General features: G+C 44.8%; 3 protein-coding genes and 1 long non-coding RNA gene across 6 annotated transcripts; 3 read left to right on the top strand and 1 right to left on the bottom strand.

Moving 5' to 3' along the window:
- Positions 1-1185: 1185 nt before the first annotated feature.
- Positions 1186-3555, bottom strand: LOC122761062 (amphoterin-induced protein 3-like). The gene has a single exon (XM_044016297.1). The coding sequence runs from the start codon at positions 3461-3463 to the stop codon at positions 1925-1927; it is 1539 nt and encodes a 512-aa protein (XP_043872232.1). The 5' UTR covers positions 3464-3555; the 3' UTR covers positions 1186-1924.
- A 60-nt stretch (positions 3556-3615) lies between these two features.
- On the top strand, positions 3616-7651 carry LOC122761063 (E3 ubiquitin-protein ligase RNF123-like). The gene is made up of 5 exons (XM_044016298.1): positions 3616-3641; positions 4904-5118; positions 6014-6108; positions 7085-7170; positions 7275-7651. Exons 1-5 carry the CDS (start codon positions 3631-3633, stop codon positions 7366-7368), a joined length of 501 nt encoding a protein of 166 aa, XP_043872233.1. The 5' UTR covers positions 3616-3630; the 3' UTR covers positions 7369-7651.
- Positions 7652-24002: 16351 nt separating this feature from the next.
- On the top strand, positions 24003-53752 carry LOC122761065 (metabotropic glutamate receptor 7-like). 3 transcript variants are annotated; one of them, XM_044016299.1, is made up of 10 exons: positions 24003-24970; positions 35508-35724; positions 42888-43023; positions 44415-44569; positions 45865-46002; positions 46896-47096; positions 47670-47809; positions 50240-51169; positions 51864-52203; positions 53449-53752. In XM_044016299.1, exons 1-9 carry the CDS (start codon positions 24458-24460, stop codon positions 52128-52130), a joined length of 2697 nt encoding a protein of 898 aa, XP_043872234.1. In that variant the 5' UTR covers positions 24003-24457; the 3' UTR covers positions 52131-52203; positions 53449-53752. The 3 variants fall into 3 exon arrangements, with proteins under 3 accessions (XP_043872234.1, XP_043872236.1, XP_043872235.1); XM_044016301.1 differs by lacking the exon at positions 51864-52203; XM_044016300.1 differs by lacking the exons at positions 51864-52203; positions 53449-53752 and adding an exon at positions 51632-51856.
- A 12842-nt stretch (positions 53753-66594) lies between these two features.
- On the top strand, positions 66595-68822 carry LOC122761064. The gene is made up of 3 exons (XR_006358525.1): positions 66595-66609; positions 67598-67711; positions 68144-68822. It is a non-coding gene; the product is annotated as an uncharacterized LOC122761064 (long non-coding RNA).
- The last annotated feature ends 11 nt before the right edge of the window (positions 68823-68833 follow it).

Here is a 68833-nt window from a genome sequence, read left to right as displayed (position 1 = left end):
CAACCCGTCCAGGCCAGGGACACGCCATGGCATCCCATGAGTGCCGCCGGGGCGGAGGACCAGATACCCCCACACCCGACCAGAAGGTAGGACCCCGGTGAGCACACCAGCCCCGACGAGGCAGGACCCACACCCAGGCCATCACGGCATTACTGACGGCAGCAATCCTCAGCCCCCGGCCCCGCCCACAGCCCAGGAACAGTCCAGACCAGGCCCACGCTCCACCCCATCTCCCACCCCAAGGGTCCCCAAAGCAAGGCGCCCCCCCGCGTGCCCCCCACCATGCCCCCCCCAAGGGACGGAGGACGCACAGGTCCGCTCCAGAGCGCAGCAGGAGCACAGCAGCGTGCACCGCCCCATGATGCTCTATTCTTATCGTTGTCGTTTGCTGGATCATTGTGAAGGACGTGAAATCAGCTGTGCTGAATGTGTGTCTCATCCCTGAAGACATTCCTGTGTCTTCTGTGAGACACACACACACACACACGGACAGAGACAGACAGAGACACACACAGACAAAGAGACACACACACAGAGACAGACAGAGACAGACAGACACACACACACAGACAGAGAGACACACACACACAGACAAAGAGATACACACAGAGAGAGACACACACAGATGAACACTGTGGGAAAATTCTATTAATATTTAATGTGGACTCTGCCCCTGTGTGTGTGTGTGTGTGTGTGTAATATGAGACACAGTCACAGATGTGGGCGGAGCTTTGCACCATTATCTTTACATTTCTAAAAACAACACGTCATCATTTCAGCAGCTGAGACAAAATCTTTATTATCTGAGTGTGTCTGTCCCACAGTGAGGTGGACAGTGGTGAGGACAGTGAAGATATTAACATGTATTTAAAGGAACAGTGTGTGTTTTAACTCTGTAACAAAGTCAACGTCAGTGAGTTTGATGCTTTATTTCTTTATTTATAACTTTGTTTCCTGAAGCTCGACGTCTGTTCTGACTGATACATGTCTAAGTTCGCGCGCGGTGGGGGGGGGGGTGATCAAAGGCATCTTTAAAAACGCTTTCTATTTTTGCTCTAAATCTAAAACATGACAAAAACAACAGGAGACGCTGAAAAGCTACAAAAGATTTTCTCTGAGACTTAAAGGCATTGTTATGCTGCACACGCACACATGCAGACGCACAAGGTAGCCTCACAGAAGGTAGCAGCTAGCCTCACTGACTCGAACATTTAAACCTGCGCGACCAAAGCTACGTGATGATATGAAGTTTGTGTTTGTTGTGAATGCACCAGCATGTTTGAGTTGCTAATGTTGCTAAAGCGTTAGCTTTGGCTTGTGCTGTTGAAAAGAAAAAGAAAATTCTTGTCTGAGAACTCAAATCATGTGATCAGGGTGGAGGAGGAGCTAGTGTCTGTGCTGGAATATTTGCATAGCAGGATTTGATTGGTTTGTCCTTACTCTGAACATTTCTCCGCCTCTGCTACAGACGTCACATGACATGGTGCTAACAGTGCTAACATCAAAGCCTCTTCTGTGTTTTTGTGAGCGCAGCGTTTAAGTGTTAAAGGTATAAGCCGTGCTTTAAAGGGATAGCGCTGTGTGTCAGGTTTCAGTAGCAGTCCATGCTAACAGCTCCTCCACAGACCTGGAGGCGGGGCTCTGTATCTTTGGTCTGTTTTTTCTCTGCTAAGCACCGCCCCCGTCTGTCCGCCCTGTCACAGTGCAGCGGTTCGTGGCTGTGGTTTGGTGTGCAGACCTGGGTCATCAGGTGGGAGGGGCGGGACAAGGGGAGGGGGTGGTGTTTAGGAGGAGGTGGAGTTAAATGAGTAACAAGGGTGTCAGTCTGTCTTTCCTGTTTCTATGGCAACATGATGGGCGTGTCTGAGAACACGTTCGTGAAGGAGGCCGGCCCTCCTGCCTTCTGGTCATGGAGCTTCTGTTGTTACTCCGCCTCTAGTGGTAAGCCATGCCCCACGTGTCCTTGCTCTGCCCCAGAACCGGGCCCTGCCCTCAGTTTGCCATTCTGCTGCTCTCTGATTGGCTCCAGAAACACCACATGCTTGTTGGTACTGACCTTGTGTCCCGGGCCCTCGGTCGTCGCGGGTGGGTTCGGGGTGAGGATGGAGGATTTGGCACTTCCTGCTCCGGCCTCATTTTCTGTGCTGGCAGTGGGTGTGGCCTTGGCACAGTGAGAGCAGCGGCACGGCGTCAGGTAGAGGTACATGAGGATGAGCAGCAGACTGACCACGCAGCCCAGCAGTGTGGTGAACCCGGTGTTGAACTGGTGGGACTCATGGTGGCGCTGTGCTACTGTCACGTTGACCTCACTGGTCTGGTTGCGTTGCTGCTGCTGGTCCAGTGCCATGCACCAGTACACCCCGGCGTCCTCCACACGTGCCTCCACGATCTCCAGGCTGCCGTTGGTGAACATCTTCAAAGAGCCATTGTTCCCCGGCGGTGCCACATACTCCTGGTTTGGCGACACCCAGAGAAAGGTCAGACTGTGGCCGCTGAGGGCGGTGACACAGTGCAGCAGCGCTGCCTTCCCCTCCTTCACTGAGACGCTGTGCGTCCTCTGCTGGCCGAGCGCTGTACTCGCCGCACTCAGGTTACATTTTTTAAAGTAGCGATCGTGTTGGAAGAAGCGCACCGTGGCTTTCTGTAAACCATAGACCCGACAGGTGTGCTCGTGTCTGAAGTGCCTGACCGACACAAATCCCTGCTGCTCCCAGTGCCGGAACAGTCTGAACATGGAACATTCACACTCCAGAGAGTTGTTGTGAAGGTAGAGTCCTCTCTGGACCAGCTGAGGCAGGTTTGATATGTCCTCCAGAGGCAGCTTGAGCAGGCGGTTTGAGGACAGGTCCAACATGGTCAGGTGAGGGTGGCTCTGCTCTTGGATGGAGAAGAAGGGAAAGTGAGTGAGCCGGTTGTGGCTCAGGTACGCTCTCTGCAGGTTTCTCAGTCCAGACAGAGCTTGACTCTCCACCTGCACGATCCTGTTGTTGAACAGCAGCAGCTCCTCTAATCCAGGCAGCTCCAGGAAATAGTGATGCTCCACAACACGCAGCTGATTGGATGACAGATCCAGGTGGCGGAGCTGAGGCCCGGAGGTGTTCTGAAATGCCCCGGGGTGAACGGTGGTCAGGCGGTTGTGAGCCAATCGTATCGTCTCTAGTCGAGAAAGTCCTCTGAAGGCCCCGCCCTTCAGCTGACTGATGCGGTTGTGGCTGAGGTCCAGAGTGACTGCAGAGACAGGCATTTCACCGGGGACCCACTCCAGACCCAGGGCAGCGCAGCTGACAATGTCTGAGGCACAGAGACATCTGTTTGTTTGGGACGAGGCCTGGGACGGACATGCGGTGGTGTGGACGGTGTCCGACTGAAGCAGCTGGAGACAAATCAACATTGGGACGGACCACCATAATGGGGGCACTGCCACCACACCCTGTAGGAAACCAGCTCTACTGCCAACATTCATCCTTGATGCCAGTGGCAGGATGTGGACACGAGTGTCCTCTGCTCCTTCAGAAGGACCGCTGCAGATGTCCCCTCACTTCCTGTTTCTCATCCTTCATTGTGATGTAGATGTTTTTCTGTGTCACAGATGAGAGTGAAGTCAGAAACAGGACACAAACATCAGCAGTGATGGAGTCCAGGTGAGCGGCTGAAACCAGAGGAGGTGAAGAAGCTTCCTGTTGTTTGTCCCATCCTAGAACCTGCAGCTCTGACACTGTCCTCATCCGTCTCTTGGACGTGTGGAGGACTTTGTGTCCAGGTGGTTTCACACTTCCTGTCTTCACTCAGCAGCCGTGACTCAGTTGTAGCTTCTCTTGTTTTTTTGTGTGAGTCAGCTGTTTAACGTCCACAGTTCAGATCCTCAAAGAAATAAATCCATGTATCGTCCAGCACGCACACACACACACACACACACACACTCGTCTCTCTGATGGTTTTCAGCAGTGGGAGGACGACTGTGAAATCACAAACGTCACATCCTTCTCTCTCTCTCTCTCTCTCTCTCTCTCTGTTTCTGTCTCTCTCTCTCTGTTTCTCTCTCTCTGTTTCTGTCTCTCTCTCTCCTTGTCCCTCTCTCTCTGTTTCTGTCTCAGTCTCTTTCTCTTTCTCTCTGTCTCTCTCTCTCTGTCTCTCTCTCTCTCGGTCTCTCCTCGTCTCTGTCTCTCTCTCCTTGTCTGTCTCTCTGTCCTCAGCAGACAATGAAACCTAAACACGAGGAGGAAAGTTCAGGTCCAGATGAGGGTGAGGAGCTGAGCTGCTGCCTCCTCCTCTTCTCCTCTCAGTTCTGAGCAGCATCTGTCGCTTCTGGTGCTTTCCCAGCTCCTCCCCCTCCTTCTCTCCTCCCTCCTCCACTCCAGATTATCCCTCTTCTTCTTTCCTCTCAGTCTCTCTCCTCTTCTCCTTTCACTGCTACTCTCACTTTTCTGTGTCGATTTATGTGACTCACACACACACATACTCACTCATGTCTCTCTCTCTCACACACACACACACACACACACACACACATACCCTCTAACATACTCTCTCAACTCATTGGCCTAAATAATTATTATTGACCTGTTAATTTTAACGTGTAGCAGCTTTAAATCTTGTTATTGACTGGACCCTTGTGTCTATTGTCCCCTTTTGTCCTCCGGTAGTGTCTTCTTCTCATGCTGTCCTGGTTGTCAGAGACACTCCAGTCTTTAATGAAAGGAGACACACAGGTTGTCACTCGCCCTGTTACCGTAGCTTTAGGGAGCAGCGCTCTCAGTGTGAGGTGTCATGGCGGTTATGATAAGGTCAGAGGGAAATGTCACTGCGTTAGTTTCTCTGGACCAACTGGTACTGACCGACTACTGACCTTCTACTAACCATCTACTGACCGTTAATGACATGTTTTTTTTGGCCCCTCCCCCAGGACGTCTCGGGCCGCCTCCGTCCTTCTGTCTGATCCGTGCTTCCAGCTCCACTCCATCCAGTACCTGTTAGGAGAGGGGGCGGAGCCTTCCTTCAGCTCCTCCTCCACTGCCTGTCCTGTAGTTGGAGCGGTGGTTTCGTCCGTGGCTCCTCCCCTTCCTGTAAGCCCAGGAAACGCCGGCTCGTCAGAGCGTAAACACTTCTCCCTGCACACGTGTGAGTAAGAAATGTGACCACACGTGTGTATTGTCTGTGTGTGTCTGTGCACGTGTGTGTGTGTGTGTGTGTGAGAGAGATCAGGAGTTGAGCTGCCACTACAGCATCCTCCCCTGTTGCCACGACAACAGGGGACAAAATGTTTCCATGACCACCTCACACAGCATCATCAGAGGATTCGTGTGTGTGTTTTTACACTGATAGTCAGAGCTGACTGTGTCTCAGCGCCTCCTGCTGCTGAGACACAGTAAAAACATGTCTGTAAATATGTTCTTTTCTTGTGTCTCTGCTGGCAGCCTCTTCCTCCTCTTCCTCCTCTTCCTCTTCGTCTCAGACTAAAGTCAGTGTTGAGAGGAAATGAGCAGCGTCAGCTGCAAACATCCTCTAAAAGCTTCTCAGTGTGAAACCTCTGTCTCTCTCTCCATCTGTCTCTCTCTCTCCGTCTGTCTCTCTCTCTCTCTCTCTCTCTGTCTGTCTCTCTGTCTCTCTCTCTCTCTCCCTCTCTCTGTCTGTCTCTCTCTCTGTCTGTCTCTCTCGTCTGTCCCTCTCTTTGTCTGTCTCTGTCTCTCTCTCTTGATGGCTTTCGATTAGTCTTTCCATTTACCCTGCAGACAGATCATGTTTCAGTGGAGTGGTACAACCCCAGCCTGAGCTGTTAGTGGACTGACAGAGACACAGACAGACAGAGACACAGACAGACAGACCCACAGACAGACAGACTAGGAGGTAAAGTCAGACAGTGATTGGTTAGTGTAACAACTGTGGTGGTGATGTCATTTCCTGTTGTTGTATTGTCCTGTGAGTGAGTGAGTGAATGTAGCTCAGAGCTTCACTAGCAGGTGAGACAATGAAGACAGGGGACATCACTAACATGTCCATGTCTCTGTGTCCACAGACACTGACTACATTAGTGACCATGAGAAAAACAAGGTGGAGCTCATGTTGCTGTTTCTCACTGAAGAATCTAAACAGGCTGCAGCCTGCACAGCTGTGAGTACTACAGACCCCACCCACAGCAGCCCACAGACACGCCTGATCCTCCGTCCACTGCAACACTGAGACCACGTCCATTATTGATGAGACAAGGACACATTCACCTGTCATCCCCTCAGAGGTCAACATAGATCAGCAGAGGTCAGCAGAGGTCAGCAGAGGTCAGCATAGATCAGCAGAGGTCAGCAGAGGTCGGCAGAGGTCAGCATAGATCAGCATAGATCAGCAGAGGTCAGCATGTATCAGCAGAGGTCAACAGAGGTGTAATGTGTACGATGTGAACACTTTATGAGAATGTGAATGAAGGCGATGACAGGGTTAGTTTGATTTTGACCTTTTTTTAAGGACAAAACAGGTTTTAGTGATTTATTTGTCGCTCATTAGCATTTATTTTTAAACATATTATCGATGCATTAACGAGCTGCTGTGTTCATGTGTTCATTGATGAACACATGAATTACACTATCTGTTCATAAAGTTACTGATAGAGTGAAAGAATGGAGTTCTAAAACTAGTTTGGTTTATGATTATTATTGAACCATAAATTATAATTAGAACGATAAATTTACTTTATTTGTAAAAGAAATGTGAAGTTTAAATTCAAACGGAACATTTTTTTTAATCATCATAAAAGTACTTCATGTTTAAACTAGTTTCAGTTCATTCTTTCACTTTACTGTTCACTACATTTATTTATAAATCCGTCAGTATTCATGAAGTCAGCAGCGTTCTCCCATCATGCCTTTCACTGTTCATGAATGCGCCGAGCAAGTCGTTCAGAGCCCAGAGGCATTATGGGAGTTACACTACTGGACATGCTCTGTGGGCCGCACAACCAGGAAATAAACCAGGAAGCAACTGAGCCAAAGGGGCGGAGCTACATCCCCTTCTTACAATACATCCATGGTGCAGATGTTGTCAATGAACCATGAAGTCACATGATGTCTTGATGATGTCATCTTCTCTCTCTCAGCCGACCAGTGAAGAAGACCTGTGTCCAATCTGCTACGCACACAACATCTGTGCTGTGTTTAGACCCTGTTCACACAAGTCCTGCAAGTGAGTCACACACACACACACACACACAGACAAACATGGTGATGTGGGTTTTTCAGTTGCCATGGTGATGTAGGGTTAAACATGTGATCAACCCTGTGTTTCAGAGCGTGTATCAACCAACACCTGATGAACAACAAAGACTGTTTCTTCTGCAAAGCTACGATCACAGGAGTGGACGACTACAACAAGACAGCATGATGATGACGTCACTTCCTGTCTGTCAGTCAGGTGACTGAAACAAAGCATGGTTGTTTATTTACTTTGTTTATGATTGACGTGAAAATATTTAAATAAAAAATAAATATAAGCAAATCTTTTTCTTTTCAACGTCTTTGTGAGTTTTTAGAATCTGAAGTGTTCACAATATAAACTTAAGTTTTTTCTCATAATAATATCAACAATAATAACATGTTTGTGTGAAACTAAAATATAAATGTATCAAATATTTAACCACAATAAAAGATTTACCCTGATCACATGATCCTGAGTTTGTGTTCATTAAACACGTGGACGTCTTTGTCCCACTGTGAGACATGTGGACGTCTTTGTCATTGTCCCACTGTGAGACATGAAAATGAGACAAAACAGTCACAGTTTAGTATGTTGTCCAAAATGAGACAAAAAAGTCATAGTGTAGGTTGTCCAAAATGAGAAAAAAAAGTCATACTTTAGTAAGTCGTCCAATGTAGAACTTTCTAGCAGGCAAAGCTAACATTCTATCTGTTTATTGTTATAATTGGTATCAAAGCAATGTTGCCTTTAAAGTGCATTATCAATGCCATTTTTTGTTATATATTAACCTTCGTATGTGCTTTTGTAAATCTTCTATCATCAGAACCTGTACGACTTTTACAACCTGCTGTCTAACTACTAACTGACTGCTGTCTAACTGATGTCTTGCTACCGCTAACTGTGTATGTGGAATAAACCTTCAGAAAGACAGTCGAGTTGTACCCGCCGTACTTGTTCTGCTTGCCCCTTCCAGAAGGGAGTTTTGAACTGAAAGGATCAGCCAGTAAAAAATTGGACAGTTGTAAAACCGTTGTCGGTGCCATACCAGCAGAGTACGGACCGCTGAGTGGAGGACGGCGATCATGAAGCACCAGGACTGGAGAGCCGGGGACACTGGTGAAGCGACCGTGAATCACTACAATGGAGGAGCTGGAGCAAGTAGCTAACAGAGCCGTTGAAAGATTAAAGGAAGTGCCGCAGCAGTGAGGAAAGCTGTGAAGATTGCACAAGGAAGCCACTAACAGTGCTACGTTAGAGCCTCACAGACTTTGACGTTGGGACGTTGTCAGCTGGGGGCGTGGACGTGTGCCATTCGTAGATGTGTCGTTTGCAAAGAACTGAATCCTTTGAACGAGTCATTGGCAACGAACCACACTTTTTGAGAGAATCAAATCCTTTGAACAATTCCAATTCCGGAGTGCGACAGGAATTCAAAGGAGTAAAATGGCAGACAACAAGCCAGATCTGGAAAGCCTACAGCGGAGGCGATCAAATGCGCAGCGGAGCTTGACAACGCGTTTTAACCACCTCAAAGTTAACGCTGGCCACCTAGATGAATTGTCGGAAGAGTTGGCAGGATTGAAGAGCGATTATGGTGTTTTCGTCGATGCCTGCAATGAATATATTGAAGAACTGGGACAGATAGACCCAACGGACGACAACTGTAAACTGAGCAACGCCCTAGCAAAGAGGGACGCCATTGCGCAAAGGTACAGTGAGACTATGGAAATGCTGTGGTTCAAGGATGCTGAGCCGGATATAAGCACCCTTGTAACATGGTTCAATTCAGCTTTCGATCAGGCTGAGGTACTCGGGAGGAAAAATGCATTACAGTGGAATCAGCAAGAGGCCAGAAGGAAAAGACTGGATCAAGAACTCCACAAACTCAGGGAAAGACTGTTTGGAAAGACTATTGGCCATACGGTAAAGCGAAATGGAGACTCCTTTTAAATTAAAAAGGAGAAAGACATTGGTGCAAAGTCGGGAGGATCTCACTAAGCTGCAGTCTGACTTCTACGGGAAAGAGTTAGAAGTTTCTGTTCTGCGTCAAGACCTTAAGGCACCAGAAGAAAAGCTGAGCTTAGCACAGGAGGACTTGGCTGCTAACCACACCAGCCAACTCCTGCTAAGCAAACCACTGCTAACTCCAAAACAGACAGGTTTGGAGGCTCATGAAAGTGGAGCTTTTGAAGTCCAGCAAGCCAACCCCCATTTACACTTCTGAGAGACCCAGCTACCTTGAGAAGCCGGTCGACTGGAGGAGGATCCTAGAGGGGGTGGAGAAGATCCTGAAAGCAGGAGGCTTCTACCTCAAGCCCTGGGTCCGGTCTGGTCAAAGTGGGAGGAGGGACGAGGCAAAGACTGACCAAATGACTCTGATGTTGCCCAACCAGCTAAGGAAGGAAGACAACAAAGCTTTGGGGGTGGGCTACCTTGTGCAAGAAGAAAAGCTCTTTGAGATGGCTTTTATTAACTTCTCTAAAAGAAGGAAGAAAATGAGAACCGTGATTGACCTTACTGAAGGAGAACTGGATGTAAAAGCACCAAACCCATTAACTTGTCGCGTCCTACTGAGCCAGACCACTGGATTGTACAACCCCATCGATCTAACAACACCTGTGAAGCAAAAAGGTGTGATTCTTGTGAGGAAGGCGCCAAGCCAGTGAACCAATTCCTAAATGACATCGACAAGAATCAAGTCCAGAAGAAAGCAACTGCCGCTGGGACTGACTGGTCATGGGTGTTTCACCCAGTGGACTCTCCCCACCAAAACGGAGCAGCTGAAGAAGCAGTCCATACACTCGAAGATGGGCGTTAAGCAACATCGGGGTGGAAAGTAACCGCACTGGAGTTCCAGACTCTCCTCTACCTGGCCTCTAATCTGTCAAACGAAAGACCAATAGGCACGAGAGCCCAGGTACAAGACGAGACTGCAGGAGTCATCACTCCCAACTCACTTCTGCTTGGCCGTGCTGGGCCTAGCGGGGACACTCGAGGGTTTGAGTACCTGACTTACCCCGTTGTGCACCTGAGAGCGGTCCAGATTGAGGTCAACAAGTTCTGGAAGCGGTAGAGCCGCTCATCCTGATGTGAAAGGCGTATTAAGAGACGTGAGAGTGAGGACGTAATGTGGCAGAAAATCCCCATCACGTGGTGTGTTTCCCTAAAGGATCAAGACCCCCCTCCACCATCCTCCACGAGTGCATTAGGAGGCTGGTGGTGTGTTTCGGTAAAGGATGCCAATATGTCATCAAGGACAATGTGTTCATGGACAGTGAAACCTTTGTCACTTCTGTTATTCATATTGTGTGTAACACATTCATATCCAAGAATGTAGCTTTATGGACTTCCGGTTATGGCGGCGAGCTAGGTTGACGTGGTTACTAACACTACTAACACAATCCCAAACAACATAAAAGTGACAAATTATTGAGAAATAAGCATGAATAGTGAAGATGCCAAGAAAAGGAGCCAAAGAGAAGAATAAAACAACTGAAGAGCCACTTAACGAGGAAATGTGTCGGGGTCTGACCACGAAGGTGGAGATGTAGCAGATTGAGCAGAAAAAGGTAACTAGGATAACGCTGAAAACCCCTCTAATATGGACATAATAAAGGCAATTCGCACTTTCAAGCAAGAATTTTATGCCGATGACGATACTAACAAGCTACAAGGTTTTATGGGAAAACTAGAAAAGAAGGCTAAACTGCTTGCTAACAAGGTGGACGACTTAGAATGCAGAAGTCGGCGCAACAATGTGCGTATCCTGGGTTTACCTGAGAAGGAGGAGGGCTCAGACCCCCGCTCGTACATGGAGAAATGGATAACGGATATTTTTAACTGGCTAATGAGCTCCAGACCTGGATCTGCTCCCAGAGCGTTTATTGTGAAATGCTTAAACTACAAAGACACTAAAAATATCCTAAGAGCTGCGAGAGCAAAAAAAAAGAGGTGACCTACAAGGAAAACAAAATAAGATTCCCCCTGGAATGGTTGATTGCGCTGTAGGAGACGGCAGCATTTCCAGTCGCTCCGCAGCACTTTCTTCTTTTCTACACTTTTACCTCTTTTTTACTCTTTTAAATTCCTTTAAACTTCTTTGTGAAGGATTTAACATGTATCCCATGGATACACTGAACTTTAAAACACACACAGGAGCCAGCTCTCTCACTTATTCTCGAGAGAAGTTACTGGCTCTCAGGAGGACAGGAGACGGACTGAGGCACAACATCCCAGCGGAGCTGCGGAGGAGCTACCGGGGCTGTAAGGCTGGGGCCAAGCTAAAGGCTAGGCTAGCGGAGAACCGGAGGCGCTTCAAACCATCGCTTCCCTCCGTGATTATGGGGAACGTCAATTCGCTGCCGAATAAGATGGACGAGCTGGCCGCTTTGGAGAACCAGCGGATCTATCGGGAGTGCAGCTTGTTCATCCTGACGGAGACATGGCTAACCAACAGCATACCGGATGCTAACGTGGACCTGCGGGGATTTACTGCGGTGAGAGCCGATAGGAACGCGGAGGCATGCGGCAAATGCAGAGGTGGGGGGCTCATCATTTACGTCAACAACCGATGGTGTAACCCCGGCCATGTCACCGTGAAGGCGGCTTTGTGTGACCCGAATCTGGAGCTGCTTGCCGTTAGCCTGCGGCCATACTATCTGCCGAGGGAGTTCAGTCACGTGATCGCCCTGTGTGTTTACATTCCTCCGGAGGTCAAGGCGCAGGCTAAAGCAGACGCTGCTTGTGATGAGATTCTTAAAGTCACAGCACGGCTGCAGAGGCAACATCCTGAAGCCTTCATAATTATTTCTGGAGACTTTAATAATGTCACCCTGGACTCTACCCTGGCTGCTTTTCACCAGGTTGTTAACTGCCCCACCAGGAAGAATAGGATGATTGACTTACTGTATACCGTTAAACGTAAGCATACAGAGTCACCGCCCTACCCCCACTGGGAAAGTCAGACCACAACCTGGTGTACATACAGCCCCAATACACCCCCCTGGTCAAAAGGCAGGCTGTCATCACTCGCTCCATCAGGAGATGGACTCCTGAAGCTGAGGAGGCACTGAGAGACTGTTTTGATACCACGGACTGGGATGTGTTGCTGGGTGAGCATGTTGAGGACATTGAGGGGATGACTCACTGTCTCACAGACTATCTCAACTTCTGTGCAGACGTGGTCGCCCCCACCAAGACTGTTCGGTGTTATCCTAATAACAAACCATGGGTAACACAGGAAGTCAAGGCCGTCCTCAACAAGAAGAAGAAGGCCTTCAGGACTAATGACAGAGAGGAGATGAAAGCAGCACAGCGGGAGGTGAAACTCTGCCTGAGGGAGGCAAAGGTTCCAAAAAAGAACCGGCCCAGCGAGCTGAATGACTTCAGACCGGTGGCACTTACTTCACATCTGATGAAGACTCTGGAGCGGCTCTTCCTCAACCTCCTCAGGCCTCAGGTACAGCACGCTGAGGACACCCTACAGTTTGCCTATCGGGCAGAGGTCAGTGTAGATGATGCCATTCTCTACCTCCTACACCGAGCCCACTCGCATCTGGACAAGGGAAGTGGCATAGTCAGGATCCTCTTTTTGGACTTTTCGAGTGCCTTCAACACCATCCAGCCCCTTGTACTAAAAGAAAAACTCACCAGAATGTGAGTGGACCCCTGCCTGGTTGCTTGGATTTCCAGCTACCTCACAGACAGACCACAGTATGTCAGGCTGAAGGACATCACGTCTGACACGGTGGTCAGCAACATCGGAGCTCCTCAGGGGACTGTGCTGTCTCCCATCCTCTTCACTCTGTACACTGCAGACTTCTGCTACAACTCGGAAACGTGTCACATACAGAAGTTCGCAGACGACACGGCCATCATGGGGTGTATCAGAGACAATGAAGAGGAAGAGGAATATAGGAGCCTGGTGAGGAACTTTGTTGTCTGGTGCCACATCAATAACCTGCAGCTCAACACCTCTAAGACCAAGGAACTGGTCATCGACTTCAGGAGGGACAGACCCAGTTCGAGACCAGTTCTAATAGGAGCAGAGGAGGTGGAGGTCGTTCAGACCTACAAATATCTTGGGCTGTGGCTGGACAACAAGCTGGACTGGACAAGCAACACAAGGCCTCTGTACAAGAAGGCCCAGAGCAGGTTGTACTTCCTGAGGAGGCTACGATCCTTTAACATCTGCAAAAAGCTCCTGTGGATGTTCTACCAGTCTGTGGTTGCCAGTGTTCTCTCCTACGCCGTGGTGTGCTGGGGCGGGAGCACAACTAAGGCAGACTTCCACAGACTGGAAAAACTCATCAGGCGGGCCGGCTCGGTGGTAGGAATGAGGCTGGACCCTCTGGTGACAGTGGCAGAGAGAAAAACTGTGGACAAACTGCTGAGCATCCTGGACAATGCCAGCCACCCTCTGCACACTGTCATCAGCAGCCAGAGGAGCCACAGAAGCCTCAGCAACAGGCTGCTCCTCCCAAAATACAGGACCAACAGGCTGGGGGACTCGTTTGTCCCCTGGGCCATCAAACTGTACAACTCCTCACTGGGGGGGAGGAGGGCAAACAAATAAAAAAATTAAAAAAACCGGTACGAACTAAACAAACAACAACCACAACAATAACATAATGTGCAATAAAACCATAGACATGTGCAATAAAACCCTGCATTACGGGGTAACTCTAGGTGTGTGTGTACCTATGTGTGTGTGTATATGTATATATATATATATATATGTGTGTGTATATGTATGTATGTATGTGTATGTATGCATATGTATGTATGTGTGTATGTATATATGTATACATGTGTTGTGTGTATGTAGGTATACATACATATATATAGCATGGGTCACTTTCATTGTTATTTTTATATTTTTAATTCTATTCCTATCTTATTTTATTCTATTCTCTATTTTTAACAGTGCTGTGTATGGATGCTGGAGCTGTTAATTTCCCCGAGGGAACCTCCCAAAGGGATTAATAAAGTCGTCTGTCTGTCTGTCTGTCTGTCTGTCAGCAAACGTTTACAAGACAGGGGAAATATGAAACATCAGATCATCTTCCCCGCCAGACTTCTGCTGACCATAGGGGAGAACAGTAATGTGTTTGACACACCTGCAGATGTGGAAAAATACATCGAAGAGATGAATGGATCGTCACCTGGAGATGAGTAGATTTGAGTAGGTCGAGAAAACATCCTCACAACTATCTGCTGTGTCTTACGTTACATTCATGGCAAATTATATTGACAATTTTACGTTTCATTTAAAGAACGAACTGAAAAGTAGTAGTAGTAATTAACAGGGTTTTTGGTGTCAGTCACACCAAAAACCCTGGTAATTACTATTATTTGTTTACTTATTATTTTTCCAGTATTTTTACATCATGCCGTGACGTACAAAAGTCAAAATTTAAGTAATTTAAAAGGAAAATTAGTTTTAAATGGCATCAATGGTTTAAATATTATTGGTACTTTTGCATTTTTTATTTATTTATTTATGTTTGTATTTTCATCTTTTTAATTTTATTTGTTTACATAAAGAAGGCCTACATGTAAATATTTGTAGGCTTATATCTGAGGTTAACGTTGCGGATTGTGTTTTCAATCAACAAGCAGTTTGAGTAAGAGTTGTTAAGAGAGTTTGCAGAATGGTTCCTCGTTATAACGTGGACCTGTTCCAAGTATTTGGAGGAAGAATAATAAGTGTGTTCAAATCGGGCTTGTTCAGAACAGGGTGGGGGAAATCTCTCTAAACCTAAATCATCAGCATAGCAGTGCAATGAGAATCCATGCTTTCCGATGATGTGGCATAGGGGGAGCATGTATATGTTAAAGAGGGTCAGACATAGGACTGACCCCTGAGGGACCCCACAGTGTGGGGCTACGAGTGTGCGTCCCCCAGGGCCACATACTCAGCCCTATCTGTGAGGTAGGACCCAAACCAATCCAGAGCGGTTCCAGACAATTCGACCCACTCGAATGTGCTGGAGATTATGGAGGAGAATATTATGGTCTACAGTGTCAAAAGCAGCTGTGAGGTCCAGGAGGATAAGAAGTGATGAAGAGCCCTGGTCAGCAGGCACCAGGAGGTCATTGGTGACTCTGACCAGGGCTGTTTCTGTGCTGTGACTGGAAACCAGATTGGAATTTTTCCAGTCGATTTGAGTTTTGAGTTAAGGTGATCCTGAAGCTGGAATGAGCTTTGAGAGGAATGGAAAGTTGGAGATCGGACTGTAATTAGCCTGTAATTCAGGATCTCTGGAGTTTTTTTTGTTTTAGATTGATTATTGCCGTTTTTAATGTATGTGAGACCTGGCCGCTCTTGAGAGAGTGATTTATTATTTTGGTGATGAGGGGGCTAATGTCAGAGAGTGGTGAGAGAGTCCAGGGGGCATTTTGAGGGTTTCATCTTTTGGACGATGCCCTCAATCTCTCTCACTGTGGTGAGGCAGAGAGAGACTGGCTTTGATTTGGGTGAGTCCAGGGGTGGGGGGCTGCTGACAGACAGTGAGGAATGGATGATGTTACCTTTGTGGTGAACTGTGCACTACTTGTGCAGAACACACTGTTTGATGGCTGTCCATCAAATCCGATGGAAAGCAATGGGTGGTGAGCTCCGATGGTGTATACTGGAGCATGGCGCCGGGTGGATGAGATGTGGTCCTGGTGTTGACAGTCAGCCATAGTCCCTGCACACACAGTTTGGCCGCTGAAAGACCACCGCAGAAAGACCACTGCAGAAAGACCGCAGAAAGACCGCAGAAAGACCACCGCAGAAAGACTGCAGAAAGACCGCAGAAAGACCACTGCAGAAAGACCACTGCAGAAAGACGCAGAAAGACAAATTGAAAAACACTGACCTAGTGACACTGTGTGTGTGTGTGTGTGTGTGTGTGTGTGATTGATGGTGTGTGTGTGTGCGTGTGTGTGTGTGATTGATGGTGTGTCTCTGGACTCTGAGCACAGAAGTGTGTAATAACTGCTGAAGAATTTCAATGTCCTCAAAACCTGAGAGACGTGTTCCACCACAGCCTCCTGTCTCTCTCTCTCTCTCCCTCTGTCTCTCCCTCATACTCTCTTTTTCTTCCTCATGCTCTCTCTCTCTCTTTCTCTCTCTCCTTGATCTGGCTCCGCCCCCTCAAGGACGTCTATTCTGTGGTTAATGTTTACATGAAAGCTTAGTTGCTAACTAGCGAGCGTATGGTGGTGTTAGAGTGTGAAGAAGTGCGTTGGTGAGGGAGGTGAAGAAGAAGCTCCACAGGTGCAGTGAGGAGAGAAAGTCCACATCAGTGCAAGGGGGAGCCAGGTCTGCAGGGCCCACCAGGCCGGCCTGGGATAAGGGGGGATGTGGGTCTGCCGCGAACTCCCAGACTATGACAAGTAACATTCTCTGGTCTGATGAGACCAAGATTAAAAGTTTTGGCCGGCATGGCATGGTGGTGGCAGCAGCCTCATGCTGCAGCTGTCGAAGGTCGATGAATGCGTAGTACAGAGAGGAAGAAAAGCTTGTCCACAGAGCTCAGGACCTCAGTTCACCTTCAACAAGACACAACAATTCAGTCACTGAGCATCTGACCTGACCATGACAGAGCTGCAGAGGATCCACTTCCCAACAAGACTCATGTCTGTGTTCATTTGAAATGCTGCTGCGTTTACATTCATCACATGATGTAAATGTTATTAATGACAACAGCACCAATGCTCACACACAAAATCTATTTGATCTATTTGATCTATTCTGTATTCCTCAGGATTAACGTCATTAACCTGATTATGTGTGTGTGAGTGCAAGCGTGTGTTTGTGGACAGCTTCCACTGAGCAGGAGTGTGTGTCTGTGTGTTTTATTCCCTTGAATTGTTGTGAATGTGAACATGAATCATCTCAGGTTTATGTTCCTGTAATAAAAACTGTCGTCATGCTCTTTAACAACCAGAGGGGGAGCTCTGTGTGTATGTGTGTGTGCGTGTCTCTGTGTGTGTGTCTCTGTGTGTGTGTATTAGAGCAGGGAGGAAATAAGTTGTAGTCCACATCTACGTCACATGATCACATCTACGTTACGTTCACACCTACGTTACATGATCACACCTACGTCACATGATCACACCTACGTCACATGATCACACCTACGTCACATGATCACATCTACGTCACATGTTCACACCTACGTCACATGATCACAATACAAAACAATACAAAGGGTCACTGGTCACAAGTCACATCAAACGGTTGCATTGAACATTTCTCTTCATATATTACATGAGGTACATAATTTCCATCACACAGTATGTTGTCCAAAATGAGACAAAAAATTCATACTTTAGTATGTCGTCCAAAATAAGCCAAAAAAAGTTATGGTCTAGTATGTTGTCCAAAATGAGACAAAAAAGTCATACTTTAGTAAGTCGTCTAAAATGAGACAAAAAAAAGTTATGGTCTAGTATGTTGTCCAAAATGAGACAAAAAAGTCATACTTTAGTAAGTCGTCTAAAATGAGACAAAAAAAAGTTATGGTCTAGTATGTTGTCCAAAAATGAAAAAAGTCATACTTTTAGTATGTAGTCCAAAATGAGACAAAAAAGTCATACTTTAGTAAGTCGTAAAATGAGACAAAAAGTTATGGTCTAGTATGTTGTCCAAAATGAGACAAAAAGTCATACTTTAGTAAGTCAGTCCAAAAATGAGACAAAAAAGTCATAGTAATGAGACAAAAAGTTATGGTCTAGTATATGTGACAAAAAAGTCATACTTCAGTATGTCCAAAAACAAAAAGTCATACTTTAGTAAGTCGTCTAAAATGAGACAAAAAAAAGTTATGGTCTAGTATGTTGTCCAAAATGAGACAAAAAAAGTCATACTTTAGTATGTCGTCCAAAATGAAACAAAAAGTCATACTTTAGTAAGTGTAAAATGAGACAAAAAAGTTATGGTCTAGTATGTTGTCCAAAATGAGACAAAAAGTCATAATTTAGTAAGTCGCCTAGTGTTGTCAAAATGAGACAAAAAGTCACTAGTATGTCCAAAATGAGACAAAAAGTCATACTTTAGTAAAGTCAAAATGAGACAAAAAAGTTATGGTAGTATGTTGTCCAAAATGAGAAAAAGTCATACTTTAGTAGTACCAAAATGAGACAAAAAGTCATACTTTAGTAAGAAATGAGACGTGAGACAAAAAGTCATACTTAGTAGTCCAAAATGAGACAAAAAAGTCATACTTTAGTAACTAAAATGAGACAAAAAGTTATGGTCTAGTATGTTGTCCAAAATGAGACAAAAGTTAGTATCCAAAATGAGACAAAAAGTCATACTTTAGTAAGTCGCCTAAAATGAGACAAAAAGTTATGGTCTATGTTGTCCAAAATGAGACAAAAAGTCATACTTTAGTAAGTCGCCCAAAATGAGACAAAAAGTCATGGTCTAGTATGCTGTCCAAAATGAGACAAAAAAGTCCTACTATATAGTATGTTGTCCAAAATGTGACAAAAAAAGTCATACTTTAGTATATCGTCCAAAATGTGACAAAAAGGTAATCGATCACATCATACGTCTACATCACACGATAACGTGAGCGTGTGACGTGATCATGTGATGCAGTCTTTCGTTAAATGGTTAAAATCACTGAGTGAGCCTCTGTGTGTCAGGCTGGTTCTCAGCAGCAGGGGGCGCTCACAGCACAGTCAGCTTTAATCATGTGTCAGTGTCTGGACAGATCACATGATCCACATGCATTAGTGTGTGTTGTGTGTCACGCAGCCTCTCACATGACTCCCAGCTCGTCTCAGTGTGGCGTTGCCATGGCAGCGAGCTGAGGATGAAGGAATTCACCCACAGAAATCTGCTCCTTCACACCTTCACCACTCATCAGTTCTCTCTCTTTTCTTTCTACATTCATCCATTCATCACAGTTCGCACTGCTTTTTTTTCTTGCTCTTCCTTCCATAGCATGCATTCCTTCTCTCTCTCTCTCTGTCTCTCATTGTTGTTTGGATCATGATTTAATTTTTTAGTCAGGACCTGGGTCATGTGACAGTTTAAGGACCTGGGTCATGTGACAGTTTGAGGACCTGGGTTATGTGACATGGGTCAAACACATGGAGCCTCAGGCTTATCTCAGTGCAGCCTGACAGACCCACGGGCCAATACTGCCGCCGTCTCCACCACGTCTCTACCGCTGCATATCTGTTAGCTGCCTAACAGGCGGCTTATGAGCAGGTCCAGATAAGATACATGGTTTCCTGGGGAGTGTGTGTGTGTGTGTGTGTGTGTGTCTGTGTGTGTGTGTGTGTGTGTGTGTGTGTGTGTGTGTGTGTGCGTGTGCAGCTGACCTCACTGTGGACACTCAGTAACAGTGATTTATTACCCATGATGCTCGGCTGCTTCTCTCAAACAGCTTATCAGCTGCTCTTTTTTATTGTCACCATGTCCACTGACTGCACACAGGAAGTGATCAAAGCTGAAACACTGTCTGTGTGTTGGAGACTCTGTGTAAAATGATTCGGGCAAAGATCTTGAGCTCTCGGAGCTGCTGATCCTCTGCTGCCTCGTGTGGTCACTTTGTGTCACTGAGGTCAATCTGAACGTTGGATTTCAAACACTGAAGTGACAAAATCAAACATTTGAACTTAGTGATGGAGGCAACAGTGTGTGTGTGTGTGTGTGTGTGTGTGTGTGTGTGTGTGTGTGTGTGTGTGTGTGAGAGAGAGAGGCAGCAGTGGATCAACAACTGTGTGTGGGATGTTAAAATCATTGATTTTCTCTGTAGACTTTGGTGTGGGAGAGTGAGTGTGAGAGAGTGTTGTGGTCAGATTCCATGAGGTCAGGCTGCTCTCGCTGTGATGTCATTATTCATTTGTAAAACAGAAATGAAACGATGATAATCCTCCATTCTGAGGCTTTCATATGACAAACATGATCTGTTCATTCATTCATTCATGTTCAAATATGATGTAAGGGAATTATAATTCTGTCACACAGTCTGTCTGGGGTTCAGGTACTGGTGTTCAGACTCTGAGGTTCAGGTTCTGGTGTTCAGACTCTGAGGTTCAGGTTCTGGTGTTCAGACTCTGAGGTTCAGGTTCTGGTGTTCAGACTCTGAAGTTCAGGTTCTGTGTTCAGACTCTGGGGTTCAGGTACTGGTGTTCAGGTTCTGATGTTCATACTCTGGTGTTTAGGTTCTGGTGTTCAGTTACTGGTGTTCAGGTTCTGGGGCTCAAGTTCTGGTGTTCAGGTTCTGGTCCTGCAGCTGATGAAGTCACTACCCTGTAATCAAACTTTCTTCAGACTTTGACCTTTCACTGGGGTGGGGTGGCTCAGTGGTTAAGACTGGTACCCTGTGTGCAAAAGACTTCATGGTTGCAAGTTCAACTCCACCCCTAGCAGGTTGTAACTCAATTCTCTTGTAAGTCGCTTTGGATAAAAGCATCTGTTATATGACATGTAATGTAACAAAACTTCACTGTCATCATCTAGAGGAAATGATGACATCATCAGGATGGTGTTATAATGATTGTGTATGTGACATATGTATATTCTATATATTATTGACTAAAGAATTCACTTATGATCAGCTTTGATTGTTTGATTGAGTTTTCATAATTCTGTTGTTTTTTTTTATTTTCATGAGTTTATTTTCTTGTCTTGTTAGTTTCCCGTTTTATTTTGTTGTGCGTAACTTACTTCCTGTCTCTGTGATCATCTGCTCTGCTCTGATGTGATTCACCTGTGTCCTGTAAGGCTCCTCCCCTCATGTGTTGAGGAGTGTTTCTTTACAACAGCCACAAACACCTGTAAGTGTGGACATGAACTCATTTAATTATCACAATAATATCATTTTCTTTTAAAACTCCAGTTACTGTGTTAACTTGTTGCACTTGAACCAAACCAGAGACTTCTGCCAAAGTGAGGTTTGGCAGAAACTCTGTGAGAATCTGTGTGTCATTTATCAAAAGTGTTTTGGCTCAGTGAGTGTCCTTGAACGCCCCGTGAGTTGCTGTGGGTGAGACCTTCAGCCGAAAACCTAAAAACACAAGTGAAACAATGACCTGTCGAGTCATCCAGGCTCATTTTTCATGTTTTTCCATCAACTCAGTGAAAGAGACGGCGCTTGCAGGTGAAGACGAGCGCGGTGATGTCACATCACTGTCTTTGTGTCACTGCACAGACCACACTCTTTAAAGGGGTAGTTCAGGTTTTTTTATAGTGTGGATAGATGAGCTTCTGACGCATAGAGCGCCCCCTGCTGCCTGGTGTGGTCACTTTGTGTCACTGAGGTCAATCTGAACAAAGGGTTGGGCTTAGAGTTAACCTAATCCTAAACCCTTTCAAACACTGAAATAACAATAACAGACATTTGAACAGTGGATCAACGACTCCTGTGTGTGTGATGTTAAAATCACTGGTTTTGTCTATGAGGTTTGGTGCAGGAGATTGAATGTAGTTGTATAAATTGTGTAGATTGTGTGTGTAGTTGTATAGATTGTGTGTGTAGTTGTGTAGATTGTGTGTAGTTGTATATATTGTGTGTGTAGTTGTATAGATTGTGTGTGTAGTTGTGTAGATTGTGTAGTTGTATAGATGTGTGTAGTTGTATAGATTGTGTGTGTAGTTGTGTAGATTGTGTAGTAGTATAGATTGTGTGTGTAGTTGTGTAGATTGATTGTAGATTGTGTGTGTAGTTGATTGTGTGTTGTGTGTAGTTGTGTAGATTGTGTGTGTAGTTGTGTAGTGATTGTGTGTAGTTGTATAGATTGTGTGTGTGATTGTTGTAGTGTAGGATTGTGTGTGTAGTTGTGTAGTTGTATTAGATTGTTGTGATGTAGTTGTATAGATTGTGTGTGTGTTGTATTGTGTAGTTGTATAGATTGTGTGTGTAGTTGTGTAGATTGAGTGTAGTTGTATAGATTGTGTGGTTGTGTAGATTGTATTGTGTAGTTGTGTAGATTGTGTAGTTGTATAGTGTTGTTGTAGTTGTGTAGATTGTGTGTGTAGTTGTGTAGATTGTGTGTAGTTGTGTAGATTGTGTGTAGTTGTATAGATTGTGTGTGTAGTTGTTGTAGATTGTGTGTGTGTAGTTGTGTAGATTGTGTGTGTAGTTCTATAGATTGTGTGTGTGTAGTTGTGTGTGTGTGTAGTTGTGTAGATTGTGTGTAGTTGTATAGATTGTGTGTGTAGTTGTGTAGATTATGTGTAGTTGTATAGATTGTGTGTAGTTGTGTAGATTGTGTGTAGTTCTATAGATTATGTGTGTAGTTGTATAGATTGTGTGTGTATTGTGTGTGTAGTTGTAGTTGTATAGATTGTGTGTGTAGTTGTGTAGATTGTGTGTGTGTTGTGTGATTGTGTGTAGTTGTATAGATTGTGTGTAGTTGTGTAGATTGTGTGTAGTTGTATAGATTGTGTGTGTAGTTGTATAGATTGTGTGTGTGTTGTGTAGATTGTGATTGTGTGTGTAGTTGTGTAGATTGTGTGTGTGTAGTTGTGTAGTTGTGTGTAGTTGTATAGGTGTGTGTGTGTAGTTGTAGATTGTGTGTGTAGTTGTGTAGATTGTGTAGTTCTATAGATTATGTGTGTTGTAGATTGTGTAGATTGTAGATTGTGTAGTTCTATAGATTATGTGTGTAGTTGTATAGATTGTGTGTGTAGTTGTGTAGATAGTGTGTAGTTGTATAGATTGTGTGTGTAGTTGTGTAGATTGTGTGTGTAGTTGTATAGATTGTGTGTGTAGTTGTGTAGATAGTGTGTAGTTTGTATAGATTGTGTGTGTAGTTGTGTAGATTGTGTGTAAATTATAATCTATGAAATGATGTAAAGGCAGATTGCTCTGCGTAGTTCATTCATACAGCTGTCTTGAATTAGCGACCTATCAGCCAATCAGAAAATAGTATTCACTGTTGCAGATGTGACGCTGAGCAGCACTTTGGTCTGTGGTTGAGTCTTTGGCTTGTTGTCAGAGGTCACACTTCACATGAAGGTTCTTTTCATACACACCTGGGAATGTGTTACTTACAGTATTTGTCACAGGTGAAGCTCTAATCTGTGATTGGTTGAATCGTTTAAAGACTTTTGTCCTTGTCCTTGTGTTTATCCAGAGAAGGCAGCACACACACACACACACACACACACTTTTTTAACACAAAATACGTCATTCAAATACTTCACACAGTAGGACCTGGATCACTGAATAATATTTTAATCTGAAAAAAGTGGTTTAGGGGTTTAGTGCTTGTATGTCAGGTTAGGTGCATGACCAGCAGGGGGCAGTAAACTGTTACTACACTTCATTGTTAGAATAGAATAAATGTTTGTCTTTGTCTCACTTTTTACAGGCAACAATAAAATAACAAGAGAAACAATGTTTCCTCATTTACCTACACGCACATGCTGTTACATCATCAGCGCATTAACAGATGAAAAACTAATGAGGACACAAACTGCTTATGAATGAATGAATGAATGAATGAGTGAATGCAGTAGTTCATTCACAATAATTTAAACTTGTTTTTCTCAGTGAATAATGATAATTACACTGTGTGTGTGTGTGTGTGAGAGAGAGAGTGAGAGGGGAACTGTGCAGTTATTCTCTCTCTCTCTTTCTCTGTCTGTCTCTCTCTCTCTCTCTGTCTCTCTCTCTGTCTGTCTCTCTGTTTGTCTGTCTCTGTCTGTCTCTCTGTCTGTCTCTCTCTCTCTGTCTGTCTGTCTGTCTGTCTCTCTCTCTCTCTGTCTGTCTGTCTGTCTCTCTCTCTGTCTGTCTGTCTCTCTCTCTGTCTGTCTCTCTGTCTCTCTCTCTCTCTCTGTCTGTCTGTCTGTCTGTCTGTCTCTCTCTCTCGTGTCTTTAGCTCCTCAGTTTAATCTGGCGTGATTCTCTCCTCTTAATGTCTGTGGATTATATGATATTCTCTGATATTCTCTGATATTCTCTGATATTCCATTAGAATTGGGGTTTTACCGGAGCTGCTGATTGTGTGTTTTTTTTCCCGGATTTTCTTTTCTGTGTTTGTTTGCGTTAAATTCCCGGGATGTTTTCTGGAGCAACAAGCGGCCGCGCTGGTGCGGCAGTAGAAGCAGAAGCGGCAGCAGAAGCGGCAGCGCTGCGCTCTCGTGCGCGGTCACCGCTCTGCTGAACGCGCCGCGGGTCTGTGGATGTTTGTCGGTTTTTTTTGGAGCGGAGCTGCAGCGGCTCACACATCACCGGACCGCGGCTTCTTCTCTGGGATGAACCCGCTCCTGGTGGATCAGTAAAAGTCTGTGCGCAGCGATTCGATTCTGTTCTTTGTCATGAGCAGCAGCGCTCACCGACATCCGGACCTGAACCCGGGTTCCGTGTTCCGGCTGCTCCTGAACCTCCTGTCGCTCCTGGAACCGGCCGCCGCTCAGGAGATTTACGCGCCGCACTCGATCCGCGTGGAGGGCGACGTGACGCTGGGGGGGCTGTTCCCGGTGCACGCCCGTGGGGCTCCCGGGACTCCGTGCGGGGACATCAAGAAGGAGAACGGGATCCACCGGCTGGAGGCGATGATGTACGCGCTGGATCAGATCAACGGCGACGACGAGCTGCTGCCGAACGTGACGCTAGGCGCGCGCGTCCTGGACACCTGCTCCCGGGACACGTACGCGCTGGAGCAGTCCCTGACGTTCGTGCAGGCGCTGATCCAGAAGGACACGACTGACGTCAGGTGCACGAACGGAGAAGCGCCAGTGTTCGTGAAACCGGAGAAAGTGGTGGGAGTGGTGGGCGCATCCACGAGCTCCGTGTCCATCATGGTGGCCAACATCCTGCGACTGTTTCAGGTACAGCTGCGATTTTATCGCGATTGAAGTTACTCAGTGTTGAAGATAAAGTTTCATAGAGTACCACAGGGGGAGCCTGCTTCTCTTCACCAAAGCTCCGCCCCCAAAACATTTTTGTAATGCTTGTAACATTAAAAGTTAGTTACTCTGTTATCGTTGGTTACTTTCTTATTGTTAGTTACTTTGTCGTCGTTAGTTACTTTCTTATTGTTAGCATTGGCGTCATTAGGCCTATTTTAATATTCTTAAAACCCCCCCTAAATAATTTGGAGTTTTTATTCATTTTTTTACAATAAAGTGCCGACAAATTCTATATCAAATGGCCATAATCTGAGTTAGTTACCTGAATAAATAATGATATAACCTGTCATTTTTCACTTAAATATGATCATAAATCTGTCAGAGAGAGGCAGAGAGAGCCCCTTTAATGCGTCGTTATCCAATCCATGCCACTTGTTGATACAGAACTCCCACATCACTGAAAATCCAGTCCACGACCTTGCTTGCACTCCTGCAGTGTGTGTGCGCCTTGAAGCACACAGAGCGCATACAGCAGCATTAGCAGAATGACGTGAATGAAGAGGTGGGATTGTCTCGCGAGAGGGGGTGAGACAACGTGAGGTTGATGTTGTTGCTCTGGTATGTTGTGTGGTTATTAAGATGTACGGCGTGGTCACAGCCAACATTGACCGGAGTTAAACTGTGTTTTGTTGCAAAAACATACACAGAAGTTGCAAGCCAGTAATCGCCTCCTAATTCAACACTGCAGCACTGGGGTGAGCGTTACACTGGTGTCAGAAGTTAAGTGACGGACTGCTTTTTTTTTCTCTCCAGTGTTAGCCTAGTCGGTTGCGGACCAAGCGGAGCCGCTGTTTGTTTTGTCAAAGTACATGCCGCGTGAGAGAGGAGCACGGCCCAAAGTTAAGGAGGAAGAGGTGAGTTATGTGCGGAGGAGTTGGAGCGCACTGCAGAAACCAAAGTCTGCTTAAAGCTGCCGGCGCTGCGCATGGCAAAAGACGAGGGACTGGGCTCCGTTGGTTGGTCAGAGATTGATAAAGCACTACAGCTAGCGTTATGTCTTACAGATGAAGCATGCCTATTACTGCTCAGCCCAGAAGAAAGAAATGATTATGAGGCTTTTGTGTCTTAGCTAATGACATCGAAACTCTAGCCCGGAGGGCTTATGCTCACATGCCCCCTGCAGTACAGACGGAGCTTGCCAGGGACCAGTTCATCCAAGCCATAACACCCAGGCGGCTGTACGTTCAGACCCAACTTGCCCATCCCCGCTCCATACAAGAGGCTTTGGAGCTGGCTCTAGAGAGGGAGATTGTGGAGGGCGGGAATATGGAAAGCGGCCCTGGAGAATGGTCCTACAGTGAGAACCGCTGCATGTGCTGAAACAGCCCAAGTGACTCCTGCATGGGCGGCTGAAATGACTGAACTGATTCAGGCTGTGTCCATGAATGTGCCGCAAAGTGCCACACGCCCTCGCCAACACCCCCTAGTCTGCTGGGGATGCGGACAGACTGGCCATATCCTCAGAGAGTGCCCAAAGCACTCTAACGACCAGAGAAATGGACCAGGGCCCATATAGATGGGACGGTATGGGCCCCTGGCATTATGTTCCATGCTGCACCATCGAGAGGAGGAGCCCAACAGCACGGCTGGGGGAGACAGGCCCCACTCCCCCTTGAGGATGATGAGAACATGGAATCCACAATGGTGGTGGGTTGGACTCATGCTGGGAATTTCTGCCGCGTTCCTGTCACCATATGTGGGGCCTCATGCACCGCCCTTGTGGTAAAACAGGCTCCACAGCACCACTGATGAGGCCAGATGTGGTTCCAGAAGAGATGCAGTTGGAGCAGACTACAGTGTGACAAGACGGAACAGCGAGGACTCAGACGCAGAGGTCTTTTAATAGTCTTTATTGACACTCTTAACAACTCTCAAGGCAGGTCCTCTTTGCTGAGGAAAAACAACAGCGTGGCTATGAAAACCTACAGCAAGTTGCAAGCGCAACGCTCTACAAGAGAGACGTTGCAGAACTATGAACATGGAACAAAAAATCACTCCGAAGAGGAAACAAACTTAGACTATGGTTATCCTAAAAACTTAAACAGAAAACTCTCCAAAAGGAGGAAAAACAAGGCTCTAAGCACTTCAAAAGAAAACAATCTCTAAGCACAATCCTAATGATTGGCGATCCTTAACTAACTAAGAATGAAATCAAAACGCAATCTAAATGATTGGATCTAAATAGTTAAAGGTAAGTCACAATCCTAATGATTGGAATTCCTAAAGAGGCTGTGAAAATTAACCAACAAAAAATCTCTCCCAAGGAGGAAAAATAAAGGGCTATAAATCTGAACTAAGGAGTCAGCTATTAGGCTATGATAAGAAAAACTTACAAATAAAACGTCGCTCACAAAGAGGATCAGAAACTTGAGAATTCTGTGGCTGTGACGAGGAGCTCGGGTGATCAGGCATTGGCGATGACACACTGGCACTGAAACAAAGAAGCAGAGAGTTTTTAAGGTGCACATGGCTTGATTGTCTGCAGGTGTGTGTAATCAGGCCGGCAGGCCGGCAGAGGAGGGGGCGGGGCAAGCTGCCGGAGTGACACAGTGCAGCTGAGGACAGTGACTGGTGAGCTGGCCCCTATGCTTGGTAAGAGCAGGGTCACGTTGAATGTGGGAGGTCAGCCAGTGGATTTTTCAGTGTGGGTGGCACAGGTGGAGGACCCCTGTATACTGGGACTGGAGGTCTGTGCGCTGCCTACTGGACCTAGGGGAGAACTCGTTGACCTTCCCCGGGGGCTCCACCATCAGAATGATACCACCCACACAGTCCCCAAAGCCACACCCCCTGGTCGGGACAGCTGTAGAGACACATTGCCATGACACAAAAACCCCAGAAGAGACCAACAACTCCCCAATCTGCAGCACCCTGCCACTGGTGCCCCATGCCCCCAATAATGGCCAGCCCTCCTCTGCACACTCCTGTTTATCTTCCCCAGCCCAATAAACTATGGTGGAGGGGTTGACAGCGATGAGAGAGATATGGAGTCAGAATTGTGACCAATTGGAGCAATGGCAGCAGGAAGAGCTTTGGAAGGTGTTATCTGAAATAGACACTGGGGATGCACAGCCCATCATGACGCGTCCTCGGCGCTTCCCCATGGCTCACTGTGCGGCTGCAGACAGGGTGGTTATCGAACCGTCAGACAGTCCGTGGGCCTCAGAAGTGGTGATGGTTTTGAAAAAGAGGACCTCTGAACAGTGTGACCAAAAAGGACGCATATCCATTACCCAGGGTTGATGAGTCACTGGATTTGGTGTCTGGCTCCTGGTTCTCTTCACTGTGAAGCGGTTACTGGCAGGTGCCCCTCGGACCAAAGACTGCCTTCTCCATGGATAGGGGGTTGTGGCAGTTCCAGGTCCTCAGTTTTGGCCTGTGCAACGCCCCAGCCACCATTGAAAGACTCATGGACCAGGTGCTGGCTGGCATCCCGTGGCAGAGATGTCTGGTGTATTTGGATGACATCCTGGCCCATGGGAGCTCCTTCCAAACAGCCTTGGAGTCACTGAGGCTGGTGCTGCAGAGTTTTTGGGCTACAGACTGGCGGTAGAAGGTATCAGCACACTGGAAGAGAAAGTGCATGCAGTGGGAGACTGGCCTACACCCACTGACCAACGACAACTGAAGAGCTTCCTTGGCCTGGCCTCATATTACAGGAAGTTTGTCCGAGGTTTCTCCTGCACGGCCGCCCCCTGTACCACCTGCTGCAAAGGGGCAGCAAGCCTTCAATTTCCTCCAGAAGGCGCTGACAGAGGCCCCCATCCTCACTCCCCCTGACCCCATGTTGCCGTTTATTCTTGACACAGATGCCAGTGATGTGGTCATGGGCGCAGTGCTAGCTCAGGTGGGGCCAGAAGGAGAGAGCGTAAAAGTGTCACGCGGCGAGGGCTCCTCGCCATAGTGACGGCGATAAAGCACTTAAAATACTACCTGTGTGGCCACCGCTTCACTGTCAGGACGGATCATTCAGCGCTTCAATGGCTGATGTCCTTCAGAGAATCAGAGGGCCAAGTTGCATGCTGGATTGAAATGCTGCAGTCCTTTGTTTTCACAGTGGTACACAGGGCCGGAGCCAGCCACACCAATGCAGATGCCCTGTCCTGCCGCCCCTGCGTCCTGGGGGGGCCGATACTGTGAGTGGAGGGAAGCACGTGAGAGAGAGCTCTTTATGGAGAAGGAGGCGTGCCCCATGCACGAGGGGGCCGGACCAGTCTGCCGAGGAACGCAGATGGTTGACGTGGCTGAGTGGCAGATACAACAGGAGCAAGACAGGGATATACAACCAGTGCGACAGTGGGTTAAAGCAGGACAGAGACCACCCTGGTCACCCAGGTATTTGCCACCATGTGTGAGCGAATGGGCATGCACAAGACCCGGACCACAGCGCTGCACCCCCAGAGTGATGGCCTTGTTGAGCAATTCAACAGGACCCTGGCAAAGCAGCTGGCAATCCTCACTGCCAAGCATCAACGTGACTGGGACATGCACGTGCCCCTCGTCCTCATGGCCTACAGGTCTGCTGTTCAGGAGTCCACCTCATGTACGCCTACCCTCCTTATGTTGGGGAGGGAGCTAAGGACACCAGAGGAGGTGGCCTTTAGTAAACCCCCTGAAACCTCTGCTGTTCCCCCAGGGAGAGAGTACGCCAGGAGACTCCAGGATCAGATGGAGTCCGCCCACAACTTTGCCCGAGACCAGCTGGAGAAAGCGGGCATGAGACAAAAAAGGAACTACGACATAAGGTCAAAGGGGAGACACTTCCAAGCCGGAGAGCTGGTTTGGGTGTACAGCCCACGCAGAAAGAAAGGACAGTGCCACAAGCTGGACTGTCATTGGGTGGGGCCTTGTCAGGTGATGGAGCGGCTGGGTGAAGTGGTGTACCGAGTCCAGCTGCCAGGAAAAAGGAAGAAGGTAGCACTCCACAGAGACAGATTAGCCCCATACAGAGGAGACTCCCTTCCTGTGCGGAAGAGCGATGGCACAACCAGTACCCGCAGACACACCCACGAGCCCTATCAAAGCCCCATTCCCCCTGCACATACTTCCCCAGAGACAGTGACTGACGCCCCTGTTCAAACTCTTCCTTTCTCCTTCCCACCACAAACACCTTTCACTGCACAGGGACATAGCCCCACCCTCCAGGCAGAGGCGCCTGGGTCCCCCACTTGTCCATGACCGCGGAGACGGAGATGTCGGCCGGGCCATCTCAGAGACTTTGTGTAGTCCCTCGGGATGAGGGACTTTGTTGAGGGGGAGCTGAGTAATAAGCTGAGTTAATGTGTTTCTGTTATGAGTTCACCAGTTATTCACTATTGTGGTTCAGTGGAGACTTATTGTGGTGGGATTGTCTCGCGAGAGGGGGTGAGACGACGCAAGGTTGATGTTGTTGCTCTGGTATGTTGTGTGGTTGTTAAGATATACGGCATGGTCACGGCAACAGTGACCGGAGTTAAGCTGTGTTTTGTTGCAAATAAATGCATAGAAGTTGCACTGGGGTGAACGTTACAGTATTCATCACTGCTGGTAGTGACAGTTATTTAGCTCCAGCCCCTAGCTAACAGCAGAAAGTCCCATGTAATTAATGAACCAAGTGCTCTCTGTTTGAAAAATAAAAACCTAGCATGCACACTATAGACAATCTCTGCACACGTCTCTCCTTTCTTGTTTTGCGGTCAAAAGTTACATTCCAGCTCTAAAAGATCACTGCTATTTAGCTAGCTAGTTAGTCTGACTGCATTGTGAAGGCCCTGGTTGTTTATAGAGTTAAGTGTGAAGTGCACTCTTTTTACCGTAGGCTAACTCTCGGAGGGCAGAGGAGCACAGGGAGTGAGAGAGAGACCTCTACTAGAGAGGTGAGTCTAAACTTTAGACTCACAGGATAGTGAGTCATTTGTGATGCTGACAGTCTTGGAATTTTATGGAACTCAATATGAAATATGAAACATTTCAGTCAAGGTGCACCATATAAGACTTATTTAACTTGAGCTTTCATTGAGGAGAGTAATGATTAGAAAGTGGAGAAAGAATTGCCACCCTTAAAAATAGCATAGCATTTTTTGATGCTTCCAAGTAACTCGCAATTGTAGCCATGTTATTCAAAAATTGTGTTATTGGCTAACTTTTGTTGTTAATGCTCTAACATACTGTCACTGTGCAAACCTGTGTTTGTTCTTGTTCTGCATTTAAAAAACCAGACCAAAATAATAATGAACAAAAAGTTGCGTCGGTAACCAAAGCAGCCGTGTTGGCTGATGAATTCCTTCTGACACACAAAAGCGTTTTTTCTATGCCGACGGCACCTCGCGCCTCAAATGTAGTGCCTGAGCGCAGAAACTGATCTCCAAGGCTGATGCATAAAAGCCCCTCACCAGCTGCGGGTGAGAGCCGCGAGTGTTTCTACTGCCATGAGCCAGGCCATTTGATCGCTGTCTGTTCGGCTCTTAGAAAAAAAGGACAATATAAATATGGTAAAGCTCCAACAGGTGTGGGGTTCATTAACACCGCGTCCCCTCCTGTACGTCACGCTGAGCCTTTACCTAAATCAGAAATAAACGCAGAAATTGACCCTCGTTTCAAGCCGTTTGTTTCACACGGGTTTGTTTCCTTAACCGGCGAGGAATCTGATAAACTACCGGTGATAATTCTCCGTGATACAGCCGCTTATCATTCATTCATGTTGACTAGTGTCCTGCCGCTTTCAAATAAGACTTTGTTTTTCTGATTTGCTAGTGTGGGGAATCAAAATGAGCGAACTTAATGCCCCACTTCACATGATCCACTTGCATTCACCGCTCGTGTCGGGACATGTGAAAGTTGCTGTGCTCCCACGTCTTCCAATCAGTGGCATTTCGTTTATTTTGGGTAATGATTTGGCCGGAGGAAATGTGTTTCCTCTTCCCGAAGTCATTAATGATCCCATTTTGGTTGCGTATGCCTGCTGCCCCGCTTCTGATTCTGCTGTGCCTGTGCCAAATGTGTTCCCTGTGTGCGCAATTACACACGCACAGGCTCGTGTGGGTTGGGTGAAGTTGTAGATCTGTCTGAGTCATTTATGGCTACATTAGATGAGAGTGAGTCCTCCTTTTCTGTGTCCCCCACTACTGAGTGTGACGTAGTAAAATGTGTCACTGAGTCTGATTACTTTCCTGTTGACACAGACCTAAGTTTAAAAGTGACAAGAAAAATGTTGATTGATGCACAGAGAAATGATCCGTCTCTAACTTTGTGTCTCTCCTCTGTCGTAGCCGCTGAGGAAGATCGCCAATCTTGTGTGTTTTGTCTGGACAACGGTGTGTTGATGAGACGGTGGAGTCCTAACTCCAGTAAAATACACGTTGTTATTCAGGTGGTTGTGCCAACAGATTATCTTGCGCAATTCCTGAGTCTGGCACATGACTCCAGCTTAGCTGGTCACCTTGGTGTTAAAAAGACATACCACTGTGTGTTGTGCAATTTCTTTTGGCCAGGATTAAAATCTGAAGTGGTGAAATATTGTCGCACCTGTCACACATGTCAGGTGGTAGGAAAACTGAACCAACCTGTTCGTCCAGCCCCCCTGCATCCGATCCCGGTGCTTGGGGAGCCGCTTGAACGAGTGTTGGTAGATTGTGTAGGTCCATTACCAAAAACCAAGTCCGGACATCAGTATATTCTGACGGTGATGTGCGCCGCGACGTGGTACCCTGAGGCAATTCCACTGTGCTCGTTAAGAGCAAAACCGGTTGTGAAAGCTCTCACTAAGTTCTTTTCGACTTTTGGTTTGCCCAAAACTATGCAGAGTGATCAAGGCACAAATTTCATGTTATGACAAAATGTCTGTCGTCCGTGTATTCCAACCCGGTGAAAAAGTTCTGGTGCTGCTTCCGTTACCTGGATCCAGCTCCCTGATCGGAAACGATCCACCTTGCTGATGATGGGTTGGCAGAGAAAAGTGGTTTAATGCCGGCCGCTCGTTGAGGTGTTAAGTAACCTTAAGCAGCACGCATATCGGGTAAATCCAACTAAACGGGCCCTGATGCAGCAGGAGGTGAGCTACCTGATTGAACATGGATTAGCTTTTCCCAGTACGAGTGCATGAAGCTCACCCTGTGTCTTAGTTCCGAAACCTGATAACACCCCGTGTTTTTGTATACTATAGAAAAGTAAATTCAGTTACCAAACCTGACTCGTTTCCGCTCCCCAGAATGGAGGACTGTATAGATCGTGTAGGCTCCGCCAAATTTGTGACAAAGCTGGACCTATTAAAAGGCTACTGGCAAGTCCCTTTAACACCGCGGGCCTCAGACATATCAGCTTTTGTCACACCCGACACTTTCCTCCAGTACACTGTTATGCCGTTTGGGCTGCGTAATGCTCCCATTACATTCCAGCGATTAATGCATAGCGTGTTATCTGGCGTTGATAACTGCAAAGCTTATTTAGACGATGTGGTTGCTTATTCCTCCTCCTGGTCCGATCATTTACACACTCTGTCCCATATTTTCAGCCGTCTCCTTGAAGCTTCCCTCACATTAAATCTTGCGAAATTCAGCAAGGCGACTGTTACTTATTTAGATAAACAAGTAGGTCAGGGGCAGGAGCGTCCGTTAGCCAAAAAAGTGCAGATGATTATTGATTTCCCGGCCCCACAGTCCAAAAAAGCGTTGCACCGTTTTCTTGGGATGTGTGGTTATTATCGTGGTTTTTGTAGAAACTTTTCTGATGTTGTGGTTCCTCTCACAGGTCTTTTAAGTCCCTTGATTAACTTTGTTTGGTCTCCCGCTTGACAGGCTGCCTTTGAATCTGCCACGTCCTCACGCCGCCCCGCTTCACACGGCCCTTTAAACTCGGGGTTGATTCTAGTGTGTGTGGCGCAGATGCTGTGCTCCTGCAGGAAGACGAGCAGGCTATTGACCACCGGGTCTGTTATTTTTCTAAAAAGTTTAACAAGCACCAGTTTAATTATAGCACTATCGAGAAAGAAGCTCTCGCCCTTTTGCTTGCCTTACAGTATTATCTTGGGTTTAGTTTATCTTGGGTCTAGTTCGCAGCCTGTCCAAGTTTTTACCGACCATAATCCTTTAGTATTCCTAGCCCATATGCAAAACTCTAACCAACGACTTATGCACTGGTGTCTTCTCCTGCAAGATTTTAATCTGCAGATTTCACACAAGAAGGGCATAGACAACGTAATAGCCGATGCTTTGTCCAGGTGTTCCTCAGACCCGTAGGATTAAACACTGTAGGGGTTTAATTCTTGGGTGTGGGTGTGTTACGACTGTCGTCGTCATTTTGCAGTCGAACTGCTGTGTGTGCTTGGTGTGTGTGCCCTGTGTTTTTTTCTGTCATCAATCTCCTAGGCAAATTGCTGTGTGCCATAGCCGTGCCAGGATTGGTGGAGTGGTTCTGGGCCCTGTCTCTCGATTGGCTGTACTCGATCACCACCTGATACATAAGGAGCCAATATGGTGGACGGCAAAAGGGGTCGCATGGCAGATGGCAGCACGCACTTCCTCCTCCTCCTCCTCCTCCCTCCGCCTCCTCTCCCAACCGGCCACACTTCAGCTGTAGTTGTGTGTTTTTGTGTAGTTTAGTTGTTGTTTAAGTAGTAGGGGTGGACTGCCGGTTTTGTTACAGCATTTTCTCCTGTTTATTTAGTTAGGGAGGTAAGTTCCTGTCATTTGGTTTGTTTAAAGTTGCTTAGGTAAGGTTTATTGTTTTCTAGACAGGGACCTTTTTGTTTGTTATTTTGGTCTTAGTCCACCCTGAAGCCTAGACCTCAGTTCATCCATTTTTTTTGTAATTTAACCTACTTTTTGTAAATAAATCATTCTTTTTTTCTGAATATAAAGCTAGGTCACTTGGGACTTGGGGAAGATGAGGCCTTGTCATGTTGTGTCCTAGGCCCCCTAGACTGGGGCATAACAATAATATATTTATAATGTAATATAATATAATAATATATTTATTATTTGATTTGATTATATTTATATTTTGATTATATTATATTGTTATTATAATATAATATTACATTAAATTATTATTATATATTATATATATTTCATTATTATTGTATTATTATATAAATGATGTTATATTAACCACAGATCACATGATCTCTGACCTTCTGTGATTAGTGTCAACGCATATTTTTACTTTAGTCATGTGACCAAATGATTTTTTTTTCCTTTACTTTCTTTAAAATCTTTAAATGTCTCAAAAACAAAGGGAAATCACTTTACAAACATCATGAGTTTTAAATCATGACTAAAATATGAGGCTCCCCCTTGTGGCACTTCACAGTAAATGTTGGTGGGTTAGATAGTAATGAGAAATATGAATGATTTATTTTTCATCATGATTCATAATAAAATCATTTCTTTCTCCTGATCTCACTGCTCGTTCTCTCTCTCTGTCTCTCTCCACTCTCTCTCTCTCTCTCTCTGTCTCTCTCCTCTCTCTCTCTCTCATCCAGATCCCTCAGATCAGCTACGCCTCCACGGCACCGGAGCTGAGCGATGACTGGCGCTACGACTTCTTCTCCCGTGTCGTTCCTCCAGACAGTTTCCAGGCTCAGGCCATGATGGACGTCGTCATGGCGCTGGGCTGGAACTACGTGTCCACTGTGGCATCAGAGGGAAGCTACGGAGAAAAGGGCGTGGACGCTTTCACGCAGCTCTCCAGAGACGCAGGTGAGCGGGGAAAGAAACTACAAACATGGATGTTCACAGGAGCTGGGTTTCTGGGTAACCAGGGTGTGTCCAGATCAACACCACAGTTATGTATGAGCGACCGAGGAACAAGAGGTCAAAGGTCAAAGAGACTTCAGAACATCTATGGACGCAGTTTTAAACATAACATGTGCAGAGTTTCATTCATTGTTATGTTTCCTTCAGTGTCACAGTGATGCAGTGGTGGTTACCATAGTAACCTCAATTCTCTAAAAACATTAGCTGATCCCTGTGAGTTCTGCTGCTTATGTCTGAAGGCTCTCTGTGTTTGAGTGTATGAGCTGTTTCTGGATGAAACAGTGAAACTGTGACCTGACGAACATGAAACAGATGAGTTAGTTAATCCGAATAATGTGTGACATTTAGACCAATCAGATGTCTCCTCACATCTCAGCAGTCAAGACGTTTCCTGACATTTAAGAGTTTTTAGAGGATTATTAAAGGACACGGAGCTGCTGTCTCATTTCAGGCCCCGCCTCCTTTAGATGTAGCTATTGAAGATTGATTGTATCATAGTGTTGTGACTCAGAAGGCTCCTCCAATCCCTGAGCAACAGTTAGATCTTTCTTAGCTGAAACAATCCCAGAATTCTTAATGATGAAAACACACTGTTTAAAGTTTATCAAGGTAATTTACGAGTGGTCTGTACTGGGTCCACATTGCAACAGCGGTAATACAATATGGACACCACCACTACAGATGAGACTCTGGTTTTGTCTGGACCATGTAACCCAGAGCACGTATTGTGATCAAAAGATTGATATGTAACAAAAAGTGGCTTTATAAAGTAATTTATTATGTTAACAAACTTGAACAGGTGCAGCATTTACACTCCATGTTACATTACATTACATTACATGTCATTTAGCAGACGCTTTTTATCCAAAGCGACTTAAACATTTGGGTACAAATAAGAGCTAGAAGTAAGTAAGAGCTTCAAGTAGATCAAACTATGAAGTGCTAGTCATAAGTGCGATGTACAAGTTTTTTTTTTGTCGTCTTAGTCGAGGTAGAGTCGGAAGAGATGTGTTTTTAGTCGGTGGCGGAAGATGTGGAGGCTTTCCGCTGTCCGGATGTCGATGGGGAGATTGTTCCACCATTTGGGAGCGAGGACAGTGAACAGTCTCGAGTTCTGCGAGTGCCTCTGCGATCCTCTCAGTGAGGGGGCAGCGAGCCGGTTTGTCGATGCAGAATGGAGTGGGCTGGCTGGGGTGTAGGTTTTGATCATGTCCTGGATGTAGGCTGGACCGGATCCGTTTGTAGCATGGAACGCAAGCACTAGAGTCTTGAAGCGGATGCGAGCAGCTACAGGAAGCCAGTGAAGGGAGCGGAGGAGCGGTGTAGTGTGGGAGAATTTTGGTAAGTTGAAGACCATTCTTTTGTCAAACAATCATTTCCATATAGACCCTTTCATTGTAGGGATGTCCCGAACCGATATTGATATCGGATATCGGTCTAAAAACAAGTATCGGATTATATCGGACTGTCTCTAAAATCTCCGATACAACAGTTAATTCTGCCCCAGCACTTCTATCCAGCGCCCATTGTGATCACGTGGGCTCTGTGTGTTGGATGCATGTAGATCACATGATCACAGATGTTAAACATTTTTCTTTAAGTTCTGACATCAGAGGCTACGAAGCCACACAGCGAGCGCGAGCTAGCCATTAGCACCACGCTAGCTCATCCTGAGGCGAGCTGCTAAAAGCGCCACCTGTTGACTTTCAACAGCCTCCGTTTGTTAATTCTACCCCAAAAACCAGCCATGACAAGAGCTTTGTATGTTTTAAATGTGTCCTGAAGCTCCACACACGGAGCTAAGTACGTCTGCGGGGCCGGTCCCCGGGCTCCGGGTTTACCTGAGGGGCCGGTCCCCGGGCTCCGGGTTTACCTGCGGGGCCGGTCCCCGGGCTCCGGGTTTACCTGAGTGGCCAGTCCCTGGGCTCTGGGTTTACCTGCAGGACAAGACACTCACCCTGTGTGGGTTGGGCTAATCGCTGTTAGAAACACGGGTGCTCTGAAAACACCCCCATTAGCACTTGGTACTTTCCTCCTGATGAAATTAACCATAGACTGTATGAAATTAACATGGCAAAAATCCAATATTCTTATGTTGAAGGTTAAAATTGATGTAACTCATTGGTTAATACTAGTACTAATTAATACTAGTGTTCTGTGTTTAAGTAAAGATCATGTCTATTCTAACATTCCACACTACAAAGTAAGTAATTAAAATATGTATGATTTGTGCTGATATATCGGCCAATACTCAAGGCTGCAATATCGGTATCGTATCGGAAGTGAAAAGTTCAAATGATTTTGTTGAAATCCAACGTTCAGATTGACCTCAGTGACACAAAGTGACCACACGAGGCAGCAGAGGACCAGCAGCTCGATGACACTTGTAACGGCTCACACATCACAACCTCGTCTGCAGCTTCACGCTCTGAGCCAAACCTCAGATTTATCTGTTTTACTACAACTAAATATTGATCCAGGTGATCATTCTCCACTTACAGTGTGTGTGTGTGTACACTGACTTATAGCCTCATTCCGCTCCAGCTGCTGAACGCGGGATTAATGGCTGCCAGTGTCAAAACTTACAAGGTCGTTGTGTGATGCGTTGCCGAGGGCGTCATCAAGGATCAGCGTTGGGGACGAGTGCAGGAAAAGTTTATCACAACCTTGTCACAGTGATACACACTAAAGGGACAGTACGTGGTTATATTAGGTTCAGGGTGTTACTGCGCTCTGAGCGTCCCCCTGTGGTGAGAACCACGAGGCTGCCAGTGAGGACACAACGAAAAAATGAATTCAAACCACTTCAAAACACAACAGACAAAGTGAAACACGCAACAGTCTCACTCTGCCACTGTCAGGTCAGGACTCAAGGCAGGACTCAGACGCAGAGGAAGTACTTGGAAATCAAACTTTATTGATTTTGATCTTAGTGAACCTTTTTCTCAAGTACAAAAACAAGTACAACTCTCTTCTCTCTTGAAAACGAGGGCATAAAATCAGAATAAAGGCAAGGCACGAGAAATAAAGCAATGGCATGAACAAGGCTAGATGTGGCATGGACGATGACACTAAGCAAAGGGAGATGCAGAAACTAAATACATAAGGGTGGGGCAACAGGTGGAAACAATTGGGGCAATCAAGGGTGATCAGGCTGGTGACAGGAAGGGCAAGTTGTCTGCAATGACGCACCGCAGCAGGGCCAACGAGCTTGGTGATGGAGTAGGTTTTTTGGATGCAATTTCCCATCTTGCTCGGATCTTTGAGAGAGAATGACCCCAATCCCTTCATTGGAGGCGTCTACCTCGACGACAAACTGCCGCAGGGGGTCTGGCAAGGTGAGGATGGGGGCTGAAGTGAAGCGGCGTTTAAGAGTCTGAAATGCTGTCTCAGCTTCTGGGGTCCAGTGGAATCGCACCTGTGTGGAGGTAAGGGCATGGAGCAGAGCAGCAACTGCGTTAAAGCCTCCGATAAATCGTCTGTTAACAAACCCCAGGAATTGCTGAACCTTCTTGCGGCTATCAGGAGTGGGCCATTCGTTAACAATGCTGACTTTAGCCAGGTCCATCTGTATTAGATATTCGTAATGGCTGCTGAGTGTGTTAAATCCTGTTTTCCATTCATCCCCCTCTCTTATTCTGATCAAATGATAGGCATTGCGGAGATCAAGTTTTGTGAAAACGTTGGTCTGTTGGAGCTAATCAAATACTGAGGACATGAGAGGGAGGGGGTAACGGTTCTTGATAGTTATATCATTAAGAGGACTATAGTAAATGCAGGGCCTTAATGACCCATCTTTTTCCCCACAAAAAAGAACCCTGCACCCGCTGGTGAGGAGGAGGGGCGGATGAGCCCAGCTTTGAGAGAGGTCGCAATGTACTCTTTCATGGCCTCTCTCTCGGGTCCAGAGACCGAATATAAACGTCACTTGGGGATGGCGGAACCGGGGAGCAGGTCTATGGCGCAGTCATATGGTCGATGGGGTGGAAGAGACATGGCTTTAGACTTACTAAAAACCTCTCGGAGAGGGTGGTAGCAGGGCGGCACTGAGCTCAGGTCGGGGTAGTCATGGTAAAAAAAAAAAAAGTTACTTTCAAAATAAAACACAGGAAGTCACAATATAAAAACAGGGCAGGTCTCACCACGGTGTGACAGCCAAACGAGGCAGCAGAGTACCACCATCTGAAATCACTGATGTTCTCTATGGACTTTGGTGTGTGAGAGTGAGTGCTTTATAAATGTTGTTGAATATTTAACATCTGTCTCTGCTTCACCTTCATGTTCATTTTCTCTAATTCAATTATGGATGCTTCTTCCCACTTTTTCTTTGGGCTGGAGTGCAAGAGCGGACAAAAGAGACTCATGCACTTGCTGAGGTCTGACAGTGGACAACTACTGCAGGAAGACGCAGACATTTGGCAGTGTGCTGCTGGTTTTTAGCAAGAACTGTACACAGCAGAGTTTCGGGAGGAACCAGAGGTGGCGCTGTCGTTCTTTGAAGGACTGCTGAAAACAACTGAGGACCACAGAGAGGGTCTGGAAGCACATCTTTCCACCCAGGAGCTGCAGGAGGCGCTATAGACTCTGCAGAGTGGGAAAGCTCCCGGCATAGACGGTCTCCCTGCAGAGTTTTATAAAACCTTCTGGACGGTCATTGGGGACAATCTTCTGTGTGTCCTGCAGGACAGTCTGAGCACGGGACGGCTGCCTCTGAGCTGCAGGAAGGCTGTCTTCACCCTTCTCCAAAAAAAGGAGACCTCCAGGAGCTTAAGAACTGGCGTCCTGTGTCTCTGCTGTGCACTGATTACAAACTGCTTTCTAAGGTGCTGGCCATGAGACTCCGGAAGGTGATGGACCAGATTATTCACGTGGACCAGACTTACTGTGTGCCCGGCAGGTTGATATCTGATAACATTACTCTAATCCGGGACATTTTGGACCCCTGTGGTTCATTGGGGTGTGAGCTTGGTCTGATTTCTCTAGATCAAAAAAAGGCTTGAACACATTGACATTGAGAGTGTGCTGAAAGTCAATGGTAGATTAAGTGCTCCTTTCAGAGAGGTGCTAGACAGGGCTGTTCAATGTCGGGAATGCAGTACTCTCTGGCCCTGGAGCCTTTTCTACAGAAGCTGAGCTCTTGCCTGTCTGGTTTGTCCTTTCCTGGCTGTGAGAACTGTTTTAAACTGTCTGTGTATGCTGATGACATCATTCTGGCTGTGAGAACTGTTTTAAACTGTCTATGTATGCTGATGACATCATTCTGGCTGTGAGAGCTGTTTTAAACTGTCTGTGTATGCTGATGACATCGTTCTGTCTGTGAGGACTGTTTTAAACTGTCTGTGAATGCTGATGATGTCATTCTGTCTGTAAGAACTGTTTTAAGATGTCTGTGTATGCTGACGACATCATTCTGGCTGTAAGGATAATATCGATAGTCTCACTCAAACTGCCGCTGACTTCAGGAAACTTTCTTCTGCAAAAATCAACTGGGAGAAGAGTGAAGCTGTGGCAGTGGGGGAGGGGCTAGAGAAGAAGCTGGTTTTTACTGGGGGGCCCTTATTGTGGAGAAGGGGGAGGGCTTAAGTATCTTTGTGTCCATCTTGGAGTTGCAGACTCTACCTCCAAGATCTGGGACTTTTTTATTGAACAGGTTGAAGGACGTCTTAGGAAATGGAGATGGATTCTACCTAAGATGTCTTTCAAAGGTCGAGTCCTCATTATCAACAACTTTGTGTCCTCTATGCTGTGGCACCGGCTCGACCCGCCAGAGAGGCTGCTGTCCAGAGTGCAGGCTGCTCTGGTGGACTTCTTCTGGGACTGTCTGCGCTGGGTCCCACAGAGCGTCCTCTTTCTTCGCAAAGGACTCGTACATCTGGTGAGCAGTGTTCAGACTCCAGCACATCCAGCACTTTATAACTGGACCCACGGACTTGGTCTGGAGGCCGGTGTCTCGTGCCACACTGGAGCAGTGTGGTGGACCGGGTCTGGCAGACTCTCTGTTTTTAATGGATTTAAATGGTCTTAACCTGGAAAACTTCCCCACCTTTTATAAAGGACTCTTTAAAGGGTGAGGACTCTTCTGCAAGAAAAGAGGATGCTGTGACTCTCTTTTCTGGCTCCTGAAAGGACCAGGGACTTGGTTCTGCTGCGTCATAAGAACTTCCCTACTCCAGAAACTGTGAAATGCCAGGGTCCTGACCCTGGGCTGTGTGGTTCAGGTGTGCGGACCTCACCTGGACAATGCTGCTTCTCTGGCCCAATGTCTGGGGACCAGGTCAGTCAGGGTCATGCCTCAGCTCAGCCAGATCCCACTGACTCTTTCCCTGATATGAACATCACTCCTGTTTTTGAAAGTGACACTGGTTTTTATTTGAAAGTGAATGGTTTTATTGATTATGGTTTGTTGGACATGACGGGAAAAACAATGTACTATCTAGTCTTAAAAGCATTACTGCAGACTAAGCTCAGGGACAGAGTGGAAACTCCTTGGAGGACTCACCTGTCCCTCACAACAGCTCAGAAGCCTGAGTGGAAAACTCTTTACAAGCTACCGCAAACCAAGAAAGCCGGAGACTTACAGTGGAAGCTTCTTCATGGTGCAGTGGCTGTAATTGCTTTTATCTCTATTGTAAATCTTAACGTCACTGATTCATGTTTTTTTACAGTGTCAGATTAACTCCTCTGTTTCTTTTTCTGTTTCAGCTTTTTTCACTGTTTCTCACTGTTTTGATTCTTGGTTACAAAGTCAAAAATGTACATTTATATAACCAGAAGAAACAGAGTGGAGAACAGCGTGGACGTGGATGCTAAGCTAATGTTTGTATGAATGCCAAAGACAAGACTGAAAACTGATTTGACTTTTTTCAGTTTACAAATAATGTGGTGGACTTTTTCCAAATGTGGGAGGAGGTTTTATGTTCTGTGGAAGACGATGATTTAGTTTTTGTTAAATTCTTCTGTTGCTTTTTCTCCTCCAGAGTCTAAAATGTGAAGGACAAAATTAAATTTTTGTACATGTTTTTGTTCTTCTGAGCAAAAATCTCTCAACATTAGAACGTTTAAAGGATTGTGTCGATGTTAACACTTCCTGTTTCCTGTTTGCTCAGGTGGAATCTGCATCGCTCAGTCACTGAAAATCTCTGGTGACCATAAACCCTCTGATTTTGATAAGATCATCCGTCTGCTGCTGGACACTCATCACGCCCGTGCTGTCATCCTGTTCGCCTCTGACAAGGACATCAGGTACATGTGACTGATGACATCATAGGTCAGGGATCACGTGACTTCCCTCTGGTGAAACACAAACTCTGACACTCTTGTTCCTTTTTTGAAAGGATGTGAACAGCAGGAATGGATTTTTCGTGTTTGTGTTTGATGTCGATGCATCGACATGTTTGTTCCTGTCGCTCGTTCACATCAACAAACGTGTGCTGAGAGTAAAATCAATACGAGAGCAGGAGAAATGACAAACTGAGCCTAACTGAGCCAAACAACCAAACTGAGCCTAACTGAACCAAATTGAACCAAACTGAGCCTAACTGAACCAAACTGCCCAACTGAACTAAACAACCAAACTGAGCTAACTGAGACTGAACCAAACTAACTGAACCAAACTGAGCCTAACTGAACTAAACTGAACCAAACTGAACCAAACTGAGCCTAACTGAGCCAAACAACCAAACTGGAACTGAACCTAACTGAACTTAACTTGAGCCTAACTGAGCCTAACTGAGCCCAACTGAATCAAACTGAACCAAACTGGAGCCTAACTGAGCCTAACTGACCTAACTGAACTGAGCTAAACTGAACATAATCTGAGCCTAACTGAAACTCAAACTGAACCAAATGAGCTTGACTGAACCTAACTGAGCCAAACTGGAGCTCTAACTGAACCAAACTGAGCCTCAATCCAAGCTTAACTGAACCAAACTGAGCCTAACTGAACCAAAAGTGAGCCAAACTGAACCTAACTTGGAACCAAACTGAGACCAAACTTGAGCCCAAACTGAGCCTAACTTGAACCAAACTGAGCTAACTGAACCAAACTTGAACCAAACTGGAGCCCAACTGAACTAAACTGAACCAACTGATCAACTGAACTAAACAACCAAACTGGAGCCTAATCCGAACTGAGCTAAACTGAACATAACTGAGCCTAACTGAACCAAATCTAAACTGAACCAAACTGAGCCTAACTGAACCAAACTGAGCCTAACTGAGCCTAACTGAGCCTAACTGAACCAAACTGAGAGCCTAACTGAACTAAACTGAGCCAAACTGAGCCTAACTGAACCAAACTGAACCTAACTGAGCTCAAACTGAGCTTAACTGAACCAAACTGAGCTCAACTGAGCTTAACTGAACCAAAGTGAGCCTAACTGAACCAAAGTGAGCCAAACTGAACCTAACTGAACCAAACTGAACTAAACTTGACCAAACTGGACCAAGCTGAGCAAAACCGAGCCTAACTGAACTGAACCAAACTTAGCCTAACTGAACTGAACTGAGCTATCCCACTCTGTGGAAACATGACTTGTTGGATCGTTCACTGAATTATTGTCCAATGTCATCAGCCATCAAATTATGTAACGTGACATGACTTGTGGTGTGTGTGTGCGCGCGTTTGAACACAGGGGAATCCTGAACGCCAGTAAACGAGCCGACCTGGTGGGTCACTTCCTGTGGATTGGCTCCGACAGCTGGGGCACCAAAAACAGTCCCATCCATCAGCTGGAAGACACCGCAGTCGGAGCTGTCACCATCCTGCCCAAGAGGACCACCATCAGCGGTCAGTTCACTGACCTTCTGACCTCTCCTTTTCTTCTACTCTGGTGTTATTTGGGACCAATGTTGGGGGGCAGGAGACAGATCACAGATGTGTCGTCATGGTGATGATGGCCACATGAAGCCACACCCCCCTGCTATTTCCTGTGACGTTTCAGGTTTTAATCCAAAGACAAAATATTCAGATTTTTAGTTTGGTTTTAATTAGGAAACAGATTCACCTGCTGATCAGGTACAACAGCTGTGAAAAGACAAGAGAGAGCTTTAAACAAACAGTCCTCTGTCCTCTGTCATCCACAGAGACTTTAACTGTTTACTTTGTTTCAGTGTTCTCGCTGCTTGTTCCAGTGAAAGACAATGCAGTGTTTGAGTCATATTTATTCTTTCCTTCATAATGAGTGGAGGTCAAATCAGGTGCTGCAAAACATAACAGGGTGAAAACAAATTCATTCTGTCAATATATGATTATGCTGGTGGTGGTGATTACAGTGGTAAGTTTTCATTTACCTTGTTATCAAGTTTCGACGTGTATCTTCCTCCTTCTTCAGAACTGTCACCTGATGTTCGCTGGTCACATGCCTTATCATGTGACCAGCTTCAGCCAGTTTTCATGCATCAGCTAACCCTTGGTATCGGTTTTCTTCTGCACAAATGACCTTGGCCTCTTCCCAATTCATTACATGGTTAAGGAAAAGTTACAATGTAATGACACACAATAATCACAATATGATTATAATATCTGTCTGAGCGACATCATCATCATCATCATCATCAAAGACTCTGTGATGATGATGATGAAGTGCTCGTCTTCAGATTAAAGATCTCCTGCTCTGTCTTCTCCCCGATTCTTCTATGATTGTTCTAAGACTGTTCTGTCTTCTCTACGATTGTTTTATGATTGTTCTAGGACTGTTCTGACTTATCTACAATTGTTCTACGACTGTTCTGTCTTCTCTATGATTGTTTTATGATTGTTCTACGACTGTTCTGGCTTCTCTACGATTGTTCTACGACTGTTCTGGCTTCTCTATGATTGTTCTATGACTGTTCTACGACTGTTCTGATTGTTCTCCTACTGTTCTGGCTTCTCTACGACTGTTCTACGATTGTTCTGACTCCACTACAATTGTTCTGACTTCACTACGACTGTTCTACGATTGTTCTACGACTTCTCTGCGACTGTTCTGACTTCTCTACGATTGCTCTACAACTTTTTTGACTGTAATGAAATGTGTTTGTTTCTTTGACTCTGACTGAATTTTTCCTGTCACCTTCATGTCACCACTCGCCGTTTTCCAGGTTTTGATGCATACTTTACGTCACGAACACTGGAGAACAACAGGAGGAACGTGTGGTTTGCTGAGTTCTGGGAGGAAAACTTCAACTGTAAACTAATGAGCTCATCCAGGAAAGATGAGAGCAGCAGGAAGTGCACGGGTCAGTCTGTCTCTCTGTGTGTGTGTCTGTCTGCCTGTGTGTGTTTGTCTGCCTGTGTGTGTGTTTGTTTGGTAGATCTTGCCTTCAGGACAGAGGTCAGGGCTCTAAAAGAGATTCCCACCATAAGATTCCCACCATAAATAAGTTTTGGTGTCAGTGATTTGGAGTGATTTAGTGTTCTCTACAGCGCCCCCTCTTCTTCTGTGGGGTACTGCAGAGTTGGATTCTTATGCCTAGTGTGAGATGTTTCTGTTCCGTTGCAGATTTTAATGCTTTTTTATTTTAATGCTTTTTTATTTGTTTTTATTCTTTAAAAACTTGTATTTATTCTAACTCTGCAGCACTTGCAGTGTACTCTTGAATTAAACGAATACTTCAGGGTTTGTTTATATGAGGTGCTGACACACATTTCCACGACACAGTCCCGGCACGACTCCACTTGTCTTGAGTTTTTTCTTCTTCTCCATCAGTGCTAGAACCTGGTACCTGGTGTTTTTAGTACCTGCTCTGACAAGATTTACTTGAGCCAATACTAACATATGACTCCACCCATGTTGAGGAATGGAAAATGAAGTCATGGAAAACAATGCGACTGATACTAAACTGTGCCTATAGTCAGAGCTGACTGTGTTATGAGCACCCCCTGCTGCTGAAGAACAGAGATTCACTGTCAGTGAAAACATGGCTGCCAGCGGAGACACAAGCAAAAACAGATTTCAAGACCTGTGTAATAAAATGATATCTGAAGAACATGATCATGTCTTTATCTCTCTGTGAGACAGACTTTCGTAAACCACCCACTCTCCCACACCAAAGTCCACAGAGAAAATCTGTCTGTCTGTCTATCTAGAACTATGATGTCAGTGAAAACACTGTGTGTCTCTCTGTCTCAGGTCAGGAGCGCATTGGCATTGACTCTAAATACGAGCAGGAAGGGAAGGTCCAGTTTGTGATAGACGCCGTGTTTGCCATGGCCCACGCACTCCACAACATGCAGAGGGATTTATGTCCGGAAAACTCCGGCATCTGTGCTGAGATGGAACAGGCTGGAGGGAAGAAGCTGCTCAGGTACATCCGCAGTGTCAGCTTCAACGGTGAGTGAAGATGTTTTTATTAATGTCACACAAACCAAAACTGAAGTTAAGACAAAAATTCATGTGACCTCCCCTAAGTCATGTGTCAAAACAGAGACCGTCTGTATCATTTCTTTACTGGGAAAACTTTTCCAGCATTTACATCGCAGTGTGTGCTGCATTTACATTGTAGTCTCTGCTGCATTTACGTTGTAGTCTCTGCTGCATTTACATCATAGTCTCTGCATCATAGTCTCTGCATTTACATTGTAGTCTCTGCTGCATTTACATAGTCTCTGCTGCATTTACATCGTAGTCTCTGCTGCATTTACACTGTAGTCTCTGCTGCATTTACACTGTAGTCTCCTCTGCATTTACGCCGTAGTCTCTGCTGCATTACATCGTAGTCTCTGTTGCATTTACGTCGTAGTCTCTGCTGCATTACATCGTAGTCTCTGTTGCATTTATGTCGTAGTCTCTGCTGCATTACGTCGTAGTCTCTGTTGCATTTACGTCGTAGTCTCTGCTGCATTTATGTCGTAGTCTCCGCTGCATTTATGACGTAAACGTCGCTCAGCTGTGCGCTCTCCATAGGAAGTGCTGGTACTGCAGTGACCTTTAATCGTAACGGTGACGCTCCCGGACGTTACGACCTTTTCCAGTTCCAGAGGAACAACGTGACGGGTCCAGGTTACCGTGTGATCGGACAGTGGACGGAGACGTTGCAGCTCAACGTGAGTCAAACACACGTGACCTGGTCTAGTGAACACATGATCTTTACATCCATTCATGTGAAAGCAACAGTTGAGGGTTTTTTGTGTGTTTAAGAGTTACTGAAACAGAGTAAATGTTATACTGGTAAAATAAATGTTTCTGATCAGGACCAAACACACTCTGAAGTACTTCAGAGTGAGTTTAACTCGTATTGGTGATGATTCTACTCTGATTAAACTGAATGTTGCCGTGTAGTCAGCACTGTCTGTGCTGGGAGCGCCCCCTGCTGTGTCCTCATGTGTCCTCAGACCCCTTGTCTTTGTCTCTGGCCTCAGCAGCAATGACGCTGTGTAACTCCACTGCTTCTGAATTCACAGCCACGTCTCTGCTTCTTCACACACTAAATAATTCAACACAGCAGCCGCTGCTGAACCAGCTGCTCTGTGTGTGTGAGTGAGCCTGCGTGTGTGTGTGTGTGTGTGTGTGTGTGTGCGTGTGAATGTCTGTGTGTGTGTGAGATGTGTTTGTGTGTGAGATGTGTGTGTGTGTGTGTGTGTGTGTGTGTGTGTGTGTGTGTGTGTGTGAGGTGTGTGTGTGTGTGTGAGATTTGTGTGTGTGTGTGAGATTTGTGTGTTTGTGTCTGTGTGTTGGATGGTCGTCAGTAAACACAGAACAGCTGATCCTCAGGAAAAACACTGGTTGATTAAATGAGTTGTGAAAAAGTCAAAAGCTGTTCTTTGTTCTAACCCAGTGGTTCCCAAACTTTTTCTGTTGGCCGGGGGGCCCCACAACATTTTTGCTTTAGCGATACAAATAACCTCAATATTGCTTTGTGAGAAAGCAATTTTCAAATAAAAATATGAAATATGCAATTATAACTATAATTTTTTTAAACAATAAATAAATTTGGATAACAAAGAATACTTTACAAATATCAATCATTTGCTGTGCAATTAATTTTTTTTGTTTTAACAATACAAATGCTGTCTCCTGCCAATGTTTTGAGACACATACAGAGAGGTCTTTGGTGGCATTTTCTGGTCTTGGGTTTTGGTCGTCGTGAATCATTGTTCTGTTCGGCTGATGTTGGCTTGTTGTTAGTTGCACAGTTTTCTTTTTCCCCCTCAGAAACTTCTCTATTATCCAAAACTTGTCACCAGTGTAGGTTTTGTTGTGGTACGTCACTTCCAGCTTACAGCGAGACCAAAAGTTTGGAAAAAACAGAACTCGCGCCCCCCCTGGAGAGTCTCCACGCCCCCCAGTTTGAAAAAGGCTGTTCTAACGACTTAAACTTCACACTGAGTTTTAAACGTCTTCTTATCAGTGAACAACATTTATTTTATAAAAAACACAAAGAACTTTTCTTTAAAATAGCTCAAACTGCAGTAAATTGTATCGTTTACACAAGAAATCATGACAGTCGTACAGTAGACCACGCCCCCTGACCTTCTGAACCTAGACACACACACAAACACACGCACGCACGCACACACACACATGTTGGACATTCATGACTTGAGGGGACATTGCATTGACTTACATTCATTTCCTGGAGACTTACTCTAACCTTAACCACAATTACAACTGGCCTAATCCTAATCCTAACCCTAAACTCAACCTAACCTTAAAACTTATCTTCACCTTAAAATGTAGTCATTTACGTTGTGGGGACTTGATTTTTGTCCCCACAAGGAAGACAAGTCCCCATAATGTGACTGTGTAAACAGTTTTAGGTCCCTACAACATTAGTAATACCCACACACACACACAGACTCACAAGCACAAATACACACACATACACACACACACACACACACACACACACATGCTGGTCTTACTTTCTTTGTGAGGACACATTAACATAATACATTCTCGAGCCCCTTAACCTATCAAACTGAGTTCTAACCCTAAAACCAGGTCTTAATCTTCAAAAAACCTTTTAGTTGGGTGAACCAGTCAAAATGTCCTCACAAAGATAGATTTGTTTGACAATTGGTCCACACAGCTTGTGTGAAACATGCACACACACACACACACACACACACACACTCACTCACTCTTTACTGCGTGTTCATGTCGGGCCATTCACACGTTCACCTGAGCTGCCGCCTGCAGTGACATTAAGCTTTATCGACAACCTGGTCTGACAATAGAGCAGCAGTCTGTCTGCCACTGATAAGACCAGTGAGAGAGAGACACAGAGAGAGAGAGAGAGAGACAAAGAGACGGAGAGAGAGACAGAGAGAGAGAGAAAGACTTTGGTGTGGGAGAGTGAATGGTTTATAAACTTCACATTTGTGTTGGAAAAGTGAAACAAAGACATGAACATGTGATGTAGACATTGTAGAGTTTATTATCCTTTAACACGTGTCTCATTGAAACATGATCTACATATAAGTTTACAGGTAAACAGGATGTTTACGTTCCCATGTTGATGCTTGTCTCTGCAGATGGAGGACATGCAGTGGCCCGGTGGTGAGCGCAATGTTCCCAGCTCCATGTGCAGCCTCCCATGTCAGACAGGTGAGAGGAAGAAGGTGGTGAAAGGGATGTCTTGTTGTTGGCACTGCGAGCTCTGCGACGGTTACCACTACCAGTTCAATGAGTTCACCTGTAAACGCTGCCCCTACAACATGAGGCCCAACAACAACCGCACGGCCTGTCAGTTCATCCCCATCACCAGCCTGGAGTGGCACTCGCCCTGGGCCGTCATCCCCGTCTTCCTGGCCATGATTGGAATCACCACCACCATTTTTGTCATGACCACGTTCGTACGCTACAATGACACACCGATCGTGCGAGCATCGGGCCGGGAGCTGAGCTACGTCCTGCTGACCGGTATATTTTTGTGTTACATCATCACCTTCCTCATGATCGCCAGGCCGGATGTGGGCGTGTGCTCGTTCCGCAGGATCTTCCTGGGTCTGGGCATGTGCATCAGCTACGCAGCGCTCCTCACCAAAACCAACCGCATCTACCGGATCTTCAAGCAGGGGAAGAAGTCGGTGACGACACCGAGGCTGATCAGCCCGACCTCACAGTTAGCCATCACCTCCAGCCTCATCTCCGTGCAGCTGCTGGGCGTCCTCGTCTGGTTCGGTGTGGATCCGCCCAACACCGTCGTTGACTACGAGAAGACCCTTAACCCCGTCCACGCCCGTGGCGTGTTGAAATGTGACATCACAGACCTGCAGATCATCTGCTCGTTGGGTTACAGTATCTTACTCATGGTGACATGTACGGTTTATGCCATAAAGACGCGCGGCGTCCCCGAGAACTTTAACGAGGCCAAGCCCATTGGCTTCACCATGTACACCACCTGCATCGTGTGGCTGGCCTTCATTCCGATCTTCTTTGGAACAGCACAGTCTGCGGAGAAGGTAAGAGTGAGTGAGTGAAACTAAAGTTCCCACGTGACACAACAACTTCTTCTTCTTCTTATACCTATAAAGTCACATTACTGCCATCTTGTGGAATCAGAAAACTCCTACACTACCATGTCTACATCATACCTCCAAAAACAAACTCATGAGAGCATGTGCAAAAAATGCTAGTCCTTGTTGAGCTTAGAGGAGGAGCGACAAGATTCATTTAATAGTCATCCCAAAAAGAAGTCATTCTTCAACAAACATTCAATGGGGTTTATGGGGTTGTGCATCATTAGGACCAGGTTTCTTTCAACTGGTCCTGACAAGCTCAGTGTTTATGACAGAAATGACACACTAATACACACACACACACACACACACACACATTAATTTGTTTTAATTTAAATCAACATACAAACATCAGAAGAGACTAAATTCTCCAGCTGTTTTCTTCATCTTCCTTCTCCTCTTCAGTCTCTGGTGACTCCGCCCCTCCCCTCTCATTGGTGCATCAGCTGGGTCATTAACACATAAACATTGTGGCTGTGACTCAGAGGGGAACCCATTACAGCTGCACCGCGTCTCTTTATTCATTCATCATTATCCATGGGTTCAAACTGGCACACATCATCAGTCATGTGACTAAACTAAAGTGATCTATTAAAACAACATGACTCCACCCCTTCTTCGGACTCCTCCTCTGCAGCTGTACATCCAGACGACCACGCTGACCATCTCCATGAACCTGAGCGCGTCCGTAGCTCTGGGGCTGCTCTACATGCCCAAAGTCTACGTCATCATCTTCCACCCAGAGCTCAACGTACAGAAGAGGAAACGCTCGTTCAAGGCCGTTGCCACAGCCGCCACCATGTCGTCCCGACTGTCGCATAAAGTCAGCGAGCGACCCAACGGAGAGGCCAAGACAGAGCTGTGTGAGAACATGGAGGCCATCATTGAGTCACATGACATCTGAAGAAGACAGAGATGAAACATGATGACATCACCATGTATAACATCCAATAATAATCCCAGAGTAACTGACTGAGGTACTAATGTAATTCATGTTGAATCATCACTTTTTAACAGGAAGCAGCTGTTTCAAGTGTTTAACTCGCAGTTAACTCCCAGCTAACTCTCAACTAACTGTTAACTCACAACTAACTAATTTAACTCGCAGTTGACTCTCAAGTCACTGAGTTGACTCACTTAACTCTAAACTATTAACCCTAATCCTACCTTACTATCAGCTAACTCACAGTTAACTATCACTTGACTCTCAACTAACTGTTAACTCTAACACTAACTCCGAGTTAATTCAATTCAATTAATTCAATTAACTCAATTAACTCTCACTCAACTCACGTAATTTGTAATTAATTCAGTTAATTATCAACTGACTCAAATTACTCTCAGCTAACTCAACTAAATCTCATTTAATTCTTAACTAACACAGTTAATTATCAACTCTCAGTTAACTCACAACGAACTTTCAGCTAACTTGCAAATAACTCTCAGCTAACTAAGGTTAGTCTGAACTATCTCTCAGTTAACTCATAACTAAGTCAGTTAACCCTTAGATAACTCTCTACCTCTGTGCTAACCCTGGGTTTGAGTTAGTATTAAACTAATTTGATGCTAACAGTGCACTACTATGATTAACTCTGAGGCTAGTGTGGACTGGACAAGCTAACTACTTAAGCAGTTAAAACCATGAGCACATTTTGGGTGAATTTGAGGCTAACACAGAGCTAACCCTGGACTAACACAGAGTTAGCAACGAAGTAATTCTTGACAAGAATGACTCTAAGTGAACTTTGAACTAATGTCTGGTCTAATGGCTAATGTCAGGCTAACTGTGGACATGCTAATTGTAGAGAAACTGCTCCCGAACAGAATCATTTCGGATAAAGTCAGTATTAGCTCACTGTGCTAACTGTTGTTGTAGCAGCTCAGTTCAACTCACTGCAGCAGAGTCATGTTATTTGAACTGTTTTCAAATCCAGAAGAAACGTTTATTTTGTTTGATTTGTCACATTTACATTTCAAAATGAATTTGCTGCTTCCAGCTGCAACACGTCCCTCCTCCATCGTGTATTGGATAAGATTTGCTGCTGGTGTGCAAAGAATTGTGGGATAAATTCCTTCACTCAGCAGCTACTGAGAGGCTCCTCCTACAGGCGGAGCCATATTGGCTACCGAGTATCAACAAGAACAGTTTCCTCTTCATGTAGAAAGTCTATTGTTGACCTTTGTGTTGACCTGTGTGTTGACCTCTCCCCTCTCGTTTTCAGCAGTGAAGAAGAGACGCGTGAATGACGACCTTGTGATGTAACAGCACAGAGACGGTGAGACGGTGAGACGTGTCTTCTGCTCGCAGACTGAAAACCAGACCTGCTTCACGTCAGGCGCTGCAGCAAAGCATCATGGGACTTTTCCTCTGGAGCCCACAGATGCTGTGACGTCGTTTAGAGAATGACAAAAAAGGGTCACATAGGGTCACGTATTTCCCAACATGCCCCCGCCCGCTGGAGCCACGCCTCCTGTTGTCTTGTCTTCTGATGTACTTGCAACCGTGTTTTCATGTTTCTGTGTCGTTAATGTTTGTTTTTATCCATGATGTTGATGATGAAGATGATGAAGATGCAGTCATGTTACACTTCCAGGACTCATGTTTCTTGTTGTGATGTGGTGTCATTTGTGTTCTGCTGAGTCATGTGACACCTGACCTCTGGTCTGGAGGCAACGCCACGACTAAATCAAAATTAAGTCCATCATAATGAGTCCGTCAATCGCAGCTGTTTTGTCGTAAACAGATGTTGTCACTCAGCTAAATGCTGTTGAATAACCTTTAACCTTTGGTCTTTCTATGTTTCATCAGTTGTTTTTGTATCTTGTTTTGACCTGATGATGATCACATGACTCCTGGAGCTTCTCATGTTGTGGAAGGGTTCAAAAACTTTATTGACAAATAAACCTGACAATGACGACGACCTCAGTAACAACGACACACCTCTGGGGTTTTACTTTATATTTGTAATTTTTTTTAATAGAATAATTGGCTTTAGAATAAATTCCCAGAAAATATAGAAGGAAAACTTCCTTAAAATATTATTTTCCAGGGGCTTTAGGGAAGTCTATCCATGTTCCAGGTGTTCCAGGTGTTCCAGGTTGTTGGTCACTGCATGTCTGATGTGTTTGATGGTCAGCTGACAGAATATGACTTTGACCTGTTTCTTATTTTCCCAGAGAAAAAAACTCTATATTTAAAATGGGTTGTGATATAAAAACAGAAGCATGTATGTTTTCTACCGTTTGTATTTTCATGTCGCTGCTTCACTGCTGATGTTGTGGGACAAATGTTTCCATCTTCTGTGCTGTGGTGCTTTTTTACTTGTGTCTCTGAAGAAAACCTTTTGGTATTTGTGTCTTTTTCACTCAACGGCCTTGACTGATATTTAATTATTGATCTCTTCCTCTTCATGATGAAGCATCGGTGGATTTGTACATGATCATCTTTTGCCTGACTCAAGTTCCAACTTTGAAAAAAATGTTGGAATAAAATAAAACGGAGGAAAAGTGAGCTGCATGTCTGATTTCACGGAATATTATCAATAAAATTTAACATGGAGTCCCTGAACGCACCACGCAGGTAACTCTCACCTGCTTCTATTTTTTTTCTAACCCTCTCATTTATTATAAAACTGAAACATAAATCATTGTGTTTAACAATGACAACAATGACTTAGGGCAGCTGTCACTAAACAAACTTCATTTATTCTACATATCGATATCTATCCATCCATCCATCTTTCTGGTAAGTGTGCTAGTAAATTCAATTCAATTCAATTCAATTCAATTCAATTCAATTCAATTCAATTCAATTCAATGTTATTTGTATAGCGCCAAATCACAAGATACATTATCTTAAGGCACTGTACATAGACAACATCAAGGAGAGCAGAGAAACACAACAGCGGAGAGGTGGGGGACAGAAAGGGGGGAGAGAAAGGAAAAGAGGGAGATGAGGTACAGACAGAAGAGAGAGAGAGACCAGGAGCAGATACACAACAACTGTATCAAGTCACAAGTTTATACAGTCAATGATATCGACTTTCAATTAGAGCACAATAATAATGGTGATGATATGTATGATATGGATAGCCTCGAAAACTGGATCTTGATCCTGCAACCTGCAAGATGAGAATACAGAGAGAGAGAGAGGGAAGGAAGGAAAGACACAAACTAGGGAGAGAAAGAGACAAGGTTAATGACATATAAAAAGTCATATTCATACCCTGAGGGTGAGAGAGTGAATGTGCGTGCACCACAGGAAAATCCCCAAGCAGTTTAGGTCTATAGCAGCATAACTAAGAGATGGTCCAGGTTTCCCTGAACCAGCTCTAACTATAAGCTTTATCAAAAAGGAAAGTTTTAAGTCTAACTTTAAATACAGAGAGAGGCTCCGCCTCCCAAACTGTCATTGGAAGCTGGTTCCACAGGAGAGGAGGAGCCTGGTAACTGAAGGCTCTACCTCCCATTCTGCTCTTACAGACTCTGGGAACCACAAGTAAACCTGTATTTTGTGACCTAAGTGGTGTATTAGGGTTATATGGTAAGACTAGGTCTTTCAGGTATGAAGGGGCCTGACCATTAAGTGCTTTGTACGTGAGGAGGAGGATTAAATTAAATTGAATTCTAAACTGTACGGGGAGCCAGTGTAGAGAAGCTAACACTGGAGTTCTATGGTCTCTCTTTCTAGTTCCTGTCAGAGCTCGTGTTGCAGCATTTTGAATTAACTGAAGTGTTCTAACAGACTTGTTGGAACATCCTGATAATAAGGAGTTTTAGTAATCTAATCTAGATGTAACAAAAGCATGAACTAGTTTTTCAGCATCCTGTAAAGACAGAATGTTTCTAATTTTCATAATGTTCCGCAGGTGGAAGAAGGCTGTTCTGGAAATTAGTTTTATGTGTGAATCAAATGACTGGTCAAAAGTAACTCCAAGGTTCCTCACAGTGACACTGGAAGCCATGGTGATGTCATCTAAAGTAACAATGTGATCGGAGTATAAAAGTTACAGGTCGTCCAGGACTTAATGTCTCTGAGACATTCCTGGAGTTGAACAACCTGATTTATTTCATCCGGCCTCATCGATAGATATAGCTGTGTGTCATCTGCATAACAATGAAAGTGTATGTTATGCTTTCTAATAATGTTCCCTAGAGGAAGCATATATAAGGTAAAAAGTATAGGCCCAAGCACTGAGCCTTGTGGAACTCCACAATGAACTGTTGTTTGTAGTGAGGCTTTATCATTAACATGAACAAACTGGAATCTATCAGATAAGTATGATTTAAACCAGCAGAGGGCAGCACCTGTGATACCAAGAGTCTGCTCCAATCTCTGCAGTAGAATATTATGATCAATGGTGTCAAATGCAGCACTAAGATCTAACAGGACAAGTAAAGAAACTAGACCATTATCTGAAGCCAAGAGAAGGTCGTTACTAACTTTAACTAGTGCTGTTTCTGTGCTATGGTTTAATCTAAAACCTGACAGAAAATCTTCAAACAGGCCATTAATGCGCAAATATTCACATCATTGATTAGCAACTGCCTATTCTAAGATTTTAGAAACAAAGGGAAGATTAGATATAGGTCGGTAATTAGCTAAAATATCTGGGTCAAGGGTCGATTTTTTTGAGAAGGGGTTTAATAACTGCTTTTTCAAACGTTTTGGTGTCATGATCTGTCACTTCTGTTAAGTATCTTGTTTTGTTTCTCCCTTCATGTTCCATGTCTTGTCTTCCTGTTTTATTTTGAAATCACTCACCCTTGTCTCTGTTTCAGGTTCCTGTCTACCCCGCCCCCTTCCTTGTCTGCGTGCACCTGATCCCTGATCCCTGTGCCAACATCTGTCTGCCAAAAGCCCACAGCTCCCTTCCCACTAACCCTGACCTCACCAATGTACCACCATGCTACCACGACCTAGCCGAGGTGTTCAGTAAGGCAAAAGCCACCTCCTTGCCACCTCATCCCCCTTATGACTGTGCCATAGACCATAGCCCCTGAGCGTAGGGCCATGGAGGTATAGTTAGGGAGTCCCTCGCCGCCGGTCTCATCCGTCCCTCCTCCTCCCGTGCTGGAGCTGGATTCTTCTTTGTGGAGAAGAAGGACAAGACCCTCTGGCCCTGCATAGACTACCGTGGTCTCAATGCCATAACTGTCAAGAACAGGTACCCCCTTCCCCTCATCTCCACGGCCTTTGAACTCTTGGAGGGGGCTAAGATCTTCACCAAGTTAGACCTACGCAATGCTTACCACCTCGTCAGGATCAGAGAGGGCGACAAGTGGAAGACCGCTTTCAACACCCCAACAGGACATTATGAGTATCTGGTCATGCCTGGAATCTATCAGATAAGTATGATTTAAACCAGCAGAGGGCAGCACCTGTGATACCAAGAGTCTGCTCCAATCTCTTGGAATATTATGATCAATGGTGTCAAATGCAGCACTAAGATCTAACAGGACAAGTAAAGAAACTAGCGACAAGTGGAAGACCTCTTTCAACACCCCAACAGGACATTATGAGTATCTGGTCATGCCTTTTGGTTTAACTAATGCCCCGGCTGTTTTTCAAAATCTGGTTAACGATGTACTTCGAGATATGCTTAATGTTTTTGTCTTTGTGTATTTAGACGACATCCTGATCTTTTCCCCCGATGTGGAGACTCACACCCACCACGTCCACGCTGTGCTTCAGCGGTTACTCCAGAAGCAGCTGTTTGTGAAAGCGGAAAAGTGTGAGTTCCACAAGCCCTCGGTCTCGTTCCTTGGGTTTGTGCTTGCTGAGGGGGAGGTCAGGATGGACCCTGAAAAGGTTTCGGCTGTGGCGCATTGGGCCACTCCCACTTCACGTAAAGAGGTTCAGAGGTTTCTGGGTTTTGCTAACTTTTACAGAAAATAAAATTCATTTGCAATTACAGCACCATTGCCTCACCCCTGCACAATCTCACTTCTCCACACAGACCATTTGTCTGGAGCCAAGAGTGCAAAACTGCCTTTAAGAGCCTTAAAAGAAGCTTCGCCCCTGTCCTCATCCTCCCGGACCCCAGTCAGCAGTTCGTGGACGCTTTGGACGTTGGCATCGGAGCAATCCTCTCCCAATTCAGCCCCAAAGACGGCAAACTTCACCTTTGTGCCTATCTTTCGAAGAAACTCTCCTCGGCCGAACGCAATTACGACATTAGTGACCGCGAACTGCTGGCAGTCAAGGTGGCCCTGGAGGAGTGGAGACACTGGCTGGAGGGAGCCTCCCAACCATTTCAGGTTTGGACTGATCGCAAGAATCTTTAATACCTCAAATCTGCTAAGAGGCTTAACGCAAGGCAGGCTAGATGGGCTGTTTTCTTTAGCTGCTTTAACTTTATCCTCTCCTACAGACCTGGTTCCAAGAATCTTAAGCCTGACTCCCTGTCCCGAATTTTCGCCCATGACCAAGTAAACTCAGAATCCAAAAACGATCCTACCCGCAACATGCTTTATATCAGTTCTCTCAGGGGAGATAGAGGGTAAGGTTAAGGCGGCAGCCGAAGGTGTCGCTGCCCCCCCCAGATTGTCCTGCGGACAAGCTTTTTGTTGTCCAGGCTCTCAGGGGGGAAGTGATTCATTGGGCTCACACCAACAAGACTGTCTGTCATCCGGGTATAAAAAAGACCTTGTTGTACAACAACGTTTTTGGTGGCCTAAAATGGTCTCCGATGTTACAATTATGTCAATGCCTGCGCTGTTTGTGCTACTAACAAAACCTCTCATCAGAAACCGTCGGGGGAACTCAGGCCCTTGCCAATCCCTCAACGCCCCTGGTCCCACATCTCCATGGACTTTGTCACAGGACTCCCACCTTTGTACGGTAACACTATGGTTTTGACGGTGGTGGACAGATTCTCTAAAATGGTTCACTTGCAAAAGGTCATGTTGAATAACATTTTTAGGATACATGGTTTCCCTGTAGACATTGTTTCAGACCGAGGTCCCCAATTCGTCTCACACTTTTGGAAGGAGTTCTGCAGTCTTCTTGGGGCCACAGTCAGCCTCTCCTCAGGCTTCCATCCTCAGACCAATGGCCAATCGGAGCGCCTAAACTAGGAGTTGGAGACTGGCCTCCGCATCACCGCCTCCCAGGACCCTGAAACCTGGTCCCAAAGACTGGTTTGGGTTGAGTTTGCCCACAACTCGCTCCCCTGTTCATCCACTGGTCTGTCCCCCTTCTACATTGTCCACGGTTACCAACCATCTCTCTTCCCCTCCACAGGCCGTGAGTTCTCTGTGCCCTCCGCATTGGCGAGACGCTGCAGGAGAACCTGGGAGCGGGCCCGCCAGAACCTCCTTCGGCAGTCCAAGTCCTACAAGGCAGCCGTGGATCGCAAAAGGACCACTGCCCCACACGATTGCAGCGTCCAAAGCGTATGTTTATCCACCAAGAACCTGCCTCTTTGGGTGGAATCCAAGAAGCTTGCTCCCAGGTTTGTCAGTCCATTTCCCATCACCAAGGTGATCAACCCTGTCTCTGTCCAGCTCAAACTACCAAGGTCAATGCGGGTGCACCCCACCTTCCACGTCAGCCACGTCAAGACCAGTCCTTGCCTTTTGCCTGACGCTTTTGTACCTCTGCCTGATCTCTTGTTGACCTCCCGTGTACCGAACCTTTGCCTGGAATTAAACTCTGTTACTGACTGATTCGTGTTCATTGGGGCACATATCCAGTTAATAAGGATAGATTCATTTGAGTTAATATAGAGCTGTTAATTAAAGGAAACACATCTTTAAACAGTTTGGTGGGGATAGGATCTAACTGACAGGTTGATGGCTTAGATGATGAAACTAATGATGTTAACTCAGGGAGATCTATAGGGGAGAAACTGTCTAACTGTGCACCTGGTGCTTCTAAAGCTCTTGTGCTAAAAGATGAGTAAATTGTGCTAAAAGTAAAGTTAATTGATCGTTCCAGTCGATAGAAAACGACAGAGAGTGCAGGAGACACACAGCGTAACACCAGTGGAAGCACAGGAAGTGACACAATATGTTACCGCCCCGTCAGTCAATCATTTAGTAGAAGACGACGGCTTCATTTTGTTTCTTGACTTTTATAAAGCTTTTTATACTCAATTGAGCATCACTTTATCTATCAGTGCTTCAAACTTTTAGGCTTTGGGAGTAAATTTGGAGCCACTACTGAGTCTCTTTATGATAATGCAAACAGCTCTATTTGGTTACCAGGAGGTACATCACCGAGATCTGCTATCAAACGTGGGGTCAAACAAAGCTGCCCTGTCTTTCCGCTTCTCTTTATCATTGCCACAGAAATGCTCTCTATTTTTATTAAAAATTCACACATTGCTCCTTCTTGGGATACCTGTTGATGTTGTTAGCCAGCGCGCAGACGATACGACCGTCTCTGTGAAACTGAGGTCCCCAAGATAATGCGACGCCTCGAGGCTGAAACTTGATTTGAACAAATTCATCAGAGTGATTTAACAGAAGCAGAAACAGAAAACATTCCTATCAAATCAGCTGTTCAATACTTAGGGATACATGTATCTATGTGTGGAGTGTAATAACTCAATCAGTCAAACTAAACTGAACTCTTGGTTATTGAGAGACATCAGTTTACTAGGTGGAGTCTTTCTTACTAAGATTGAAAGCATATGGAGATGTTTCTATCCAGCGTATTCTTTGGCCTTCCCTAACAGAGCCATTCAGAAGGTCAACCAAATTCATTTGGATTATATTTGGAAGCAAAAGATGCACTTTATTAAGAGAATACACAGATTTTATCAATGGAACACTGAACATGAACAGGTTCAAATCCTTCCTTCACAATAAGAGCTTCTGGTATCATATGGAGGCAGTTTTTATTAAAGTGTGATTTCAATATTCAGAAACGTCCTGTTAAATGATCCCTGTTTCACCAGCAAGTCCTTTTATATTGGAAACTTTTGTACAATCATAATTTCACCCCTCGTAACAAACAGATACATTACAATTAAAAACAAGTCGCTGTATAACAAGAACTGCATGGATAAAGGTATTTGGTCTTTAATTCATTTAGTGTGTGATGACACATGAACATTTTTGCCTTAAATAACATCTAGTCGTTAATCGTAATTCCTTTGCATCCATAATGAAAGCCATCCCTAATCCTACTTTGAATTGAATTCAAGGGATTATTTCAAACTCGACTCACATCACTCCTAATGTTCCACATCTCCTAGTTGGAAGCTGTAACTTTGAGAGCATTCAAATTCCTAATAAAACGTCACACACCCTTTATTGTCTTTTCAAAAGTGCATCAAACCAATCTTCTCCAAAGATATTATATATTCTTTGTGATCTCAATATTTCCAATTTCCCATAAATCCAAAAGCAAAAGAAGTCCATTTGAAAATGTTAAATGTTGTGTAACCTGTGTCCAGTGAAATGTTACGGCAGAGATTTGCTTTGGAAACAAATAAATGTGTATTTTGTGATGATATTGAAAGCTTTCATTGTGTGTCCTCTGAAGCACACGTGACTGGCTGCACACAGAGATCCGACTCCAGCCCTTCTCTAAAGAGGACATGATTTATGCTCTTGTTATGGTCAATAATGGTAAACGATATATTAATACTTGGAACACATGGAAATATGTGAACGTGAAACTTAGATTTATTGTGTTTCATAACCAGTTTCTTTAACATGATGAAAGGTAAAAATGCAATGAAACTTTTCACTTGATTTGAAAAATAGGATCTAAAAACAAAAGCCTTAGCTAACTTTTTCTTTAGTTTTTGATCTTGTTTGATTTGTCTGTATTTGATCATGCAAATGTTTCTCTTCTGCGTTCTTCCTGTGCACCTGCTCCTTTGAAAGGTTTAAACAAAGATGTGAGCCTTGTTGTTTCTACATTATTTGGTTCAATAAATCATTCAAAAAACAATCCAAAAGAACTCCATAGGAATGAACGGAGGCAAAGGGGCGGAGCTCTATCCAGTTGTTCTAATACATCCATGGTATCAACATGTTTGCCTGTTTGTTTTGTCGTGTTACTCGCACTTCACATGTCTGCCACACGGTGGCGGTGGTGCGCGGGTTTTCTGCTGTTTTGACCCACTGACAGTGATAGTTGTTGAGCAGACGCTGGAGCCAAGTGAATCAAAATAGGACGCAGAGTTGATTGAAATGGAACGTTTCTGAAGCATCTTTGCTGACTTATTTCAAACCAACGATGTTCAAACACCAATAATTGCACTTTTCTTCTCACCTATAGTTGCTACCAATGATTACAAGTGTTCTAAACACCTTTTGTTCATTAAAGCCTTTAATCCCAGTTAAATTGAAGGGATTTATTGATTGAATGTTCCTCTTATTTCAAGGATATTTCATTCATTATGTTGGATGTTTTTTGTCTGATACTATTTTACACCTTAGAGTAGTATGTGTTCAATTCACTGTAATCATTATATTAAATATATGATAACGATCAGAAAATATTCAAATCATTCAGGCCAGAAAACCCGCAGACTTATGATCATACTGTTAGGAACAATAAGTGTAAATAATAAATTCAAGTCCACAAACATAGATGTAGAACTCTCGCGCTGCCTCTTTATTTCCTGCTCGACTCATTTCCTGTAAGAGAAAGTGAAAGTAACTATTCTGTGACTTTGCTTCAGTCGCCATTTTAACTGCGCAGCACGAGGACAGACTGGTGAGTGTTGACGTGATTATGATGATAATATATGATGATATATGATGATATATGATGATTTAGTGCGTGTGAGTCAAGTACCTTAAAGTGAGACTTGAGTAAAAGTCTTAAAGTTTGACATTTACTCTACTTGAGTATCAAAAATCATTTCTGATATCAAATGTAGTCAAAGTTGCTAGAAATAACAAAGTCAGGTACAAATACGTGGAATGTGTACTTAAGTACAGCCATGAATTATATGTACTGCTTAATCCTGACAGATTAGAATGGAAACTTCCAGCCTGTCATAACTCCAGTCAGTCGTCTTTTGTTTTTCCTAAATGTGACGTCATGTTTTCTTCTTTATGTCAATTCTACTCAAGCGTCCAAACCGAAACATAAAGTCCCGTCAAACGCGAACACAATGTTAAATGAGATTAAATGAACGATTGTAAATGATCATTTGGATTAAAAGTGAAATAATAATGTCATATATTCATATTATCATCAAAATAATGACTTGATTTAGTAGCTTTAAGTACTATAAGTACTATAAGTGCTTAATGCACTGAAGTCGGATGAAGTGCTTTTACTGTGAACTTTTGAGACTGTCAGGACCTTTCGTTGCAGACCTGCACTGTGAGGTCTCCTGTACTGTGAGGACCGGAAGCTTTTCAAAATAAAAGCGAGCATACCGGAAGTACGTATTTTTCGTTCCCGATGTTTATTTCTTGGGTCTTTATTTTATATATACAATGTAAATATGTTTATGTGTATCCATGTGTTTAATTGAAGAGATTTAAAAAAAAACTGTATATCTTTCCAGTTCAACTGGATAAGGTGAAAAACGCAGGATAATAATAAAGATAAAAAACAAACAAAATATTATATTAAAAAATAAAATACAAAACGTTATGACCCACTAGGGTTATTCTACAGATAATCAGTGCAAACTAGATGTACAGCTATTGTTATGATCCCCTTAAAACATTAATAGCCTCCTCAAAACATGCATTATTTTACTCCAGTATTTTAATTTAATTCGTAAAAAGGACAGCTGTTAGTTTAGTGTGCACTATAAATTAATTTTGAAAGAATAAATCTCTGTAAATACACCTTAATGTGTGATGGCATAATGCATCTACACTCCAACCTATTGCTGACTGTTCTTTTATACCATTATTTAGCATTGAAAATGTAGCCCCCTGCACTGTTGGACCCATTTATTATCTGTTGTCACTTAAAGCACTTACAGCAAATTGTGTGGGTCTTGTCGACTACACGATTGCCGTCCTTTATCTCCACCATGTAGCCCAAATGTTGCCATACTGCTGACTGAAATGAAGAGGGAGGATCTGCTATTTCTGGGTTGGTTGCCATTTCTCCTCACGTTCTTCTTCAACTAGCTCAACTTTTGCAGGCAGGCGTCACATGATTCATTGGATCTGAACGGGAGGGATCACTCTGGGAGTTGGAAGGGGTGTGTCACGATTCTGCCTTCTCACACCGCGACACAGGATCGTGCATCTGAGTGTCGCGATTTCGGTTTCATATTGCATATTGTTACAGCCCTACTCATAATTCATTTAATAATTGCTTAATATTGTTTGTGCTATGTTCTTACCTTGTGGACCACATGGATTTGCCAGTGGAGGGTGTGAGGGTTGATGATTTTAAATGAACTTAGCTTTGTGTATTCAAAGTGAATGACTGAATACCTAGTTACATGACCCACATAACCAATAACCTCTGTTACAAGAGAAAACAGTAGACACAAAACACACTTTAAAATATCTTTTTATTTTATTTATTTTTTTGATCATTATTATTATTATTTTTTGGCTCACATAACTCACATAAATGTTGACTTGCAGAGCAGAGAATCTGATTCTAAACTTTTCATTTTTGAAAGTGACTAAAACTGTGAGGTGAGGTGTCAGGTGTTCTTCACTGCAACTTACATTCCCTTCATTTTCCTTTTCCCCTTTTACCAGCCAAACCACAACCTGTCAGAAGTTAGTAGCGTTGGCTCATACTTATGAGTACAAACACACAGACAAATACATTATGCTTACCTTTAAATAAAATGCCACCTTTCCTATGTGCCTCTAAGTGGCTCTGCAGCTTGGACAATTGTGTTGGTGTCACTTTTAGGAACAGGGGGCAGTGAAATCGCTTGCAGCATGACGTGCAGCGTTCAACTTTGGTACTTAAGATTGAAATATGCATCTGTAAGAGACAAATAATGTCGTAATAAGTAAAACAAAATGATATAAAAACTATATGATATAACTCAGTTTTCTTGGTCTTTGAGTAGGAAAATGGCACATTTAAGTGAGCACTATCGATACGATAACAACGCTAAAAACTACCCAAAAGTCCAAAACCCAATTCTTTCAAATTAATATAACTTTATATAGTCAATATATAGTGTGCAACATAACATTCTAGTGAATAAAGACTGTTTCTGTTTCTTCGTCTGACACAAAGTTGTTGTCACTTGACTTTTACTCACCTCGTCGTCTCCACACTTCTCATGGAGAACGAAAAATACGTGCTTCCGGTATGTTCGCTTTTATTTTGAAAGGCTTCGAATCAACTTCCAGTTCTGACAGTGCAGGAGACCTCACAGTGCAGGTCTGCAGCCAGACTGTCTTGGAACTTTTGGAGTAATCCAGGGTCAAAGTTGACTTGAACAAAACTGAGGTTATTCTTTTTTTGAAGTGGTATCAAATCCACATTTATGATTTAAATGTAATTGTACTTAGTACTTTTTGATGTCCTTGATGAACAAATATGCAGTTAATAAGTAATCCAGGATCTAATTGGACTTTTGCTCTCAAAACTGAGCTCATCAGCTGACTTGAATGCAGACAACAGCCCTTCAGTCACATACAGAGTAGCCTAGCACCATCTACTGGCACAAATATGTAAGTGACATGAACAGCAGGTTTCATAAAACACCTTCTCTGACAGAAAACTCCTGATGTGTTACAGTTTTCTCTCGTGTGATCACTGGACTGAACACAGATCCACATCAGACGTCCTCCAGGAAACATGAAGGAGATTTTCCACTCAAACTGAGAGGTAACTCTTTAAAGTGCTTTCAATATGATGCTTTGAGTGGAGCAGTGATAAGTCAGTGAGGAGCTCATTTGCACAAACTCATGACAACAACAAAGAGAAGACGTGCTTTTTATATATGAGGTTTACACTTTACAGTAGAAAACAAGTTATTCTCTGTAAATCTGTATATTGGGACGGTTTATTCAATTGAATTTTATTTGTATAGCGCCAAATCTTAACATACATGATCTCAGGTCTGTACATCGACAACATCAAGGAGAGCAGAGAAACACAATAGTTCACACAATGAGCAAACACTAGGCATCAGTGGAGAGAAAAAACTCCCTCTTAACAGAAGAAGAAATCTCTGACAGAACCAGAATCAGCGATGTGCAGTCATCTGCCTCGGTTGGGGTGAAAGGAAAATGGGGGACAGAAAGGGGGGAGAGAAAGGACAAGAGGGAGATGAGGTAGAGACACACATCTTCTAAATTTCTGCATCAGTAAATCTGTGATCAACCTGTGTGTGTGTGTGTGTGTCTGTGTGTGTGTGTGTGTGTCTCAGAATGACTGAAGTCCAGCAGATGAGTGGTTGTGTGGAGGAAGACGAGGACAGAGCAGAGTCTCCAGAACCCAACGGTCTGTCTGTGAAGACAAAGTAAGAGACAGTGTGTCCAGTGAAGCGTGTTAGCTGAAGATCATTTCAGGTGGCTTTAATGCACCTTTCAGCTTTTTTACCAACTGTCATAAAAACTTTTCTTGTGACAAAACTTGCAATCAATGCACTGACAACAAGAGAACAACACACTTGGTTGTGCGCTAAACACAAACTCTAAATGCTGACTGTACCTGTAGAGCAGTGGTCCCCAACCCCCGGGCCGCTGACCAGTACCGGTCCGTGGGTCAATTGGTACCGGGCCAAACAGAAAGAATACATAACTTACATTATTTCCGTTTTATTTATTATCAGATTCTGTACGATGTTTTATTTTGAAAAATGACCGGATTCTCTCGCCACATCTGTCTATGTTTCACTCTGACACATGTCAACATGCTTGCCTCGGTCACACGTCACGATCGAAGAAGAAGATCAACTGCTGGAGATCACAAAGTGACGGCGGCATTAAAAGTATGTTTGAGACAATAACTCTGCCGGTGTTGTGAATTAAAGTCATGGCAGAAAACCCTGAGATCAGCACAACAGCAACATCCTGTCTGTGTGAAGCAGAGTGAGCGGGTGCTGCTGCTGCTGTTGACGAAGCACCCAAGTTGATGGACTTGGCCATTTTTCCCCCAGCATGCCGTTGACGCACGGCTGCGCTCTGTGCAGTATCGATGGCGCGATGTTACGTGGACGCTGCTAATACATTTGCATACACAGTGGATTCACGTCTATTATTATATTTAAAAATATGCCGGTCGTATCATTTTATTTTATTTTTTATTTTTTTAAAAATCGGTCTGTGAAAATATTGTCTGACATTAAACCGGTCCATGGCTCAAAAAAGGTTGGAGACTGCTGCTGTAGAGGATCAATCTTTACACAAAGATCAGTGACCACAGGCTGTAAACATTAAATCTGCTTTGTGATCAAAGTGTCTAAACAAAGACCATCATCAGTGATCATGTGATGTTTGTGTTTGCAGAGGTCAGAACCAGAGAGCAGAGTCTCCAGGACCCAGCGGTCTATCTGTGAAGAGTGACCAGTCTATGGACAAACCTTTAACCTTCAGTCATGAACCTGGAGCCTCAGAGACAAAGTAAGAGACACTTTGTCCTTTGAAGAAGTCACAACCAAACCTGTGTCCTCACAAAGACAGAATCACACACACACAGCTGTTTTACCGTCATAAAAACTTTAATCCTGAGAAAACTTGTAACAATGCACTGACAACAAGACAACAGACTTTGTTGTGCGTTAAACACAAAAAAATTGTAGAAAACTCAACTCGAAGTGAGTGAGAAAGTTTCATGTGATTCGTTCTGCAACGACATCAAAGTCATTTCTCATCAGCTGTGAGTTTTTAAACCAGCTGCAGTTGTCCTTGGGTCACATGACTCACTGCACGTCATCATGATGACATCCATTGTATTGATCTTTGTCTAAATGTTCAGAAATAGCAGGCTTGATCATATTGACCATAAGTCTTTGGAAACACTGTATTTCCTGTACTTGTTTGTGTTGTTTTCAGCCGGACATGAGAGCTTCAGCACAGGAATGATAATAGAACGCTTCCATAGCTCTGGAACAACAGGATTCTCTGTCAGTTTTTCAGATTGCACAGAAAGCATCATGAAGTTCAGGAGAGCAGTTTTTTAGCACAGAGGCTGAGAAACCATCAGGTCCTGTAGATTTCTGACTACCGTCATGTCTAAATGCTGACTGTACCTGTAGAGCAGGGCCGTCACACTCTAATGACCTGGGGGCCAACGAGCGTCTATTCTGGTCAAGAGGGGGCCGGACTACGGAACATAGAGTCGTCAAAAAACAAGTGTTCAGTAGCACGAGCTTCAAGTTAAAACACAATCTTGCATCATGATATCACACGTATACTTTGTGATACTGTTTATGATGCAAAATCAATCTGTTCATATCAAATACACATTTATTTCAAATGACGCAAATAATAATGTGGATGTCGGCAGAGCAAGGTCATACAGCGGCGACACGTGGCGAACCCAGATCAGCACAAACTTAAAGGAAAAGAAAGAAGACGCTCTTCTCCATCACTCTGCTCCACGCTCATGAACTGCAATCAGACGCAGCTTTGATTGAACATGCTCAGTATCACAGGTGGCTCGTCACTTTCACACATGAAGTTTGCCCAACATCAATAAACAATCAATACAAATAAACAAAGAATAACTGAGGGCACAGTTCA

The sequence above is a fragment of the Solea senegalensis genome, unplaced genomic scaffold (assembly GCF_019176455.1).
Source record: "Solea senegalensis isolate Sse05_10M unplaced genomic scaffold, IFAPA_SoseM_1 scf7180000014318, whole genome shotgun sequence".
In the NCBI taxonomy this organism is placed as follows: domain Eukaryota; kingdom Metazoa; phylum Chordata; class Actinopteri; order Pleuronectiformes; family Soleidae; genus Solea; species Solea senegalensis.
Note: the sequence above shows the minus strand (reverse complement) of the source record. Positions and strands in the feature narration are given on the sequence as shown.

Bases quoted from the DNA above. Each gene is read 5' to 3' on its own strand.
- LOC122761062 (XM_044016297.1), bottom strand. From the start codon at position 3,463: ATGAATGTTGGCAGTAGAGCTGGTTTCCTACAGGGTGTGGTGGCAGTG.
- LOC122761063 (XM_044016298.1), top strand. The intron at 5,119-6,013 runs GTGAGTAAGAAA...CTGTGTCCACAG, and splicing joins ACACTTCTCCCTGCACACGT to ACACTGACTACATTAGTGAC. The intron at 6,109-7,084 runs GTGAGTACTACA...TCTCTCTCTCAG, and splicing joins AGGCTGCAGCCTGCACAGCT to CCGACCAGTGAAGAAGACCT.
- LOC122761065 (XM_044016299.1), top strand. From the start codon at position 24,458: ATGAGCAGCAGCGCTCACCGACATCCGGACCTGAACCCGGGTTCCGTG. The intron at 35,725-42,887 runs GTGAGCGGGGAA...CTGTTTGCTCAG, and splicing joins GCAGCTCTCCAGAGACGCAG to GTGGAATCTGCATCGCTCAG. The intron at 43,024-44,414 runs GTACATGTGACT...GTTTGAACACAG, and splicing joins GCCTCTGACAAGGACATCAG to GGGAATCCTGAACGCCAGTA.